Below are 65,203 nucleotides of genomic sequence, written 5' to 3'. Positions count from 1 at the left end.
TATTAATAATTCAGCTAAATCATTTTGAGTGTGTGTAGGTAATTAGATGTTCAACATCTATTTCTATTTACATACAATAGTTATCAAAAACTTGAGATGTAAACTCATCTGCACTATCCAATCGAATAGTTTTAATCGGATAGTCAAGGCATTGTGCTCATAGTCTAATTATTTGGGCAAAAAGTCTAGCAAATGCAACATTTCTAATGAAAAGTAGATAAACATGTGACCATCAACTTAATGTATCAATTAAAACCATAAAGTGTTCACTTGATGTTGAATAGTCCCACATATATCCCCATGAAGCATTTATAAAAATTATGGAAATTTAACAACCTTTGAGAGAAATGGTTTGATAATCAATTTACTTTGAAAATAAGCAGAACACTGATATTCGTTGAGTAAAATAATTTTCTGATTCTTTAAAAGATGTCCATACGAACTATCAATGATTCGTCTCATCATTATTCATTTTGGATGTCTAAAGCAATCATGCCAAGTATAAATACTTTGGGATCTATGCACTTCTGGTGCATCGCTATATATGATTCGATTATTCTCATTTCTGTATAATACAATCCAGAAGAGAGAGTTGATAGTTTTTCTAATACAAGTTTCTAAGTCGAAATCATTTTAGTAATGAGAAGATACTCTTTATTGCCTTCGTTGGTAGTTTCAATATGACAACCATTACGACGTATATCTTTAAAACTCAATAAGTTTTTTCTACATTGTGAATAAAATAGAGCATCATCAATATAAAATTTGGTGTCATTAGGCAACACAATATAAGCTCTTTCAAAACCTTCAATTAGATTCAATGAACCTGATATGGTATGGATGTAGGCTTTAGTCAATGTTAGATTTTGAAAATGTTTCTTATCTTTAAGAATTGTGTGGGTTGTAACACTGTTAGCCATACATACATCTATATTATTCATTTCATAGATAAAATTTCATTAGTAAGACCCATGATTTTACAAAATATATAAAACTTTCATTACTATAAAATATCACAAAATATTATATAGTTTTACTATAAGATAAATAAAATATATCAATGGAAAGGAACACTTCCATCACTAATCAAATAATCAACTCTACCACTAGGATCTTTAAAGAAATCAGAAACATCAATGTGGATAATATCTTTTCCATTTATATAAACTAAAGCATATGATGGTTTAACAAAATTTGTCTCAAACTTTTTTATTTTTCCTTTTATAGAAGTTTGGTATAAATTAACTAAGTGCTTAGCCGTACGATAAGTATAAGCCCAGTGTCCAGTCATAACACATCTAAGACACACATTTTTATATTTCTTTGAAGATTTTTTTCAGAGAGCCTTTATCCTTCTCTAAGTTGAACCACTTTTGGTGAAATGGTGTATTTATATTATTATCCTTTTTAGTGTGGTTGCTTCTGGAACTTCCACTTCTATAGTTTTCCCTACTACATCCACGTCTCCGGCTTCTTTAAAAAGATGCACTATTCGCTTATGAAAATAGTGTAAATTCAATACCATTCACTTTAGGAAATGATACGCAGAACCAGTAGAACGTGACTAATGATTTCTTAATAAAAACTCATTATTTTATTCAGCAACTAGAAGACAAGATATAATTTTAGAATATTTTTTGAACTTTTGCTCTCAATACTACTGCTACAGAAGTACATTCGAGGCATGAAAAATAGTATATATTTTCTCTAACATATCATCATCAGTTACTTTCTTACCGCATAAATTCAATATTGAACTGATTTTAAATAATGCAGAGTTATACTCACTAACGTTTTTGAAATTTTGCAACCACAAGTGTAACCAATCATGATGAGCTTTTGGGAGGTTACAGTTTTTTTATGCTCATATCTCTTCCTTAAATCATTCCACAAAATAAAGGGATCTTTTAACTCAATTTTTGATTCTTCATGAAGATGGTAATAAAAGAAAACCATTACTTTAGCGCGGTCTTGCTGGGACGCTTGATTTCCTTTTTTGATTGTATCTGTGACGCCCCCAAATTCCGTTTGGGATTGGACAGACATTTGAAGCGTCGATACATGCAACACAAGGTTACCTGCCCCCGTTCATGACATATAAGATGCAATATTCCTAACATGCATCTAACAATATATAATATTCGCAGCGGATAAATTTTTTCTTTAGCAATACTATGCACCAAATTGAAAATATCTCAAATGCTTAAAACATACTTCATACATAAAAATCCATTGAACAACTAGGATCACAACACTAGTCCAAAATGGTTATGATCCAAAAAGTACTAGAGATGCAACTCAATCGTACAAGTAGTAATTTACGTTAATTACTATATTAACATTTATGTCGTACCATCGCTTAGTCAACTATGTCTAGTTGATCAGCTCCTGATTCTCCTTCAGGTCCTGTAACAAGATCTACCATTCGAGGGAATGGTAGTTGGGACTACCAAAGTGAGATTTAATTACAAATCTCAGTAAGTTAACAAAAAACTTCCACACAAGCTAATAATACATGGATGACAGTAAAAACATAAATGCATAATCAAATTCATAAGTAATTAAAGCATAACTTGGCGTACAATATAGCATAATTGACATAACTTAAATTGAAACATGAACTGAACTTGACTTGACATGAACTTGATCTGAAACTTGACTTAGCATGAACTTACTTTGAAACTTGAATTAACATGAAAAATACATACTCCACAGTTGTTGTGGCCCCATGTATTCTACGTGTAAATACATACTCCACAGTTGTTGTGGCCCCATGTATTCTACACAAACTTGACTTAACATGAAAAATACATACTCCACAGTTGTTGTGGCCCCATGTATTCTACGTGTAGATACATACTCCACAGTTGTTGTGGCCCCATATATTTTACGGAAACTTATTCTTTAACTGCTTAAATACATACTCCACAGTTGTTGTGGCCTTATGTATTCTACGTATCACAATTGTTGTGTCTCACGTAGTGTATGCGCCACAATTGATGTGATCCCATACATAAGTAATCAAGATGAAACGTGACTGGAATACGAAATGATTGAAGCCCTGACGTAACATAACGTGAATTGAACATAACTTGAAATACATGACCAACTTGAGATAGAAACATTTCGTAACATGACATAACATATAATAGACAACATATTTAACATGACATACTTGCAACAGTGAATATTACATGACTTGACATACATGTAATAGATGGCATACTTAGCATGACATATTTGTAAGGTACAGTAATACATGACAGAATATATTATGTAACAAATAAAAATTGATGACAGAATAAATTCTGTATAATAGACAATTACGTGATAACTTGGCATGGCATGACATATATGATAACACACATACATACACTGTAGTTCCTTTACTTAGCACACATACACAGTAGACTGCTAGTAAGTTAAAAGCTAACTTATCTCGATCTCCACGTTTCTTATAAAACTTCAAGTGTGATCACGAGGAAAAAAACTTCGAGATGAGCGTGCAAAAGAATTCCTAAAAGCTGTCCGAGAGAAAGTATTTGATATTCTTTTAAAGGAACGTGTAAATGAAGATAACTTTGTTAGTGATGGCTGGAGCTACTTATGGATGAGATAAGGAAGATGATAAGGCTGGAGTTGAGAGTTGAGTGTAGTTTTCTCCTACCCAAAATATCTATAAAAGATTATCTCATAATATTCTATCCAATAATATCTACAAAAATCAACTTAAGATATTTTTATCTAATAATATCTATAAAAATCAACTCAAAATATTTTTACCCAATAATATTCACGAAAATTACCTCAAAATATTTCTTTTTATCCAATAATATCTACAGTTTTGAACAGACGTTTTGTCCGAAAATATGAAAAAATGTTATTGCGCCATAAGACTTTAAATAAACCTCTGAGTCTAATGGCACAAACCATAATACATTTTGACACTTCTAACTATCTCCAATAATCAAAAACACACTTCTGATACCATAGTAAATAATAACACTAACTATGTAGTTAGACAAAAACCTATACGATTAATGGATTCGTGAAAACTTATGGGGTTTTTACGAGATTCCTAAAGTTAATAGAAATTTCACAATTGAATTTCTAGCGGGCTGTTACAGTATCTCTCAGGTTCATCGTATCTAAATGGATCTCAATATCAAGAATTCAAGATAAATAATTTTTTTCAGAAATGTCAAGAGCAACAAATTTCAATTTTGTAAGATTTGACATTTTGTACATATATTAATCACATAAATAAGTATGTGTATCTTGTAAATAAGAAATACATTAACAAAATCATGAGAATAAACGTAGAGTTTTATTAAATAATAATAAATAATATAACCTTTCATATTTATTTTGAGAACTGCAAATAATATATTGAAAAACTTATTTGAAGTAGAAGACTATTAACTTCAAAATTAGCAAAACTTCATGTTGATAACGTATTATAAAACTAAAAGTAAAATGATATTATAAGAGAAAATATTTAAAGTGTTGTTATTCAAGCACATAACAACACTCAAAGTTACTTCATAACTAAAACTTAATTTGTACAAATGAATGACCCACATAGATATAGGAGTATATAGGTGGTGATGTTGAGGCGGTCTTTCAAAGTTGGTTTACAATAGGCAGTCATTCAAAGTCGGTTTACAATAGTTAGAATATTATTTTTTAATATTATTATTATTTTGAGATTTGAGAAAGTTGAATTATTTATTATATTTTGTATAAGAATTTGAAAAATTATAATAATTAGATAAAATGATATGAGTTAAGATTAACTCTAAATCCAAATGGGCCTAAGATTGTTTATCTAAATTGTCACAAACGGGCCTTAGACTATTTTACTAATTTGTCACTTGCTTTATCAGTCAATAAGGTTATTATTGGAGGTTGTCGCTGTAGCTAAGTTATGTTCCCTGAGAGTATTTGAATTATGCAAATGCAAATCTAATGAGAAATTTAGCTAATAGAAGTTGAAAATGCTCAACATTGGATTATCTAATTTCAAAATTTTTTATTTTTAGCTACAATAAAGTTAAGATTTGCAACCAAATTTGATTGTTACTATTTCACATCTAAATGAATAAAAAATAATAATGTATTTCCATATAAGCTCTTAATTTAGAAAAAAAATTAATAGAATTTTTTTTAAAAAATATTATTAAATTTATAATATTTTATTATTATTTTAACTAATAAATGGATAATCCAATGTGAAAATAAGTTTTGAGTGGAACAATCAAATATAAAAATCATGTCATATTATGCAAATTTTACATTTGCATTTGAATAATCCAATAAGAATGCTCAGAGATTGGATTAAAATATCATTGACTATTTTAGAAATATAAATTATGTGGTATTTCCATCTTATTCACTATTTATACAAGAATGAATTTTTAATGACATAAAATATTGCAATAAAATTTAAATAGTGCATATTTTTGATATTCTAAGATCCATTGAACGTTTGGTTTTTTTTTTTTAATATATATATATATATTTATATTTATATGTATTTGGCTTTTCTTTACTGTCAGTCGAACATCTTTACCTTTGAAAGATTTTATCATCTCCCACAACATAACGTATCTCTAAAAAACTTCTATTGATAATTTGTTAACAGTTTTCGGAGAAAAAAAACACAAAAATCAAAACCATTTTTCACAAAATCTAAAAGGAGATCTTTCACAAAAAATATTCATTCGAAACCATTTTCAATGGACGTCACTTTCACAAAACTTTTTCACAAGAGAATTGGTAAATTGCTAAAAATTTCACCCACTAACGACGAAAGATCCACAAACATAAGAAACAATCCATTTTTATTATTTTCCAAATATAGTTTCAGTTATTTGAGAGTTTTGAGGGTTGAGGCTTGGTCATTCTGGTCTTAAAAGGAATTAAAATGTTCACATAACTGAAGGCACAGCCAGTGACGACTGAATCGAGAAAGGGTTGAAATGAAAAAGGAAAAAAGAAAAAGAAGTTCAGACCATCATGCATGTGAGAGGCACTGGTACTTCTTTTTAGATAGTGAAAATATTTCATCTCATCTCATCTTATTATTATAATTTTTACAAATTCTTATACAAAATATATCAATCAAAAGACCTGTCACTCTCCATGTTCTCTGGAATCACGAGATGGCCGTCTCCTGCCCTCCTACCGGTGGGGAATCCACTCCCGGGTCATCGCTCTGCTGCATCTGGCCCGTCCTCTAGGCATTAACTTTTTTAAATTTCAAAATAATAATAATATTAAAAAATAATATTCTAACAAAATATAATAAACAATATTCCATCTCATCTTAACTTACTATCAAGATAGCACCTTCAGTTTCAATCTTAAAATTAGACAAAATATGATTATCCATAACATTACAAAGTTAAAAATGAGTAAGGGGAGGAGAATACACAGAAGAAGCCATATTGTCCACAACCCAAATCCCATAAAGAGCAACTCTGCTTAATCACAGTAAATAACCTTTTCCAACACCAAATTTCAACCCCCAATGGATTAGAATGACGAGAGCCATTGATGAAAAATGAGTTTGAATTGTATACAGTAAGTTGGGAACTGGTAACATGTGATCGATGAGATAAGTTGGCGCCTTCTGCTGTTTCCAGGGGTGATAGTTTCTTTTAGGATAATAGAGGGGATGGTTTCTGGACGTTGAAATGTGTGCTGACTCGAAGGTTCGAAGGTCGATAGCTGATTGATGGCATGAGTCTATGGCATCTTCTGGATACTGTGCCTTGGACTTTCAATCACAGGTAGTGACGCAATGATATCAACTCCATGAGATGCATTCCCTCATCTGCCACAGGATCTTCTTCCTTCAATGCCTTGCACGTCATTTTTGGTTTTTTGCGGCCTGCTCCAAAGCTAACGAAGTAAGAAGAAGAAAAATGAAGGATGAAATGGAATGGCGCTTAAAAGACCCAACACTTTTCACAGCATCTTGATTCTTCACAAAACACTGTTAAAATATTAAAGAAATTAAATTATGTGTCCTACCAAATAATATATCCAGATGATTAGCATCAGGTGCCATTATTGGTATAATTATATACAGATCGAGAAAAGCATGTTATGTACATCACAATATCGTGCCAGTAAAGCAAGTATTAGATGAGAGAAGTAGCAAAGAACTTGCATGTTTCGGTAGGTCTTTGCAATTGTTTGCTGCAAACTATAATAGCAAGTTACATATGTCCGATGGTAAGTCAAGTAGAAACATGGCAATGGTCTTCAGCAAAAGAACCTCATTGTAGGAAGAAGAGATGAAACTGGACTACAATACACAGATACAAGTAGATCCAAACAATATTATCTATGCTGAAGTATAAATAAAGAGAAACAAACAAGTTTTGACCTCAATAAAAGAATCTTTTAATCCAAAAATTCAATCTATTCGTAATCTAATAAACAAATTATATTTGAGAAGTCCATCAAGCTAATTATAGATTTCGATGGGGTTTAAAGAAAATATCAAATCGTCAAGGTCGACAACAAAGACCAAACCTTTTGGAGTTTTGTTAAGACAGAATCTTCGAATGCAGTATAACCAGCCCCAACCAGTTTTGTTAGTCTATCAGGTTCTGCAGATCTTGGAGCACTTGGAGCCTCTGCCACCATTGGTGGTTGCAGAGGTAAAATTAGCAATGGATTAGAAAGATGACCACACACACTTCCTGTAGCAGCAACCTAGCATAAAGGAAACCAAACACTGGTACTTACAAAAGAACCAAAAATAGAAGAAGAAGCACTCCAGTTAAAAAGGATAAATATAGTACTATATTAAACTCACCGCCGCATCTTTATTGGCCATCACAACAAGGGCTGATCCTTTTTTCTTGGAACTCTTAATGACAACATCTTCCACCTCACCAAACTTCGAAAACAACTCTTTCAACCCCTCCGCTGTGTAATCTTCACCAATCTTCTCCCATGAAACTTTAAGCATCTTCTCCTTATCCATTTTGGCCCCAGCAGTACCTGTACCGTCCTTCCTCACTCCTGCTGATTCTCTACTTGTAGCCGATGTCATATTTACCCCTTTATTTGCATGCATTGCCCGTATTCTAGCAATCTCTTCCCTCAACTTCTTAGCAATTCTCTCCTCTTCTTCTCGCTCTTTTGCAGAAGGGTCGGGAGCAAAAGCGGCCCGTTCCCTTTCCTCAAGGTCAGAAACCATCTTCTGCCGCTTGGAATCCCGTTTGGAATCCCGCTCCGACTGGCGACGTCGCTGCTCGCGCTTAACCCGTAGAAGATCATCGAACAACTTCCTGGCCTTTTCATCCTTGAGAATCTCATAGGATGACTGGAGCCTTTGAAAATCGTTTAGGGCTTGTTTATCACCGGGCCTCTTATCCGGGTGCAATTCCAAAGCCTTTGATCTGTATCCCCTTTTAATTTCATCCACGCTAAGCTTGGCGCCTTCCTCACCTGAGGGTAGCCCAAGAATACAGTAATGATCTACGTCAACATCCATATTTTTACGACGCAGCAAACTAAGCAGTTCTGCAAGCAAAAAGGATTACAAAGTTTCGTTCAGGACTTTCACCAAACAGTTTTAGGAGGAAACTCAAATCTTTCAAAAATAAACTATAATAGCGATGACCGTGTAGTTTTCAACATGGTATTTATGATTATATGCTCCTATTACCCCCTCATGAACACCAAAATCGCTGTCATGGCCGGTATATATGAAAAAGGAAAAAGCGAAACTTAAGTAGCCAAGCAAATTACCAGAAAATGACGAGCTGAATCGGGCCGCGGGCCGCGCTTGAAATCGGCAAGGAGAAATTCAAGAGACGAGAGGGGGTTTTCTACAAGAATTTTGGTGCGTAGCAAACCCTAAAGGAAGAAGGGGATTCGATTCCTAATTTCATAGTTGTAGAGCGGTAGGAAGCGTTTTACTGAAGCGTTTTACTCCCGCGTGACGCCCAGTGTCATGGAATTGCGGTGACCGTAAGGCTGGCCAACCGGGTACCGGACCGGGTATCCGGGTATACCCGGCCCGGAACCCGGATTCCAAATCCGGGCCGGAGTCCGGCCCGGATATACCCGGGTTACGACCCGGGCTGGATTACAACTCTGAAGCAAAGCGGTTGACTATCTTCATTGGTTTAATATGTGATTGTTTGATGCGTATTAGCACCAATAGATGCTTAATTTAGGCCACCTTTTTTAAAAAGAAATTAGAAGCAATTCTTGTAGGCCACCTTTTTACTTTTGTGAATACAAATACATATAAGATGTAGAACTACAGTCTACAAGTCTAGAACAAATGACTTTAAGCAGAGCAAAAGGAAAACAAAATAAAAGGATTGAGAAACCAACGTGCCAAGATGATCACATGAATGACTGTTTGTTTAAGTATGCGACGTTGTGTTCCTCTTGCATAATTGTAAATCAAATAAACATAACACAATAAATATCAGCACCAAATTGTGGTAGAACCGTCAAAGGATGTTCAAGAAAACATCACAGAGGAAGGAAAACATGTTTGTGAGACGTACCTCTTCCTTCCTATGAAGAGAAGTCAAGTTGTAGGAGATGCTAGCGAGAACCTACACAACATCACCTTCCATTTTCACCAAATTGGAAATAAAGTAGAACTATAGAGGACGAGGCTAAAAATGAACCTTATCAGCACAGATTTAAAAGCCTTTTTACTCAGTATGAGTTCACATCCAAACATAGTTCTACTCTGTCATGTGTTATCTTCAATTGAAATCCTTCTCTACCCTCAGATTTAAAAGTATTACCAAAATACTCAGATGAAAGGGATCATGATCATGTGGAACAAAAGGCTGAAATATATTAGTTTCTAATGGGGTTAGATAATGATTATATTAATGAAGGAGCTAATCGATCCATTATCTAAAGCAAAAGTGTCCATGCCATTGATAATGATGCATTAGCTTTATCATTGGTGCATCCTTTAGGTAGAAGTTGATTAAACTACCATCAGGAAATCAAAGTTTTTCTTAACTTTTATCAACTTTATCAACCTTTAGGATCCTTTATTGCTGACTGCACTTCTATTTTATTAATCTGTGGGACTTTGGTTTATTAACTTTCTTGAATTTTGAAACTTTACAGAATCTTCCCGATAGGAAAGAGGTATATCAGCAAAACTATACAGAATGCAATATCCAATCAAGTAGAAGCAGGACACGGTAAAAAAAATAAAGAAACCGAAATCACACCCAAATTAGAAACCCAAAACAAATCACACCCAAAATCAGAAACCACACCAACCAAATCACACCCACTAAAAAAACCACACCATAAACTAAAGAAACCGAAATGGAAGAAGAGTTTATCAAAAACTAACCTGATTTGTAGTGTTTCTGAGGATGACCAGATGAAACGACGACAAGATGACGGCGACGATGGGATGACGGCGACGACGGGATGACGGCGGCGACGGGATGAGTGGATGACGGCGGCGACGGGATGAGGCTAGGGTTTCGGGAAGATTCTTTGAGAGAGAGAGAGAGAGAGTCAGATTGGGGGGGGGGGAATCGAGCTGCCGAAGGGATATAACCCAGTGTCAAAACGGCGTCGTTTTGTCACTGGGTTAGGGTTTTTAAAAAACCCGGGTACCGGATTTGAAACCCGGGTACCAGGTTTCAAATCCGGTACCCGGCCCGGATTCACCCGGATTATAGAAACCGGGCCGGAAAAAAATCCGGCCCGGTTGCCCAGCCCTAGGTGACCGTCCAATCATACTGGATATGGATGATCGTAACTATGCAATTATTTTAGAGTAATCTTTCATTTTAATTTTTATCATTATTTTATGATATGATATTATTTATAAACCCATTATCTATTATTATATTATAGAATGACGAAAAGATAATGAATATAATTTTCATTATTTTGATATTTTCACACAATATTTCTAAAAAAATATTTTTTTTTAATTTAAATTTATCAAAGTAAAAAAAAACCTAAATAAACTCAAAAAATAAGAAGAAAACCTGTAGATAAAACATTAATTTTGTCTAAATTCAAAATACACCAAAGTTAAAGCAATCTTTCACTTAAAATATATATAAGAGGTTTTGCCAATATTTTCATGTTGTTTTTGTATTAATGTTTTTAAGTTTTGATGAAAGTGCTAGTGACATAGTGTCACTAATAACAGAATTTTTTACAAGGTTATTTTAAATCTTATTATCTTTAATTTGACGGCTCGGGCGATGCATTTTACATAGTTTCATATATAAATTTGTCACATGCATCAATAGATGTGATTAAGAACGATAAAATATAAGATGAAGCACAGTATTATCCTTTCCAAAATGATAAAATCTCAAAAATACATATAATTCATTTTGATATGGCTGTGATTCTTGTTATATTTAACCTTAGGAGTTCATATATATTTGGTTAAATTAGATCAAGTACTTGCATCCTTGATTAAAAATGCATTGAGATTAGGTCCAATTTTCTGTTAGAATTGGACCAATGGAATGTATAACACGTGTCCCACATTCAACGATATTGGAATTAGATCTAGGGGTGTAACTAGTTCGGTTTTAGACAAAATTTAAGACCGAACTGGTATGTACTGATTTTACATTTTTCAAAACCGATTACACACCAGTTATCCTCTTAAATCGGTACTCTAATTTTATTGATTTTCGGTCCGGTTCGGTTGGGTTTTAATATACTATATTATATATATAATATAATATAGTATATTATAGTATAGTGATAATATATTGTTGTATATTATAATATATAATATAATAATATATTATAGTATATTATAATATATAGTGATATAGTATTAGTATAACTATTAATACAATAAACAAAATGATATAAGATTTTAAAATTTAATATTATATTAATTGGTAATTTATTATATAATAAAAAACTATTTTATATATAGTTATATATTATATATAAAAAATTAAAATATATGTAAACCGGTTCGGTTCGGTTTTAGAAAAAGAAAAATTGGAATCGGATCCATTTTGACCGGTTTTACGAAAAATAAAACTGGTACCGGACTGAACCAACCTCGAGACCGGACCGATCCTACCGATTTGGTCCGGTCCGGTCCGGTCCGGTTTACCGGTTTATTGATTTTTTTTTTCACCTCTAATTAGATCTAGGTCCAGTCCAGTGTGCTACCAAAAGCTAACTTCTATTTTTGGGTTAGTTGGGTGGTTTAAGACTTTATCTCTGTGCAAAGACAGGATCACTTCCAAATTACACAATTAGGACTTCATGATATTAGGGGTCGATGGCAGGCAATGGTCCAGATCGTGTTTAATATTCAGGCCTTGATCTCTCACATTGGCAAACTGTTTGCAGGCTCGTAAGCCCTCCAACGTTCCTATTGATACCAAAACTTTTAAAACCAAGAACTGAAAGTAATTGTAAAAGAGAAATATCTTAATTATAAAGAGATTATATAAAAGTAAACCTACAAATGACGTGACTAGATATAATACATTAGATTCTAAAATTAATTTTATTGTAAAGAAAATCTAAATCATGTAAAGTCACATCATTTTTAGAATTTATTTTTATATAATTTATTTATATCTATAGCACTTTTCATTACATAATATCAAGATCTTTAAGACCTTTTTGTGCATACTGTGTAGTCCAAACCTAGGATAGTGAAAAAGAGAGGGGAAAAAGGCATTGCAAACCCTTGGTCCTAGATTATCAAAGAAATGAAGCAAAGCACCAAATGGAAACTTTTTTTTTTTCAAAGAAAAGTAAAATGAGGTGTAAAGTTGAAAAGATGAGGGAATTAACTAGTAGGAGAAGTACTATATAAAAAAATACAAAAAAAAACTACAAAATGGAGATGCGGGGGATCGAACCCCGTGCCTCTCGCATGCAAAGCGAGCGCTCTACCATTTGAGCTACATCCCCTATGGAGAGAATGTTTGCACCAGCCATCTTGAGAATGAAACATTTAAATTAAACAACTAATATTACTACAACCTTTCTTTAAAAATCTCTGATCTCTCTTTCTATTAATGTGTTATTTTCACTTATTTCCTAAATATTATTCGGTATGAAGTAAATGAATATATATTAATAAAGGTGGACATATGGTTAAAAGGTTAATTATGAATATATATCACGTTTGGTTTGGTGATCAGAGAAATTAATTATCACAGCCGGATTTTATTAGATCATCATGTGAATTTGTTATTCTCATATATACGTGTGCGTGGTAACGACGTACATTATAAGGCTGGCCAAAAGATCACTATATACACATGCAAAGGCCGTTTTCCTAAATCTTTTTTACAGCACCTTTGCTATGTACAGTCGCCACACGCAGTCGGCTGTACAAAATGAATAAAAAAAATTATAAATTTTTTTTTTTATATTCAAGGAGACCTACATGAATTATAAAAAGTTATAAAAATAATTTTTTTTTTCATGTAGGTCTTGTATTAATTTTTTTTTTTACAGCCGACTGCACGCCGACTGCATCTCCCGACTGCAAAAAGTATATCTCTTTTTACAGTCTATGGTTGGATAAATAGACAACAAACACACTCAAGCAATGCCGTCTTAATTTGTATATACTATATATATGCAATCTATCTGGAGATCACTACGAAATGATCTCTCTATTATATATATGTGTGTGAGAAATGTTATTTGTAATTATAAAATGCGTAAGCGACTGCAATCCATTTAAAAATTAAGTAAACATAAGATTTATATAAAATAAATTATTTTTTTAATAATAAATTTTAATTTTTTTCAAAACGATTTTGTTGTGTTTGTATACTTTACAACTGAATGTTACGTTACTATATATATATATATAAAATGATGCATGCATGGCTTTTCTTAAACAAGGAAAAAGAATAAGAAGTCCATGGATCTGTACAAATTTAGAGCATATATAAGATCGATCGATCTTCACTCTATCTAGCTAATGTTTTTCTGCTTACAAAGCGTGTTCGATCTTCTGCATGCAGCTAGCCTGGGTACATATTGCAAAGGTGACATATCCAACAGATCAGAGAACCCTCAGGGAATCCAACAGATCAGAGATTATCAAGCAGCTGAACTTACGTACATGGTGGACTCGGAGATCATCGGATGAGAACGTCTACAGACAAGTACTCTAGAAAACCGCTCCCATCTCGAGCAAATATCATTGCATGCATATTAACATTCTGGGTGGTCTTGTAGGCAAAGCTGAGCTTTCTGATCATTACCCATCCAATACTGGCAAAAGTGCTATTTTGCTCGGCGAGCTGCAGCTACTTCAGCATCATTGTATACAAGTTCAGAACTTAAAAGGGGCCAAAGTGCTTGTAAATTTGTAATTATGGGAACAAATTAATTAAAGAACGGGAGACACATACCTTAGCTATTGAGAATACCGATGTCTAAGCTGGAACCCACTCTGCGAGATGAAATCAAATCAATAGTACTTCAGAACATCGCTTTTTCTCAAATTTTCAAAGTTGTGGATCCCAACGCCAGCCTGTACCCAAACGGTCAAAAAAGTGTCTTCAATTATGGAGTGGAGTCCGGAGTGCTGTTTATTGATGAATGTGTCTGACTTTTCTGTAAAACTCTGGACCCAAACACCCATTTTTCCTTCTTTTTCAATGACTTTCTATGACTAGAAAGTTAGAAACCTCCATCTACACTCAAGAGTTAAAGCGTTTTGCTACCTCTTGTTTGAAGTGAAAAAGACTCAAAATAATATGGGAATTAAGTAAAATATAACAGAAAAATGCAGTACTCTACAGCAGCACTACCCACCATTTTCGAGCTCACAATCTTAACAATATTCCTACTGCAAGCCCTTCCTACTCTCACCAGTCTCTCGCTCTGCCGCACCTCCTGCGGTAACATCCCAATAAAATATCCCTTCGGCCTCGACGATGGGTGCGGCGCTCCGCAGTTCAGGCACATGTTCAACTGCACCAACGACTTGTTCTTCTCCACACCTTCCGGCATCTACAAAGTCGAGTCCATTGACTACGACAAGAAGACAATGGTGATCTACGACCCAGCAATGTCTACTTGCTCCATTCTGCAGCCCCACCACGACTTTGTTCTGACGGATATTCAGTCCGTCATAATACCTCCGGCGCAGGACACCGTCTTTGCCCTCCTCAATTGCTCCATCGACTCTCCCGTGCTTAACCATTACAAGAATCTCTGCTTCAACTTCTCCGGCCACTCCTGCGACGAACTCTACGGCGCCTGCAATGCTTTCCGGGTGTTCCATCTGCTAACGAACAGCTCTCCGCCATGTTGTTTTACGGGGTACGATACAGTGAGGTACATGAGCATGAATATATTGGACTGCACACATTATACAACGGTGATCGACACTGATAATTTGAAGGGAATAGGACCTTTGGATTGGGTGTACGGGATCAAGCTTTCCTTCACTGTTGCAGACACTGGATGCGGACGCTGCTCCAAGTCTGGTGGCACTTGTGGTTTTGATACTGAGACTGAGGGTTTGGTCTGCCTTTGCTCCACTTATGGGAATTCTACCAGAGAATGTGGTAAAGCCTCCCTTCAATTTTTTGCATATCCTTGCGCAAATTATTTATTTCTTTTTTCTAGTTTTATACTTCTACAATCTTTATGCAGGTTTTATAGATATCTATCTGCTATAAACCATATACACATTTATGATACTCTTAATCATATTATATTGATGATTGATGTGACATCTTTCATTGACTATTAAATTCAGTTTTTAATTTTAAAATAATATCTTAAATAAAATTATTACGTGCATTTATTTTTGTGTACTTTTTTATATATTCTATTAATATAATTAATTGTATATTAAAAAAATTGATACAGCCAATAACATCAATGAAATATGTAGAAAATATATAAAAGTGACTGTATATAACATTACTTTTTTTGCAACTCAAACAAGGTGGCTCAATGTTTTGTAGCCTAAATACATGAACTTTTAATGTAAAAATAATAATATTGAAATTTAAAATAAAGAGAATTTTTTAGATGCAAAACAACTATATATTTTTGTTTTGCTTAATAATATCTATAAGAAATATAACAATTTGGAAAAGGATCTAATTTTTCTGTAAATGGAGTATCATCCCTTATCCATAATACTTCTTTTAATGCAAAATACACATCATATTTTAGAAAATATTCAAGAGTAATATATCATTATTTTGCCAATTCTATTCCAATTTCACCCTTGTTTAAAAATTTTGTACATTTTGGGTAAGATAATTTTTAGTAAAAATTTTATATTTACTGGGTTTTTATTTATTTATTTATTTTTAACCAAAATTTACCATTTAAGTTTTATTTTATAATTTGTAGGCAAAACTTTTAAATCTAATTTTTTTTTTTTTTATAATTTCTTTTTTGAGGTCATAATATATTTTCTTTTTCTTTTTATTGTGGGCCGGGCCTCAAGGTTAGGGGGCTCCTTGATGTGATGAGCTAATCTCTGCCCCGTTATTAATGTTTGTGTCACAGCTGGAGGCAGTATCACAGCTGAAGGACAGAGCCATGCTCCGAGGATTCTATTCCAAGCACTTGTGCTGCTTCTGGGCATGACATTTCTTTGCATGAGTTTATGATAATCTTGTCTTGCTCATGATAATGTGTTATTTCTTTTAATCTTTTTTGTTGGGAGCAAAAGATATGTGAAATCTTTTTCTTTTTCTTTTGTTCTTTTCTAAGCTTAATCTGTAGATGATCACTTTTAACTATTGAGACTCTACAACTTTGCTTGGGTTTTGCATTCTTTCCAGTAGCAAAGATGGAACTTTGTCATGTGCTCGATCACTGTGAGTACTACTTCTGCCTAGCCTACAATTCCTTCTTAATTTATTAGAATGATCTAGGGGAACCTAAATTGGATGCATGTCCAACTGGATAGCATAAAATTAGCTAGGGATTCACGAAAGCATTGATCTGTACTACTATCAAAAATGAAAGAAAAGTTGTTCATCTTTATTATGATCTCTCTCTTCTAAATGGATCATCAGAATTTCTGATTCTTTTATTTCTACCTGTAATTGTAAAAGGTCACCTGAAGAGAATACATATATATGCTTAATTAAAACTCCTAGGGGTTGGCTCAAGTGGTAAAGTTATTGGGCTGCTCAAGTCTAATGTTTAAATCCCTTTTGGTTGCAAATAATTTTTAAGGGTTATCAAACTGAGAGATTTTCTCTTTAAATTATCTGAAGTGCATTTACAGGAAACTCCTTGCCAAGAGCCTGTGTACTCCAGGATTAGTCCGGATGTTGTTCCTGAACATCTGATGCTAATAATAATAATAATAATAATAAAAGCTAAAATTTGATAGTTACGCCAAGACTTCTCAGGTTAATTTGTGATTTGGATTCAGAGATGAGATGAGATGATTTTAGATAAAATATGAAAGTTGAATAAAATATTGTTAGAATATTATTTTTTAATATTATTATTGTTTTGAGATTTGAAAAAGTTAAATTGTTTATTATATTTTGTGTGGAAATTTAAAAAAATTATAATGATAAAATAAAATGAGATAAAATGCTTTCCGAATCCAAACGAGACCTTAATCAACTTCTTGCATGCATGGTGTGTATGATCCACGTGGACAGAGCATGCCAAATTGGTTGAAAAATATATGGTGCTAATTTGCTTTTGTCTTTCATAGTTTTGGTGGCCATTGGACCCATTACCAATCGTTTAAATTTGAATCCCCATTCTTTACTCCTTTAGCAAACTATTTTTCAAAAGATATGCATGCAAATCATTTCCCGTTCTTCAAATATGCATGCAAATTTGAATCCCCATTCTTTAAATTTGATTTCCCGACTGCACAAATCATTTCTGTTTTCGGGCTTTGCTACACGCAGTCGGAAAATGCAGTCGGCGTGCAGTCGGCTGTACGGAATGAATAAAAAAAAATTATAAAAAAATTATTTTATATTCAGGGGGACCTACATGAATTATAAAAAGTTATAAAAATAATTTTTTTTTCATGTAAGTCCCGTATTAATTTTTTTTTTTACAACTGACTGCACGCCGACTGCATTTCCCGACTGCACAAATCATTTCTGTTTTCAAAAAAGTTTATGACATTAGTAGGTCCCATTTTGTAAACACCAATACTACCACTGCAACAACCTATTCTATTCTTGGTGCATGATTTTATTATTTTTAATAAAAGAAATGTTGCTCTTCACCTGGATTTTGTTATTTTGCATCCCCCAATCACACTAATTTGATATATCAATACTTTAAGTGACTTTTCATTTAAATAGTCTCCCCATCTTTCGTTTCATTAGCCATCTTATTATTATTATTATTTATTTTTAAACAAGGTCTTATTATTAATAACCCTCACTGAGGTGAAGGAAAACCATGCTTACAATATTTCTGCACAATAAAATAAATCCCCTTTGAAAATGCACTAGTAGTAACTTATTTAAACATTAAAAACAAATAAAATACACTAACAGTAACTTTGAGTGGTAGACATTTTAATTGGCATCGTATGTTTATCACTTAAATATACAACCACTTAAAAATGAGAATTGCTACATACACAAAGAGATTATACAAAGTAAACTTATAAATTAATGTGATTTCATAAAATCCGTTAGATTTATTTTATAATAAAAGTAATTTTACAATCTCACGTACCACATCAAGCTGCATCAGTTTAAATATTTACTTTTATATAATTCCTTTATGGCTAGAATATTTTCCCTTAAAAATATCACGTCAATAAGTATGAATACAGTAAAATCTAAAGATGAAGAACATTGATGATATGAAGGCATATGCAAGAATGCCAAAGCAAAGATGGCAGCATCTAAGAATTGATGTCGGAAAGAATTTGGTGCAGTTTGGACAGTGAGTTGAGATGATATGTATTAAGATGAAAGTTGAATAGAATATTGTTGAAATATTATTTTTTAATAATATTATTATTTTAAAATTTGAAAAAGTTGAATTGTTTACTATATATTTTGTGTGGGAATTTATGAAAATTGTAATGATGAGATGAGATAGCTAAAAAAACTTAAGCTAATATTCATCACAAAGCAAAGATGGCACCATCAAAGAATTAAATCAAATTTGATCTCATAATGATAGTTCAACTACATATATACCGGCCGAAGTACGAGTATAAATCAGCAACAATACCATTTTCGACCTTGCATAACATGTACGGAAATGAACACTAACCACTAGTTGTCACTGCATCAATTTCAACTATTCCCATGTTCCCATTAAGAGTCGTCCGCTTCCTAAACCCTGGTAAAATCTTACCGCCAGTTGCAAGGGAGAGAAAAAAGGAAAAGGAGATAGAGGGGAAAAAGATATTTACAACCTTCCACCATGCACCCCTCTTTCTCCACCAGAGTACGAGTAAAATATGTTAAGACACTACTTACAGGTAAAAAATAGTATGACCAGTACCTGCTCAGACAGTTTAATTCTACTCGCTATTTGGCACAGAGAAGTAGATCACTGATCCGATGTACGTGCAGGCAAATCTTCCTCTGTTCTGCTCTTTTGTGAAGTTTCAGCTTGAAGCATCACACTGCTCCCTTCATCGCCCATCTGTTGAGTTACAAGGACGTTGAATTCAACACCCATAATAAATTTATAAAATGATCAATCATGTTAAAAACAGATCAATTAATTAAGAAACTAACTTAAGAAATATGTCATAGATGCGAGAATATATCCAAGAACCTTCCTGTGAAAAGAAAAACATGTCACACCTAGTAGTTGTTGCTGCAACTATCATAACCTTTTCTTTTTCCTTTTTAAGAAATTGAATCTGAATCTGGTTGCAACAACCAGAACCTTAAGAGATTGACGATAACTGCAAGCAGACAGTTTATGACAGCTAATATTGAAGAAGCAATTAAGAGAATGCAAAAATACCTTTAGATTACCAAACTTGGTAACTAGCCTCATATACTGATCACGTGCTTCTGGATAACGAACCATGGACCTGACTCTTGCTAGAGCCTTTTCAACTCCAGCAAATTTTTGTTTCCGGCCAATTCGCAAGAATTCATACTCATCAGTTTTCTCAGTTTCTGATGCCACATCTCCCATCACTTTATCCACTCGAAATCCACGCAAACCAGATCCTTTCCGCCTCCAACGCAGTATTGCCTTTTCGACGATACTAACAGACCAAACAACCTTTTTATACTGCTTTCGAACCTGATGTCCCCTCACATGAGCCTGAGAGCATTAAGCAGAATAAATGAAATTTTTTTTGGGGGGGGTGGGGGTGGTGTTGTGAAAATTTATAGAAAGCACATATTGCAACCAATGAACACTCTTTCTTTTATGAAAAGGAATTACAGAGATGGTGCAAATGCAACATGTCTTTTACCTGAATGTGTAATGAGCCCAAATCACATGGATCAGGCAAAAACATTCTAACCAGTGAACACAAATAGGAATGAAACAGGATATGTGACAAAACCCTAACATTTGGCAAGCTCTCTCTCTCTCTTTTTTTTTATAAGTAAAATAATTTTATTCAATCTCAAGTAGACAGGGAGTATAAAATAGACACACCTAAATAAATTAAAAAAACAAATCTCCTTCAAGGACTCTGGTTAGAAAACAAGATAATTTGATGCAAAAAACATAAGAAAACTACATATATACAGGAGTACCTGAATTTTCACAATGCGGGTGCGTATCTTCAAGAACTCTTTTCTTCCCTTCCAACCACGGTATCTTTGTTGGATCTTGACAGCTGCAGAATGCAAATATTCCTCAAAGCGGCCCACTTTCCGGACCTTGTTCAAAGAGCCAAGTGCAACTAGGTCAAGTTTGGCTTCAGAAATATCATTGAAGTTCTTAGATGATTGTCTATGATTGAAAGAATGAGCACGGAATGCAGCTTGTATTAGAGCGGCTGCATGAGCTGACTTCCTAACAGCAGCAAGAGATTCTCTCAGAGAGTGGTTCTCCTTTACTGCCACATCCAATGGGACAACTTGTGCGGCATTTTCAATAGCCTTTTCAGCTGCAATACTTGCAGCAACAGTGTCCATTACATTTTCGTTGACAGTCAGTGAAGAAAGGTGACTGGTTAGATCTGCTTCTGCCAGGTATCCAGCAATCCCTTTATGTCCTCTGCTAGATGCCAGATCAGCAGCTGTTTTACCTCCAGGAGATTCTGGTGTTGGGTCCTCAACAGCGCCTGGTGCAGCACCCAATCTATGAAGTGCAATGACTGCGTCCTCTCTAAAGAAAGGAGAAAAAGAATAGTAACTTAATCACTACAAATAAATTGACAAGTTTTAAATAAAAGATTCAACTTAAACATAAACAATCCTAGATTCATGCTAAAAAACCTCAAAACCAAGCTTTATATATTGGAAGGGTAAAAATATAAGGGAGTTTCCCTCGCTTACATACATTTTATTCACAATTTTCTCGATTCAATTCAGTTTTGAAAACAAAATCCTTTTCGAGATTTTTTTTTATTTTTTTAAATGGACCCACTTTCAGAACTGATTTTCAAAGGCTTTAAAAACATCAAATTCGATATTGATAAATTTCAACTTTAAATTTGATATTATTAATTAGATCAATTATTCATTTGATATGATAGACAGTTGGATTTTTTTTCCCTGAATATAATAGACAGCTGGATGAAGAAAGGAAATAAACCATATGCAGCATTTGACGATCCACTTTAAGTACTGATTTTTGAAGGCTTTAAAAACAAAATCTAAGGCATTAGACAACAATGGATGACTTTATTGATAAATTTAAACATCAAATCCGATATTGATAATTAGATCGATTATTCATTTGATATAATAGATAGCTGGATGAAGAATGGAAATGAATCATATGCCAGCATTTGAAATCAAAACTCTATTCATCAGGAGTTGACAATATATTAAATTCTAATAAGAGGATCTAAAAAAGCAATCTGACCTCCCAAAATATGAGGCCCAGTGAAGCCCAGTTCTTCCATGCGCATCTCTGAAATTGGGACTGACACCAACAGAAACTATGGGCCCCATGGCCCATTCATAACCAAGAGCAGCTGCCAAATGTATAACTCCTTGGCCTTCATCGTCCAAGACATGTGGTCCTTTACCTCCTTCATGTACTTTCCAAATTAGCCACTCACAAAGACTATCCTTCAACAGATATTGTATCAATCCATCTCTAGGGATCATGTAATTGCTATTGAAGTTCGTAGAAGTCTCTTCAACCCTTCCCAAATCATTTCCACTTTCACTTTTCATCGAATATATTGTACTCTTAAGCTTACATTTATCACAATCCTGATTTGAGCAATCAAATCTATTCCTCACCCTGCCTAGATTTAAAAGTTTCACCAGGCGCATCTGAAAACGTACTTCATCTTCTGAAGCACTTTTCACTGCCTTATGAAAGCCAATTCCTGATGGCTTTTCACGATACTCAAACTCCCTCACCTCACTGCAGGCTAACCTATCACTACGGGTGATATAGAATGGAACACGGCCAGGAGCATGTTGAGGTGTATGACATCTGATGACAGTATCAGTCAGAACTTCAGCAGAAACCTCAATCTCACCAAACATACATCCCCACTTAATCTTGCTAGATATCTCCTTGCTTACCAAAAATGTACCAACAATTAAAACCTGAACAAAAGAAGAGCAAAAAAGCATGATTTTATATTTCCGGTTCTCTAGCATTGACTAAAGGCAGCAAGCATACCTAAGTGACTTTTAGAATATGCAGGAATAATAACATCCCAAACCAAAGTATGCGCACCTTTGATGAATCCTTCATAGTATCCTCTGTTGTATCCCCAGAAAAAGTCCAATCTGGTGAAAAATCATGGATAGTAAATAGCTGTTCTTGGGAAAGGGAAGGGCCCAGCATATCAGTATCTAAATGCATATGATGTGATAAGCTGGATACTTCCTTATCATCATTATCAGCATCAAGTGTATTCCAGTAGTTCCCAGAGTCCGAAGCCATCAAGGAATCGTCACAATCTCCACCAATTTCTTTATCCATCCATCTCCCAAAGCTGTCAAGTTTCTTCAGCTCACCAGCTTCATTGTTATTTACACCATCTTTGGGTTTCTTTTCAGCATGAAAGGTAGACTTGACTTCTATATGTGGATCTGAACGACTTTGAAACTGAGGATGATCTGAAATGAAACCAGGCTCACGTCGCACCTGCAACAAGGTGTAAATCTCACTTGGGGAACTATAATGGTAAACATCCATCTAAAGTCAATAAAACAAGATCCAACACAGACAACTAACTGACACAATATTAGGTTTGAATTGAGACACTAGAAAGACAGCACAATAGTAAAAATAAACTCCATAACATAAAACAACAAATGCTTATGCATCAATTCAATGCATAGAAACACAGAACTTTGCAACAAACATGTTTGTCTTTAAGCCTCAACATTGCCATGGTGATTCTCTCTGTCTCTCCTTTTCTTTTGGGAAAAATAAAAATAGCCCCAGTTTTGGTCTTCTTAGAGTCCCATTCGGGTCTGCATATCTCCTTTATCCCTATAATTTAGGGAAAATTATAGGGTTTTGAACAAAAACCCCTCCCCATCCCAATCCCCATTTTACGGTTAGTGTCTACGGTCTGTACAGGAAATCCCCATATTTGGGGAACGACTGTACATCCCCATCGTTCCCAAACCCCATTCGGTTTCCCCTTCGTCCCGCGTCTTCTTCTCTCTCGCTAGGGGGTGTACACTCAACGGTTGGCCCCTCCCTCGCAATGCAGCACCAATGATTGCAGCCTCTCCAACGGCAGTTTTTGTAAGTGAAATTTGGTTTCTTTTCCATCGTATGTTTCTCTCTTCCCTCATTTTCTTCTATTTTTCTTTTCCTAAATCTCTCCTTCTCTATTTCTCTCTTCCCCCTTTTCTTCCTCCCAACGCCATGATCAAGTTTGTGAGAGATCTTTACCTACAACTCTCTCTTTGCGTCAGCGATCTCTACGGATTAGGATTTCTTCCACTAATCTATACTTTCACTTTCTTTGACTCTTTCATCCTCGCTAAGACCGTTTAGCTACCGAGAAAGTTGAGATTCTTTCACACGGATTTTTTTTTTTAATTTGTCTCTCTCATGTTTTACCCTTTTTCTTGATCGATCCATTCATTGAGTGAGAAGAGAAAAGAGAGGCTTGAGATTGTGGATTTTTGAGGATTTGGTGCGTTGGGTATTTGGTTTTGAGGAGAATTTGATGGAGTTTGTGGTTACAGAATGGATTTTGAGTACTTTTACAATATTTTAAACTAGAAAAGACCTGAAAGAAAAAGACCAAAATTTGAGATGAAAATTACTGGATTTTGAGAAATTGGCAAATCATTGTTTGGTAGAGAGATTGAAAGTGTTGTGCTGGTGGAATTCGGATATTTCTCTCGCTTACGTTGAAAATTTTGGGGCTTTGTTTGAGGAATTGGCAAATCATTTTTTTTGCGTTTGGGTTTTGTCTCTATGTTTTTGGTTGTGTTGGGTGAATTTATTGCATATCCAAATTTTGACCCCTCCAGATTCCAATTTTCTTTGGTAGCAAGTTTTAGCATTAATGTGGTTCTTGGCTGTATATAATTGAATTTCTTTACAATTACTTTCTAGAGCTTTTAATTCTTTTTTTTTTTTTTTGAATGGGTTAATTCTTGATTAACTTTCCATTTTCAACGTCAGGGAGAACCTTATTTAGGGACCCCCTCTCAATGAAATGGAACCATGGTCTTCACTAGTAAGCTCTGTAAGCAAGTGGAGTTTCTCTGCACACAATTCTATATTATAGTTGGTATAGCCTTTTTGCAAATATAAATTTATCTCTCACATAGCCTTTTTACTATTTATATTCGGGTTAGGACATGCTTGATCCAAGAGAAAGGATTAGTTTCATTAGTGTAGGTAAATTACAATGTCTCCCAATAAACTACCATTCCTGTCTCACTTATACATATGAACTTCTACTCAGTGTATCTTGGACCCTAATTTGAAGTTTAATGTTTGATACTATTCTCTATGAAAAATCGGTGTTTATATATATGGGAATGTATATAAAAAAATAAAACTCCATTAATTCTTAATTGCATTTGTTTTAGATGTTGAGGTTATCCATGCCTTTTTATTTATTATTCTGTCCAAATTTATACCAGTTTCTCTAGTGGTGTAACTAACCTAAGAGACTTTAAGTTGGGATCCGAGTTGCATTGAGTCAAAGTTTATGAGTGAAACTGAAAATTGAATGGTGGTCTGCGCAGGATTGGGGGAGGGGTGCCTTTCCCATTGTCGTCTTCTTTTCTTTTTGGTTTCTTGCTACTTCATCATCTTTTGAGCCCATAACCACTGTGCCGATCTTTTTCACATCACCATTCACACAGATAAGAACAACCTTAGTTTCTTCTCTGTTTTTTCCCTTCCTTTTCCACTTCAAATCATATCCTCTTTTTGACTACCTTTGAAATCTTATTCCCTAGATTTCACTAAAACCTTAATTTGTAGCTGGTATAAGCTGTATACTGAAAATCTCTGACAGGAATGTGCATAGCTCTCGCAATGATGATTCACAAATTGAAACAATAAAGAAAACGAAAAAAAGGAATTGTCGCTTATATTACTAAGACTCTCTTACAGCATCTTTACAGCCGCATTTTTATTTTATTTTATTTTTGGCTGCCCTTGGAAAGTATATAGCTTTCTAAATGATGATTCACAAATTGAAACAACAAAGAAAATGAACAACAATGAACTGTAAGGTCATGTGAGAGATATATTTACACGCGGATATATAGTTGGTCTTATGTGTACCCTATCATGCGGATATATGCAAACAAGGCAACTTGAATATAATCCTAGAAACTTGAATATAATCCTGCACATAAGGGGGAATGAGATAATTCAGAACAAATGGTTTACATAGTTGCATTCGTTTTTTCCCCAAATTAATTTCTTAGCTATGTGCACTTTCATTGCTCTTTCCATGCGTAATTTGTTCTGTGTTGTTGGGTCATTTGCAATGTTTCGCATCTCTCGGGAGAAGGGGGCTGTTATTAGACTGTGATGATGGTGTTATAGCGCAGGTTAATTTATAAGCGTTAATGGGGCCCCATCGATATGGATGGGTAATCCTCACCCGGATTGCCATATTGCAGTTTGTGGTACTTTCCACAAAAGGCAATCGTGATTTGGGCAGGGTTTTGCAGCCATTCATGTTGGGCTCCTTGCTTACGCATGCTGTCAGTATTTCCACCATTCTGAGCCCTATTTATTTATACATTCGATATATATGCATTAGATGGGAATGCTCTTATTTAAGCATTATTGTGATTTGCATACTATTTGGTTGTTGTTTTGTGTGAATATATTAATTGGCCAGTTTTGTTACATTGCTTTGTGATGTGTCATTGCTTTGCATTATGCTGTGATAGAGAAGTAATGTGTAAATTAAAACCCCTCGGCTATGATGATGACAAAACCTGGTGGGGATACAAGAAATTTATGGTCATTTCTTCAATGGCTAGGTAACCTGGATGGCCAAGTAGCGACAACCGGTTGTTGCAGCCATGAGAGGGTGGCCAAATTTCGTGGATGTCACCATTCGGTTCTTGAGTTGGCGATGGAAAAACCCCAAATTCATAATTACGTGTCTAACATTTCAATACCTTTTTAGAGATGGATTCACAAGACCCTGGACATATGTACTTTACCAACCTCCTAAGTTAAGATCTTCAATTAAACGCCACTTACAGTGGGCAAAGTGAAAACTCTCCTATGACTGTTGATGACTCTCCACCCCTACCCCATAATGATCCTATTGGCATTAGGAAATCAGTCAGAGGTGCAAACTTCACCCCGAAGAAGATAAGTTACTTGTCTCTGCATAGCTTAATTGTAGCCTTCGTGCCGTCCAGGAAACAGATTAAAAATACTCTTTAACTTTGAAATTTTTTTTTTGAATACTTCCAACAATTTAAAGAAACCAGAAATGACTAGACCATAAAATCTTTAATACATCGTTGGTTGGTTATTCAAAATGCGACAAACAAATTTTGTGTGAAACTAGCTCAGGTTGAATGGTTGAATCAAAGTATCATGACCGAACAAGACAAGGTAGAATATCAATACTCTTACTTGTTTTATGAATAATTAATCTTTTTGTACATTGATTTAATATAAAGTTTTTTGTTTACATGCAAGTTTGACAAGGCTCAGGTTATGTACCAATCGCTAAAAAAATGCTATTTCTAGTTCAAACATTGTTGGCACCTGTTGTAGAACCAACCTAAATGGATTTAGCGTTCCACAAAGGAGGATCCAAAGCGAACGAAGATGATGTCCCCGTCTCCGAGCCCGACTCGATGTTCGGGTGCTACGGTATATTCAGTTTTTGATCTTAAGAAGAATAATGTGATGGATAATGATGTGATTAAATTGGACTGACCAATGGAAAGGAAAGCTGAGAAAGGAAAATGAAAGACTCAAAATAGGCCAACAGAGAAGATTGTTGTGCTCAGCAAGCTGAAATATACGCTTTTGGAGGAGTCACATGCTCAGGAGAGTTTTTTTTGCCTCAAGGCTAATAAGATGAAGTATGACAAGGAAAAAGAGGTTAATAAAATCCGTCTCAAGGATGAAAGAATGAGGTTGGAGGCTGAGAAGATGGAAAATGACAAGGAAAAAGAGCTAAATAAAATCTAACAATAGGATGAAAGACTAAGGTTGGAGGTGGAGAAACTAGAGCTTGCCAAGAAGGAAGCGGATCAGTGCATTATTATGATGGACGTGAGTGCCCTGCTAGGACTATAGCAGTTATATTTCCATGAACCGCAGAGGGAAATCATGACGAGACACAATGCTGCAGCACGGATTGATTAAATTTTTCTGTAAAAAGTTTATTTCTATTTTTTGTTTCAAACAATGATGGATGACAATATTATTGATACCAAGTCAGTTTAATTTTTTTTTGAATTGTGTAAATTGATATTTTGAAACAAGGAAATTAGTCATTACAATTTCAGAAACTATTACAGATTATCTCAAATATAGTCAGTACTAACATGAAGGAAATACCAATCAATTATGCGACATGTCTACTATTGAAAATATAATAACCATTGATGTTCAATTAGATCTGCTTGGAGCTAATGATGTGTCGAGCTATATCTAATATGATGACGACGCCGGATGAAGTCCGTAAGCTCAGTTGTATGATTGCGCGACAATTCCGAGACTTCATATCAAGTTGATCATACTCAATGTTCGGACCCTCACTATCATCATGCTAGTCTTCAATGATCATGTTATGTAAAATAACACATGTTTTCGTTATATTTGTTAGTTCCTTGACTTTAAACATTCGGGAAGGTCCACGAATGATTGCAAATCGTTGTTGAAGTACTCCAAATTCATGCTCGACATCTTTTCTTGTGAATTCTTGTACTTTTATAAAATTTTTCTTCTTATTCCCTTGTGGTGATGGAATCGTCTTCACATAAATTTGCCACTTGGGATAAATATCACCCGCAAGGTAATACCCCCTAGTGTAATCGTTGTCATTAATTGTGTAATTGATTAGAGGAGCACACCCTTAGGCAATTTCCATGAAAATGGAAAATCTTTTTGGTACATTAATATCGTTATGTGAACTGGGCATACCAAAAAATGCATGCCATATCCAGAGAAGCAACTGATTCTAAAATAATGGTTCACGAATGGGGCCGGAGTACATACCTTTCCAGGTTGCGGGACAATTTTTTCACTTCCAATGCATGCAATCAATGCTTCCCATCATTCCTGGGAATTTCCGTTGTTCACCAACCGAAAGCAATCGAGCAATATCATTGGCATTTGGAGAATGCAAATATTCATCTAAAAAAACACTTACTATTGTCTCAGAGAATTTTTTTAAGCTCTCCATTGCGGTACTTTCACCAATACGTATGTATTCATCTATAAAATCTCCAGTAACCCCATACGCTAGCATTCTAAGTGTTGCGGTTATCTTTTGCATAAAAGATAAACCGAGTCTTCCAGCATTATCTATTCTTTGGACGAAGTACGGCTCGTAAGACTCTACTCCATTTAAAATATGGAGAAATAGGAGACGTCTCATCCAAAATCTCATTCGAAATAGATTCGAGAGATATACTGGATTTTCTGTAAAATAATCGCGAAATAAGCGCTCGTGCCTTTGAATATGACTACACCGAATAAACTTACGGCATTGGAGATTGCCACGATACCTCGATTACTGTCCATCAGCCTCGTCATTAAGAACAACATCCAACTCATCTTCAGAGGATAAGTATGTGAGTAATTTGCGAAAGAAAGTACGCGTCATTTGATGAAGGGAGTGGGAGATCAGGGGAGATTGTTGAATTTCGGTTATTTAGATCAAATGATACTTGAGTTTGTGAGAATGTGAATGCAAGCAAAATGCGTATTATAGAGGAAAAAGTTACCGTTACACATAGAACAAAAAACGTTACCGTTTGAGAGAAGACAAAAAAAAGTTATCATTGGAGAAAAGACAGAGAATGTTACCGTTGAAGGTAGGAGTTCAAAATGTTACCGTTAGAGAGAGTCTTCAAAATCTTACCGTTAGAGAAAGGAAAAAAAATGTTACCGTTAGAGAAATGACAAAAATTTTTATCATTAATACGTGGATAGGTATTACCATTAGAGAAATTGATAAAAATTAGATATTAAAAAATACCATCACGTTAGAAAATGCACATATTAAAAAAGATTACTATTTTTATAATACGGATTTTGGTTTGAAAAATAATACTGTATCCAGTAGTCAAAATCGTATAAGTATATAGTAAAATGTAATATTTGAAAAGAAGATAATAAGACAGAGCAATGCTACATACAGTTCTCAAATGGGGACTGCAATGCAGGCCTAAACAATTTTATCTTTAAAATTTTTTAAAATTATAAAATATCCCTCATAAAATTATGTTTGTTCTCATTTAATAAATGGTCTGCACATGCAGTCCCCAAGTGGGGATTGCAAATAGAATTTCTCTAAGACAAAAGAGTTAGAAGTTAAGATTGTATATGAAAGTGAGAAAAAAGTAATAAAGAAATAATAGAGAAATATTATTTAATAAAATAGAGATAGAGATGGAGAATGGGATGCACGAGGTTTTTAAAAGATGAATAAAATTTAGGAAAAAATCTTAGAGAATGATTCTTAGTTAAATTATAGGGAATTTTATGGGGAATGCTCTTAAAAGCGGTCAATGTGTTTAAAAGGACGAAAAAACTAATTGATTCCTATGTTTTGACTCATCAGGTTTTTGTTCTTGGTTAAACCAAGAAGTTGTCAGCATCACGCTTGGCATGCCACGTACAAAACTACTAGAGGTGAAAAATAACATAAAAGCCTAAAAATGAAAAAGAAACAATCAAAAGTTAAGAGTCCAAACATATACAAAAATGCAAAATATAAATGTAAAACATAAAACTAAAAATAAAACTTCAGATACAAGAAAAAAAAAACATTAAAAAATCAATAAAAGATAAATTATATATAAAGAACATAAAAATTATATATAAATAACGTAAAGCATAAATAAAAGATGAAGTGGGTGAGGATCAACCACCGGGAGGCTTACACTCGACATTGTGCCTTCCCTTGTTCAAATCAATTTTATCAAAATTAGGAAAACAACGACAAGAGTCAGTCCAAGTTAGGAGTGTTTCAAACTCAAAGAAACAAATAATCTTTGTTGGGTTTAGGGAGAGCAGAACTCACAGTGGGTATGGATGAGAGAGAAAGAGAAAGCAGATTTGCGTTTGAATCAATGAACCGGATCTTCGGCTCTGGTTAGGCTTGAGTAGAAAAAAAGAGGTTGTGGCTAGGGCCGCTCTTTATAATGTTCCAATGAGACTTCAATTGTATCGACTAGTCCAGACCATATAGTTTGAGCCTTCTATTGGGGCATTACAAATGGTATTAGAGTCTATCCCAACTAGAAATGTGGGACTTGAGCCGTGCCACCTACAATGGACTAACCCAACGAGGACATTCAGAATTTAACGGGGGTAGATTGTGATACCTCATATGATAAAGATAAGGGTATGTGATACATGAAATCCTGCATTGCTTGGGAATGAGAACTTTTTGCCATTTATAAGGTTCAAATAGGATTCCAATTGCATTATTAACTAGTCCTTTTGAAGTATAGACCATGTGGTTTTGGCTTTCTATTGGGGCGTTACAGGAGGAGGTGATCCCTACCACTTCACTTGCTCAATGAGGTTGGAGAGGGCAATGGGATGGGAAGGGGGGGAGGGGGGGCAACACCTTCATTTTTTATTTTTATGTTTTATTTTGGTTTTATTAATTTTTAAGTTTTTGCCCCTTTTTTGCTTATCATTTTTTTTTTGAAGTAATAAAACTTCATTAAAAAATGCAAAAGGCACAACCTAAGTACACATAATGTATATAGGAGACATCCTAAAGTCTATAGAAGCAATCCAACGGGAGCTTTGAAAAAGAAGATTTTGAGCTCCACCAGCATCAATTCACAATCCTCAATTTTATGATAATTCCTTTTCTTCCAATACACCTTGAGTTTTTATATTTTTAATTTTTTTATTCTATATATGTTTGTATGACTTTCTTTTTTAATTTTTTTTCATTAATATGCACATCAATTTCTGAAATTTTCCTTTCTTTTTCAATAGATAAATGCAACTCATTCACCCTAGCAGGATTATTCAACCTGACTCCACCCCACTATGTCTAATTATTAAAATAATAAGGTCCATCAATAAGTCACAAAACGTTGTTTTTATTAGCACTAGGTGTCTGAGAACAAAGTCTCAACTAATCCCAGAAGTGCACAGCCTCACAGCAAGCAATTTCCCGCAAGTGCTCTTGAGTAATTCGAGAGACCCCAGCCCATGGCCTCTAAAAATTGTTTGTACCCAAGGGTTGGAACTTAAGACCTAGAGGGAGCATAAAACCAAGACCAAGGCCCTAACCATTTGAGCCAACCCCTAGGGGTTAATGAAATCCCACATAATTCTAGTGCTGCAAATCAATATCAAGAAAATTATATGCACATAGTTTTTGACCTCTTATTTAATATATTTGGTATCAGAATGAAGTCAATCAAAAGCAAATGGTAAAGACCACAAACCCAAACTCGGATTTCCTGCGCACAAAACAAACCTGAACTATCTCCGAAGAAGCTCCCATATATGTCTGGTTGCCTTCAGCGATCAATCTATCTCCCTTAGGCTTAGTCACATCCTGGACAGAGCTATTAGTATCCAATCTAGCATCTGTTAACTTATGTGTTAGAAAGTCAGCTCCCCTAGGATGTTCAGTGAAAAGCTTCTGGTCATGCACACCATTCGAGTTGCTCGAGCTGTTGGTTTCAGCCCAGTTAGATAATCCAGAACCTTGATGATATTTAGTTCCAGCCACCCATAGAGCAGGGGGATTCCTCGACAATTCCGGAAATCCTGAAAACAGCATAGCCACCTGGTCACATCTTGAGAACTACCAAAACATATTAACCAAAAGAGTAAATCAATTATTAAAATGAATGTGCAGTCAAAGATACAGACACCCTAAAAAATATCTAGAGGGCCAAAGAGAAACATTCAAAAGGCAGAAACTCCTGTTCAATGACTATAAACAGCAGAATAGGTGGGCCCATGATTAATACAAAAAATAAATTGATAATTCAAAGCGCCAGATAACAGAGCACAATAACATAATCTTATAATTGAGATCTCCAATTAAAAGATTCTCCTACTAAGTTCAAAAGTCCATACAGAAGAAAACTTCAAAAAAATAAATCTTTGCATTACGTTGTAATAACAATCCAGCCACATTTTTTATAAGAAACTTCAACCACATTAATCTAAATTAAGCATGTATTAATTGCAATAATTTTACCTGCAACTTTATGTTCAAGCAAAGAGGTGTTATCCAAGAAAGAACCAAAAAGAGGTTGAGTGAGAGAAGATGCTTTTGGATCACTCCCAGAATCCACATCCTCAAATTCTGATGACAACGATAGTCCATTTCTATCGACTCTGTTTGCACTTGATGCATAGGACGTCTGAACTGTAGGAGCAGGTGAATTTGCCTGTGCAGACCATGGTACAGGACTACTTTGAGGACTTCCAGCTTGTGATCCTGGATCTGCTACTAAGCGAGAGATGCCTGACTTGTACCCCTACATAACATTACAGGGCATAACACAATACCTAAGCCACATAAAGGAGTAAAATAAAATACCTCAAATAAAGTCAATTAATGTACATTCAATTTAGATCATGGATAGGATCGTAGATAGCTACAACTTTTGACATGACCAATATTCATTTAACCCAAAAAGCCACTTGGCTCTAACTTAAATACCACCTCCTTTCCATAGGGAAGGGGGTGAAGAGTGATCTTGTCAATTTTAAAGCCCATTGGGTGTGAGCCAATTTCCAATAAGGAAAACAAACTCATTTACACAAGCATTTAAGATACACAGCTGGTGTTCAACAATTTAAATCATACTCTGTTCAGAATACTCTAGAGAATTAAAAAATTGACGGCCATAGATGAGCACAAAAGATTACCTCTTTCACTTCTCTGTAATGTACAAGAACAATGTGCTCTAACTGCCTGAAGAGAAGGGAAATACACATCAAGATTGATGCCAGAAGGCAACAAATTATAGACTCGTCTTTACCAACAAAAACTCAACTTTGTCATTACAATTCTTTTTATATTAAACTTTTACAACAGGAAAAAAAAGTTCATTATTCGCTGTGCTGGGATGCAAAGAGCTCAATGAATCGTACACTGCTAGAGCCAAACACATCATCCTATGCAATATTGCAATATTCAGAAAAGAAGTAATCTCATACCATGCTACCAAAAACAAAATTTGAAACTCTTCAGGTGTTAAAATTTTAACTTTAAGCATCACTTACACATCAAGCATCCAGTAACTACGTCGCTGAAAGCTCTCATTATCCTCTCCATGCGCATAGTAACAATGGAGAACGTCCACACTGTTAGCCTGCAGATGAACCAGTGAACAAATAATTAATTCAGCAGTCCAAAGCTAATTAATATACCAGTTCAATCAACTATAATCGACAGTAAAGAGATAAATGTTAAAATTAACAAACATCATATAGATTAACAGCACCTTACAAATATTAGACTTCAGATACCAGAAATATAGAAACCACATTTATTTGACATCTCAGAAATGACTAAAACAGCAGTATCCACGAGGTCTCCCTAGAGAAAGCTCCACCTATTAACAAAGCATGATTTCAAGCAAAAATCATACATCCAATCATCAAGCTTTTATGCATTCATGGGTTTATTAAAAAACAAACTAGTATAAAGTACTAATGTGATATTAACTTATCCTGGCTTGTTCAAATCGCTAGTAATACTTACTAAAGGAACAATGTCAAGGGATACACATCTCAAATGCCCATAATCTGTTGATGTGGATACCTCAAAGCCACCTTAAGAGGTACCTTGCATCTCCAAATATTTTTCCAAGGAAAAAAAATCATTGGAAGAATGTGACGCCAAAATCTTGTAGAAAGATCTAACCGAGAATTTCTTGATACCATTCTGCTTCCAAAGCAATCTATCCTCCCCTCCAGAATTAATATTAAAAGCGTAAAGCACGCTGTAAAAATCAGTAATGTCCCCCACTTCCCAATCTTGTACATCGCTAATAAAGCTAGCTGACCACTAAGTAGAACCAGTGGAATTATCCATGTAATCTGCCACGGAAGCATCCTTATTCAAAGCAATTCTGAAAAGGGAGGGGAAAGCATTTTTCAGGATCTCATCCCCACACTACAAGTCATGCCAAAAACTAATCTGGTTTTCTCTACTCACCTCAAATCTGAAATTACTATGAAACTCCTCCCAACCATTTCGAATGAATTTCCACACTCCCACACCATATGCCCCTCTTATTTCATTGGAGCACCAACCACCCCCAAGAACTACCATATTCGGCATCGATAACAGCCCTCCAAAGAGCATCCCCTTCTTGATGATACCTCCACAGCCATTTCCCTAAAAGTGCCTTATTGAAAATTGTCAACTTTTTAAAACCCAAACCACCCAAAGAAAGAGGGGTGCAAATCTTATCCCACTTAAGCAAGTGGAATTTCTTCTCATTCTCCATACCACCCCACAAAAAATCCTTTCCATTTTATTGGCACCCATACGCAAGGGAAAAAGACATAAAAAAATAATTTGGGAGATTAGATAAAGTGCTCTTGATTAAAGTAACTCTATCGCCTTTAAACAAATAAATCATTTTCCAACCAGCCAAACGACATTGAATCTTCTCTAAAATCCCATCCCAAATAGCCTTGGATTTGTGAGGTGCCGCCAAAGGGAGGCCAAGATACTTCAAAGGCAAGCTGGAAACTTTACAACCCAAGATATTAGCCAATTCCTCTAGATTATTAACCAAACCAACACGAATCAATTCAGACTTTGACAAGTTCACCTTTAAACCGGATACAGCTTCAAAACATAGCAGGAGGGCCTGTAAAGAACGGATCTGGTCAGAATTTGGCTCACAAAGAATCAAAGTATCGTCCACAAAGAGTAGGTGAGAGACGTTAACACAGCCATATGAAGCGCTGCCCACTGAGAAGCCCGAGATGAATTCCCTATCCACCACTGCCTTCAACATTCTACTCAACACATCCATGACTAAAACAAAAAGGAAAGGGGACAGCGGATCCCCTTGTCTCAATCCCCGGGAGCTGTTAAAAAAACCAGCTGGTGTACCATTGATCAAAACTGAAAATCTAACTGTAGATATGCTTCATCCAATTACACCACCTTTCCCCAAAACCATACCCACCAAGAGTATAAACCAAACAGTCCCAATTGACATGATCAAAAGACTTCTCCATATCCAATTTACAAAGGATGCAGGGAATACCACTTCTTATTCTACTCTCCAAGCAGTCATTAGCAATAAGAATGGAGTCAAGAATTTGCCTTCCCTTAACAAAAGCATTTTGAAATTTAGCGACGATCTTAACCACTCAAACGAATTTAGTAAGTGCCTTTGAAATGATTTTATAAACACTACTAAGAAGGCTAATGGGACGAAAATCCTTTACCTCCACGGACACAACTTTTTTAGGAATAAGAGCAATGAACGTAGCATTAAGGCTTTTCTCAAATTTCATGAAAGAGTGAAATTCAAGTAAAACGTTCTTGATGTCATCATTAACAATGTCCCGACAAACCTGAAAAAAAGCTATGGAGAAACCATCAGGTCCCGGGGCTTTATCTTTGTCCATTCCTCTTATCACATTGTGCACCTCCTCCCCTTCAAACATACTCTCCAACCAAAGAGCACTCTGCTGGTCGATCGAATCAAACTCCAATCCATAACTTTAGGATGCCATGAATAAGGCTCCGATAAGAGCTTTTTATAAAAATTATCAATGTGATCCTTAATTTAAGATTTCCTTTGGGTTTCTTTAACTAGCCCATTACATTGGACAATTATATTCAGCTGGGTTGAACTAATTGATTTTAGTCAATAAAGAGAAATGTAATAGAAAGGGAGTTAGCTTCTTGTATTGTCATTCGGAAAATAAAAACAATTCTTCATCTTGGGAGGTTGGTTTCCTCAAACAAACCAGTAAGTGTGTGTGGGTTATTTTCATTCTCGAGTTGCAGATATCATAGGAAGTTAGTTTCGTAGAAGGGAGGTTTGGACAATTGATATCAAACCAAGGATCACGCCATGAGTTCAAGACATGAAGGGGGCGACCTATAGGCTGGATTAAAATGACTTGGTACAATGTATGGGCATAATGTTCAGTCATTGAATATTGATAGATGAGTGAAGCTACCAAAAGGGAAAAGACTACCACTAGATCAATGTCGATAGAGTGGGTCGCAGTGAAGATCGAATTTGAAAGTGTGGTGGAATGCTATGATCCTGAGGGTTAAAGGTTTAACCAAATTAGTATCCAACAGTCATAGGGCTTTTGGATCAATGTTGGGTCTTCAACAGATACAAGTTGTGTCTAATACCAGAGGCATAAAAGAAGCATTTTCTATGGGATACCGAAAACACCAGCCACCCTTTAGGTTGTTTAAGTAGGTTTGGGCTAGGTCGTTGCGCTCCTGCCACCTCTTGGCAAAATAAGCCAATGGGTAAACCCCCTCCTGCCGCAATGGTGTGAGGCGTCACAGGCTGTTGCCCTGTGGCCAACTCAAAGGGGCTAAAGTTCGACACAAAGCTTTTTAGGTAAGAAATATCTCGAATGTTTCAATAGTGTGCTTAATCAAAAGATAAGAACAAGATTTTTCAAAAATAAAATCGAGTTTGAGCTCGTACTACTTGAGCTCAACTCATTCATTTATTTTTAGTTGAGCCTGTATCGAGTTCGAACAACATTAATAATTAGCCAGCCGTTGAACAAGGATATTTGAGTTTGAGCCTAGTTCGAACAAGTACATATGCTTGGGAGTGTATAGGAAATCGCCGGACCGACCTCTACCGACTGCCGGATTCAGGAATCAGTCGAAACTGGTGGAGAACCGGTTAGCCAGCAGTAGGAAATATGCAAAACCAAGTGTCGATCTGTTTGGTCCCAGTTTAGATTGTGCGAAAACCGCTAAACTGGCCGATACCCTGTATTGTATATATATATTTTTATATTTCTTATACAAAACGACGTCGTTTCATAGCGTCATTTCTTGGTTAGGGTTAAGTATTGCGTTTGGTTCCCCCCCTCCCTTTTCTTCTTCTCCACCAAACTCCTTTTGTCCTTCCAGTTCCGACTTCTCCCTCTTCTCGTTTCTCGAATCTCTTTCCTTAACCTCCTGATGAACACCCACGGCTTTCACTTTCAGGGAAAACTCTCTCAGCCTCCAGCGGTAGCGAATCCATTGTTGTGAATACCGTACCGTACCGGTTGGTACGGCCAGTATATACCGTACCGGCCACTGGTCCGGTACAGGTATTTTACTTGTTTCGTACCGGTCCAAATACCGATCAGTACTGGCCGGCATTTCGGCCTTTACTTTTTTTTTTTCTTTTTTTTTTTTTCATTTCTTCAAACTATAAGCTCATTTTTTACCCCTAATTCAAACCAGACTATTTATAATTTATATATATATGTATTTATGTATAATTTATTCATATATAGACTATTATTTTGGAATATAATTTATATATATAACTTATTCATATATCGACTATCCCGAAACGGTATATGAAACGGTAACGGTACAGAAATATTTCGTTCTAGTGCCTTGACCGGTACAGCATCCGGTACGGTATTCAAAACATTGAGTGAATCTCCTTCCATTTCTTGATCTCTCTTCCCCTCATTCTCAGCGCTCTTCTCTCCCCCCCTCTCTCTCTCTCTTTCTCTCTCACATTGTGATATTTTGTGAAATGTGATATTATGATATTTGTTGATATTGTGATATTTTGTTGATTTTGTTGTGAATCAATCGAGTGAATTTGTGATATGTTGAATCTGTAATAATCGGCTATAGAGAAGAGTTGAAGGTTGAAGACGAAGGAGAAGCTCAAGAAGAATACGCAGAATGGGAAAGTGAAGTCTTCTCTGAATCTCTAAAGCCGATTGTTATAGAATCTCTATGTTTTCTCATTCCTCTCTCTCTCTCTCCCATTGTGCCACCGATGACACCGGTGAATTAATTAGAAGAAAACCGAGACCAACGTCGACGGTTTTCTTCCCCTTCACCAGCCGGTTTCGGTCGAGATAAATATATTTTCAGCATATCAGTGCGGTTTCGATTTTGGACCAAAACCGCACTGAGTCCTTCGGTTTTCACCCCTACACTCAAGCTTGAGCACCCTTGTTCAAATTTGGCTTGACTCGATTCGTTTGCATCCCTTAATAAAACTTTAAGAAAATATTTAAAATAAGTGCTATATTTTTCAATTTAAAGTTTAGTTTCTAGCTAAAATTTATGGTGGGTCAATCGGGTTATGGGTTGACTAGACTGACCCATGACCTAAACAACCCAAAAATTGACCATAATATCAATTTTTTTCCTTTTGGATACTTGGGTCATCATGTGAACCCGTATGTTGACCTGACACAGCCCGATTATTAACCGGGTCAAATTCGAGTCAAGCCGAACTGACCCAAACCCAATTATGCCCAACCCTAACCCTATTATTACGTGTCAAGCCACGGGTTGTATAAAATTGTTAGCCCAACATTGTCTATTACTAGGGTACTACCCTCTTTTAACTACTAAAAAATTATCATTACCTATTAGAAAATAAACTAGAGACAGAAGGTCCACTTATAGGAGGGTGTTACCCAGGCAACAATTTTGACTAGATTGATTAGAACCAACCATAAACCCATCCCACCCCCTCCCCCCAGCGCCACGCGAGGGGTGGGAATAAAAGAAAACAAAAATAAGTGAACTTACAAAGAATAAATTGAACAGCACACCTTCAACTTTTCATGAGCTTCTTTGACAGTTTTTCCATCTTTCTTCTTCCTCCACCTATAACCATCTTTACGAAAATACCGGATAACTTTTCGATCAAAGAGGAACAAAGAACCCGCTGCAAAATGAAAAACCTTCAGTTACTATTTAAAAACCCGGGGAATGTCAATTCCCAAGCTCTAAACAAAGAGAAGTGGCAAGTAATATTTGATTAGAAAAATATATACACACATACATAAATACATATCAGTATTTGTTAGTAGTAATATCTTCCACATAAGCATGATAAGGAAGTTATGTTTTTTTTTTTTTTTTTTTAATGAGTAAGAGGTAAATTTTATTGAAATGAATTAAAAAAGCATAGCCTATGTACATAGGAGGTATATAGAAGAACAGCTAAATACATTCTAGAAGAGTTAAATTAAAGATAAGAAGTCATGAACATTGTTTCTATTAAGCACAATGGCTGAAAACCAGAGCAATAATGTGTGTACAAAAAAATTTTGAAGCTCCATCATTGTGCACTCCCTATCTTCAAAGCACCATGCATTCCTTTCCCACCAAGTACACCACATAATGCACAGCGGAATCATTTTCCATACTATCGTGCCACCTGAGGACAGCCTTGAATTTCCTTCCAACAAGCAAGTAAATCAACCACTCTCAATGGTATTATCCAAGCGACATCAACTCTTCTAAAGATCTCATTCCACAACACTCTTGTCACCTCACAATGCAATAATAAGTGATCCATTGATTCTCCATGTTTTTTGCACAAATAGCACCAATCCATCACAATGAGTCCCCTCCTCCTTCAGTTGTCCGTGGTCAAGATGTTCCTAAGAGCAGTGGTCCATACAAAAAAAGCTACTTTGGAAGGCACGCGAGACCTCCAAATACTTTTCCACGGGAAAGGTACATTACCTTGTGATGCCAATATTTTGTAACATGCCTTGATTATAAACTTCTTGCTGCCAATGGACCTCCACTGTATCCTATCTCCCTGTGCCGTTATACTTCCTGTGGAGTATATCAATCTGGAAAATTCTGAAACGGTATGCAATTCCCAATCATGATTATCCCTATTAAATAGGACAATCCACTGGTGAGAACCATGAGAAAAAGCAAGTACATTCGCCACAAAAGCATCCTTTTTTTTTTTTTGATCGGTAAGCATAAGCATCGTCGTTAGCTGCAATAATGTAGAGGGTTGGGAAGGCCCTTTCAAGAGCACACTGTCCATACCAAACATCATGCCAAAACCTAATTCCGGTGCCCTCTCCAACTACAAAACGGATATGGTTTTTGAAACATTGCCAACCTCCCCTAATAAATTTCCACTACAAAACGGATATGGTTTTTGAAACATTGCCAACCTCCCCTAATAAATTTCCATAAGCCCACACCATACCCACCTCACTACATTGGAGCACCAACCCCTCCCAAGTACTTTCATGTTTAAAGTCAATAACTTCCTTCCACAACAAGTGCCCCTCCAAGTAGTACCTCCATAACCATTTCCCCAATAAAACTTTATTGAAGGTCCTCAAGTTGCGCACTCCCAATCCTCACATTGAGATTGGGGGGCAAACTTTATTCCAATTAACAAGATGGAATTTTGTTTCCTCCCCCACACCACCCCACAAGAAAGCCCGAAATAACTTATTGATCCTAGTCGCCACCCCTGTAGGCAACGGAAATAGAGATAAAAAAATAGGTCGAAAGGTAAGATAAAATGCTGTTAATTAGTGTGAGTCAACCCCCTTTCGATAAATACAACTGTTTCGAACCAGCCAACCTTTTCTCTACTTTCTCAATAACCCCATCCTAAATAGCTCTAGCTTTAAAAGTTGTCCCCAACAGAAGAGCCAAATATTTCATAGGCAGAGAAGACACTTTACAACCCAAGGGACTTGCCAGACTTTTGATTCTAGGCACCTAGCCCACTGCCACCATCTCAGACTTACCAAGGTTCACCTTAAGCAACACAGCTTCAAAGCATAACAAGAGTGCTCATAAAGCTTGAATTTGGCCAAGATCCACTTCACAAAAGAAGAGTGTCATCTGCAAATAAAAGATGTGAGATTATGATAGAGTCAGTAGTACCATTACCCACCGAAAAACCAGCTACAAAACCTCCTTCGACAGCAACCTTCACCATCCGACCAAGTGCCTCCATAACAATAACGAAGAGAAAGGGAGACAACAGATCCCCTTGCCACAATCCACTGGAACTGTTACAAAAACCAGCAGGGGTGCCATTAACTGGCACTGAGAAGCAAACGGTAGTAATACAATGTTGAATCCATGAAATCCACCTATCAGCAAAGCCACACCTCCCAACCAAATAAAAGAGAAATTCCCAATTCACATGGTCATATGCTTTTTCCATGTCAAGTTTGCATAGAATGCCTGGTACTCCCTTCTTCAACCTATGATCCAAGCACTCATTGGCAATGAGAACTGAATCAAGTATTTGTCTCCCCTGAACAAAAGCATTTTGAGGCTTAGAAATAATTTGCTCCATTACAAAGCTTAACCGATTAGCAAGAACCTTCAAAATAATCTTGTATACCCCACTCGTTAGGGTTATAGGGTGGAAGTCCTGAACTTCCACAGCCCCATGTTTCTACGGTATGTGAGCAATGAATGTTGCATTGAGGCAGTTCTCAAACTTTTTGAAGGAGTGGAATACAAGGAAAACTTGCATAACATCACATTTCACAATCTCCTAACAAGCTTGAAAGAATCCCAGCGAAAAACCAACCGGAACCAGCACTTTGTCTTTAGCCATACCACTAATGTGATGACCCGCTTTTACGTGTATTTTCACTAAAGGGTTTTTTTTAATTTAATTAATATATTAGTTTATTTATTTTAAATTAATGTGTTTTAATTGGTTTTTAATTTATTTGAGGTGATGTTTAATTTATTTTAGTCGTTTTACGGTTTTTAATATCATTTTCGGCAGATCTGTTTTTGGTTTCCGGAGTGAGGATTGGACCTCATTTCTTTTATTTTCTCTTTTTCTTTTCCCTTTTCTTTTCTTTCTTTTTCTTTTTTCTTTTTCTTTCTTTTTCCTTCTTTTTCTTCCTTTTCTTTTTCTTTCTTCTTCCTCCTCTCCCGCGTACGCAGCAGCCCCTTTTTCTCCTTCCGTCGCCGCCTGTTTGTCAGCCCAGTTCTCTGCCGTCCGGCCACCGTTTAGTGCACCGTCACCACCATTCTCTTCCCCTTCCACCAGAGATCATCCCCACCAATTTTCAGAGCCATCGGATCAGCCGTTAGCCTTTGAGAGCCGCCGGAAGTCGCTGCACCTGCTCTGTTTTTGCCAGTCGCCGGTTGCTTTCGCAGCCCAGAACCGCCGCTCGCCGGCAGCGTGGCCTACACCACCCACCCAGTTTTCTTTCCCTCTCACCGGTGAACATCCCCACCAAGTTTCACCTCCATCCGAGCCACCGTTAGCCGCCACGAGCTCCTCCAAGTCATACGGTTTTTCACCGTTTCCGGCGCCGTCGCACCACCTCCGGCCACCATCTTTTCACAGCTTCTTCCCCTACCTCTTGCCGACCTAAGCCACCCATTTCCGGCCTCGATCCGTTGCCGGAGCAGCTCCCACGAGCTCAACTCCGTTCAGCCCCTTTTTGGCCTTCGACCGCCATTTCCACCACCACCCACGGCCAAAACTCATTTCCCTTAGCTTCATAAATATCTCAAGGCCATTCCCTATCAATCCCTAGCCTTGGTTTGTCCCCGTTCAAAAGTGGGTATTTTACAACCCACGGCCACAGTGAATTTTCACTGTTACGTTGCTTTCCTTCCGCCGTTTGCAACGCTGCAAGCTTTCTAAAAATACCGTATAGCGCTATAAGTATTTTCCAAACCCTACTTTTAGATTTAAATATATTTTACTCTTACAATAAATTATTGCTGCTGGTTGGTTGATTCCGGACTAAGTCCGAGGAGTTTGGGGATTGGATAGATGGAGGACGGAGGACGGAATTGCTTGATTTATTGATTTATGGTTGGTTGATTGTTTTGTGCATTGAAATTGCATTTACATGGTGCATGCACGTGCATTTTATTTTATTTGAGACATCATGTTTTGTTGGCGTGAATGGATTTTCGGGTGCGTGTGTCTCACGACCCCAAGCCGGGATGGGTTATTATCTCGGTGGAGCTCCTCTGGTCACTCGGGAGTGGATAATACTGAGTGGCGTCCCCTGAGTTGTCGCTGGGCGACGACGGGAGCGGGGCTAGAGGATGGCCTGGCCAGGTACGCGCTGGGCGTGAGTCTGGGCATCGCTCTACTCACCGACTCCGTGGTCCTTCGCTGGCGAGGGCTAGAGGATGGCCTGGCTAGGTACGCGCTGGGCGCGAGTCTGGGCATCGCTCGTTTAGGTGTCACATGCGTAGTCGTTACCTGCGGTGTGGCACAGAGCCAGGGTGTGCGGATGATCCCTAGGGGAGATCATGGTGCATGCATAATTTATGGTTTTCGGATGCGGGCCATTTTCTGGGAAAATGGCGAGATTTGGTTTTGAGGTTTTTGATCCATTTTCTGGGAAAATGGTGGTTTGGGCCATTATCTGGGATAATGGCGAGACTTGGTTTTAAGGATATGTTTTTGGGCCAAATGGGTTTTTGGTGTGCGTGGTAAAAATGTGGTTTTGTGGGACATGTGCATTGGCTTTTCTTGCATCCATGTTGTTTGAGTTTTATATGTTTTTATCTAGTGGTGTTTGGAGTTTACTTACCTGCGGCACCATTTTTGGTACCATAGATTTTGGTGCAGAGATCGAGGATGAGGAGGAGGAGGCTGAGCCCGAGGATGCGGCTCCGCCGGGGTGCTGATGTCATGTTTTGTATTTAGTTTAAAATTATATTTGTATATTGTAATATTTATTTATGTATGTTTTGAATAGCTTTGTATTAAACAAGAAAAATTCTGGTACTTAGTTATTGACTTGCTTTTCGCTGCGTATTTCTCGTGCACATTCGTCGCTTTTCCACACACTTGCCACACGTCGATAGGATGATGACCCGTGATGTCATCATCCAGACGTCTCGATTTTCCCGTGTTCGTGCGTGGGGATTTGGGGGCGTCACAACTAATGACCTTATAAATCTCATCTTCTTCAAAAGGTCTTTCCAACCAGCTCACACATTGCGAATCAATGGACTCAAAAAGCAAATTATCGAGCTTCGGCCTCCAACAAGTTAGCTCTGTGAGAAGGTTCTCATAATAGTGCACAATATGGTTCTCTAATTCGGAGGGGGAAGAGCGCACTTGAATACCTGAATGGAGTGTCTCAATAGCATTCTTGCGCCTATGTGAATTAGCCACTTTATGGAAAAACTTCGTGCATTTATCACCTTCTTTTAACCAAAGGGTCCTAGATTTTTGTCACCACGAGGTCTCCTCCATCAACAATACCCTCTCCAATTCAGTCACAACCAAACTCTTCCTCAACAATACCTCCTTCGAGGTGTCTCTTGTCAATTCCCGCCCTCTAACCACTGTAGCTCCTCTATTAAGGTAATCTTCTGGTTGTTAACGCTGCCAAAAACTTCCAAGTTCCACTTCTTTAAATCTTGCTTCAGAGCCTTAAGCTTACCTACAAGAATGAAACTGGGAGTACCCGTGAACTGATAAGAAGACTACCAAGAACGAACATTCTCAACAAAACCATCAGCTACTAACCACATATTTTCAAATTTGAAATACTGGTATCCCCCATGAATACCTCCACAATCTAATAAAATAGGAAAATGATCCGAGCAAACACAGGGCAACCGCTTCTGACACAGCTCCAAAAAGTGGGCCTCCCACGAAGGAGAGACAAGACACCAATCCAGTCTCGACCAACCCCGACTATTGGACCATGTGAACTCACCCCCAATAAGGAGGAGATCCATGAGATCCAAATCAAAAATAAACTCAGGGAACTCCTCCATGGCCAAGGAATTGCAATGATTCCCTGATCGCTCGCTAGGAAAGCGAGTACTATTGAAGTCCCCACCCAAACACCATGACACATGCTATAAATAATATAAACCCACCAATTCCTCCCATAGCCTTCTCCTATCTCTATCCATTTTAGGCCCATAGATGCCTACATCGCTCCCAACCATCTACCACATTTTTAAATAAACTAGCAACCAAGAAAGTCCCACACACTCCCTACCGCCTCTACCACTCTTTTATCCCACATTAAAAGAACGCCACCTATGGAACCCAACGAATGTAAATAGGACCAACCCACATACGAACACCCCCACAAACTACGAATGATTCTTCTATCAATGACCCGCAATTTTGTTTCTTGAAAACAAACCACATCAACCTTCCATGTTTGCAATAAGGATTTTATACGAAGGCGCTTATTGCGATCATTAAGCCCCCACACATTCCAAGAGAGGATCTTAGGTTTCATGAGCAATCGTGACCCCCCTCCCCTTCAATCTATCCCTTCCGCTACTCCCCTCCTTCACTTCGTAATTAATAGAACATTTGAGCCTTCTAAGTTCCCAGTCTCTCTTTGTGGCAGACTTCGATCGACTATCTTCAAAGGCAACAAGAAGGGCCCTGAACTGCTCTTCAAAACCTATACAGGAAACCCCAAAGCAAGCTTGTATCTCCTTAACCTTCTTGAACACCCACTCCGATATGAATCTCCCTACATTGGGACTAGGAGGGAGCCTGCATATTGGTTCAGCATCCCCCCCAATCGAAGCATTCCCTTTCACAGATAACCAACTGCAGATCCAATCCATCTGGCAACCCCACAGAGAGCACCTCTTTCCTCAGGTCGTTGCCCAACTCCAAGTGACTACCTTGAGGGCCCACTCCTCCAGTTTCTGGTGAGATTTCCAGTGCTAGGACACCATAGGTAGGGGCAGTGGCCTCTGCACAACACCCTATGGCTACCCAATCGAGAAAATGGGATAGCCTAGTAGTCTCGTAGCCCCTTCTTCAAAAACTTCAATCCCCAACAGTCTAGTCAATTGGGTTGTCGTCGTAGATTCATTGGCAACCACCGCTAGGCTAGTCTGTGCAGGTTCTGACACGTCGGGGGCTAGGGGGACATCAATGCTCTGTGATCTCTCATCTCCGTGCACTGTGAATACTACCACCGGTAGCATTCGTCAGTGGTTCTACAACCTTCAGCAAGGTCACCTAAGTCTTCGCCGGCGCCGGTGGCTCGAACCCACTCACTGATGGGCCAACTTCAACCTACGTGAGTCTCCTCTAGACCGGGCCTATCTGTTGTTTGGAAGAAGGCTTCCCCATGGGCTGAAGCCCAACACCAAGGCCTAGCATCTTTTCCTTCCCTTTAGGCTGACCCAAATCCTTCTCCTTCCCTTTGGGCTTGCTAAGCTAACCCTAACCCATTTGATCAAAAAAGCTCGAGCCCAAGCCCACCTCATCTTTCTCCTTAACGCACCGTATTAGCCAATTGACTTTATCAATCAATTCACCAAGCTAGCTCTTCATATCAGACAACACTTGAAGCTATGTTTCCTTTTTAAGATCGACAACACCCCTGCCACCCCCCTCACGTCTCTGAGCAGCCGCCGAAAAGGTGGCGCTACCTGACCTTTTAGACCTACCGCTCTTAGTCTAAGATGTTCTTGAGGTAGCTCCAAAACCCACAATTGTTGGAGTACCTCCCTGTATGACCGAGTGGCAGAAGTGGCTACTATCGTCGCTAGTGGTAACAAACGGGCAAGACCACCTTCTCTTCTAGCTTCCTTCAATGCCTCCACTAGCTTCCTCCAGCCCATTCCATCCCTATCCCCTGGTATGAAGATGAAACTCCGGTGACCTCCCCTACCAAAATCCACCATAGCCATGTTAAAATCTCGAGAGTTAGAGAAGCGTTGTGCAATGAAGCCCCTGTCCCCTTCCCGATGAGCAGTATAAAACTTCTTACCCCCAGCCTTCAGAAACTCCTCCAAAGCTTTAGAAAACTATCGATCTGTAGCTAGCCCCAAGCTCATATCTTTGACAACTTTCCAACCTTTCTTAGTTAATAGCACATAGCGTCCATCCCTTAACACCTCAAACACCTTGAACTCGATTGCAACGCATTTTGTAGAAGGCATTTTCCTTTTGATACAGCCAGAAACGCCGTCAAACGCCCACAACCACCATCGGACATGGAAAGATTACGTACGAAGTGTACGAAGAGAAAACTTAAGTTGACAATATACTAATAAGTGTAGCATCTGCCCAACTAAATTTCTCTATGGTTATGTTTTTTAATGTATTAATGTCTATGATCTCTTATTACTTGATGCTATGGATTGTTAAAATGTAGCATTCCTAACCAATGGGTAGGGGATTGTTGAAATGTATGATGTCTTAATTTATTGGGTATTCACCGCATTTTGTTTTTGTGTTAAAATGTCCCAAAGTGATGATGATGCTAATGAGTCTGCAAGCCAAAACCAGTCATGTTGAAATAAGTATTTAGACTGGATTCTTGTTTTCTTGGCTACATTGAGGCTTTTTGAGATAGTTTTTAGCTACAGTTTGAGGTAATAAAGCTTATGGAATTTCTTAACACCTAGTCGTATGTAATGTTATGATGTGGCATCCCTAGCCCTATGGGAAGGGAGCTTGGCAGCCATAATTGAGTAAAGAAACTTGTTTATCCATTCATACATGGCCAATGAAATTTTTCTACCCTCATACAAAGCCATATAATCTCAGTTGAAATTGCAATATCTCCTCATGCCCTAAATTCTAATACTAGGATTAACGTTCGACACAACTGGCACAAAGTAGCTGGTTCTCAAGCAGTAATAAAATTAATTTAATATAAAAATTTACAGACTAAGTTAGACAATTCTGATAAGTAATTAAATCAAAATAAATCGGTAATTTTCTTAGTGTGGTGTATTTGGAGGGAAAAGTATGATGCAAATTTTGAGGATAGCGAGCAATTGTTTTTTTATGAGTAGAAGGGTGAATGTTGGAGGAGCTTAAAACTTTCTTTTTTAATGCTCTCTTTCTTCAACAGCTTCTATAGATTTTAATGGACTGAGTTTTCATGATTTTCTTGTCTGTTTCTCTATTTCTAGTCAAGTGCTCCTCTTCTATACTTCATGTGTACTTGGACCATACTTTTTATATTTTTTTAATAAAACATATTTGATTACTTATATAAAAGAAGAAACATCCTCGCACAAACTTAAGATGTATTGCAGTAATTTTATACACCTATATACAAGATTGAAATAAGACACAAAGAAGCATGCAAGTGACAACCTGGAGGCTGGACAGGTGGATCCGGCTTTAATTGAAACCTGTGATGATTGCGAAGTATTTCACAAATTTCACTTGGCCGAAGCCAACGGTATTGCGCTTCTATCAGTATCCTGTCAAGGTCTGCAAGAATTCAAGAATTTCAAGCTTAAGATTCAACAATAGGAACAAAATCCATACTACTTATATAGTAAATATTTACCGATACAAAAAACTTCTATAGTAAATATGCAGTATCTCCATGAATGTTGAAATCAGAACCCCTAGGGGTTGGCTTATGTGGTAAGGGCTTTGGTCTTGAGGTGTGCTCCTTTCGTGTCAAAGGTACAAACCCTTGGGTGCAAACAATTTCTATCACCACACCCCATTGATGAAAAGTATATGACTTTATCTAATCTGTGTGATGGGACAGCTTACATGGATCTATTAATTGAGTAAAGACATGTTGTGTTAACATGGTCTCTGGGATGCCTCATAAAAAAAATTGTTGAATCACAAAAACCTTCATTAACAATAACACTCGATGCACCCTAATACCTAACACGCTGAATTATACTTTTTTTATGAGTAAAAATTTATAAACATCAATAGGTGTAACCAAGGACACTGCATGTATACAAGAGAAAACACCTAGCTAGGAAGCAGAACTAGATAAAAGGAAATCATGTACATTAAGCCCATGATAGGAAAATGATCCAAACAATGCCCAAGAGGGAGAAATTAAAAAACTACCCAATCTAGACCAAGCCCAATTGGGACAAAGACGCACCTCCCCCAATCTCTCACTTAAATACCCCAACATACTCAAACTCTCTCCACCATCATTGTTTCCACATAACTAATACTCCACCCGAAGCTCCCTTAGAAGCTAAATAGGACCATTCTACGTATTGGTAACTCCACAAATTCAGAATGATCATACGAGAACGAAGGAAGCCATCATAATACAACTGGTTCTACCCTCCCTCTAGTCCTCCCTCGACTTGGACTACCTCCCTTAGTGCGGTAGTTGATTGCCCAAGTAAGATGCCTTAACTCCCTACCCTTCTTAGATCTTGATTTTGTTCCAACTAAGTGACCTACCTCAATTGCAGTGAGTAGTACTATGAGTTGGTCATCAAATCCTCCACATGTAATCCCCACCCCCCACACACACATACCGCTGTATCTCATTAACTTTTTCCAAAACCTAATCTAATGATGAACCAGCTATATTGTTGATCAATAGAAGAGATATCAGGGGTACAACATCTTTCAAAAAGTCAGCCCCCAACTGTACACCAGGCCCTAAATATTTCTCCTCACAAGGCACCAATGACAATCCCATCATTTCCTCCACACCATCTCCTGCATACAAATCCTGAACCTCCTCAACAGCTCCATCGTTGTTGTCAATACGTTGTCCAAAGCTTTGTGTTGACCCACAAGGTGCCTAACGAGATACCAACAAATTGGTTCTCTCTGTCATGGATTGTGGAGCCATGGTCACCATTGGAAATTCTGGGTAGGCGACAAACTTGGAAACCTGCCCAAGTCTCGAAAATACATCAAGTTCCTCCACCTCCAAAGTGGGTGCCATCATTTCGTCAAAGAGAACATTGACCGAGGATGCGTCACTCACCAGCGATCCTTTTTGTGCCACTCCAACAGACCCTACACCGCCCTCAGGCCTCAACGTTACACCATTTTCCTTCAACTACATAATGGGTGCCATTGTGTCGGGGAGACCACTGACTAGGGGTGTAGCACTCATTGGAAAAATTTTGTGTCACCCTTCGTGGAGGGCAGTCTGTTTTGGCCGTCTCTACGCTGATGCCCAATGTAGAATCCAATTCAAATGTAGATGACCCAATTTTCCTTTTGACCCAACACACTCTCCTAGATCTAGTTATAGAAACTGGGCCAAACCCAACTTTCTTTTTACATTTGTTTGGTTTTATAGAATTAGGCCCCTATCTAATTGCACCCAGCCCACCTTTTTTTGTAAATGACATATGATTCGGACCTATCTTGCGCTCCCTCTTATTGAGCCTTGCAACCCCGTTACCACCACCTGAAAGCAAGTTGATTTTCATAGATAACAAGACAATTGTTACCTTCAACTCAACAAGCTGGTTTTGCATCTCTTTTAATGAAATGTGCATCTCTCTTTCACCCATTCTACCATTGGGGAACTCCAAAACCATCCCTTGTTACATAAGAATCGGTTCTTGTGCTTTCAGAGGAGTCAGACCCCTCCTGCTTTGGGTTTTGTCCATACATGATCTGTAGAGGCTTCAGACCACTTTCACAGTTCCCCTTCTTGCCCCTAGTATCAAACTGAGTCACCGGAGCATGACCCATATTCAGAGCTGCAACATATGATCACCTTGCCACCATGGTTGCACTTAAGTCTTTTCGTTTCAATTCTATATTGTTGTTCTTATGATCGGATATGTTCATCTGGCTTTCCCCCCACGACCCATCACCATGAATGGAGAAAAACAAAGCAGTGGTTTTGCGTAACTCGACATCAAATTTCTCCCATCCCAGACTTTCATACCTTTTCAGAATGACTAGAACACCCCGCCAACCTCCTCCACCATATTCGATAAGAGTTAAATATCTACCATGTACGTTGGAGTATCGTTGAGCCACGAAGGCTCTCTTTCCTTCACGCATGTGTTTTATGAATTCCGGTTCTCCGCCTGGAACACTACTTCCACCATAGCCACCAGCCACGCTATAACACTACAACTCATAACTACAGACCTCCAAACCCTTATGCCCTTCTCCAAAATTTTATTGAGGACCTCCATGTTTCTGGTAAAAACTCAAAAGCCTTCAGCTCCACCCAAAAGTGCACAAACTAACCTATAATAATCTGTGATCTACTAAAGTAAGAAAAAAAGGGAATGAAACAGAGAAGTATTGCCGGTAATCATCGCCAGAAATAGCCATCAATGCACTCATTCCATACAAGAGAGAGCTGCTGCATTATACAAATCTGGTGAAGCTAGAACTTCAGAACTAATACTTATTAAAATAAAAAAAAATCAGAGCTCAAAATAGACCTCTGAGACCCAAGCCTAATAAAAACAACATTGCTCAACGCACTCATCTCACAGAATGCAATGAAGCACTTCATTCGTAACTTCAACATGCCCAATAAGGTACTTCAGGATCGTGGTCCTCATGCAAAGCACTCAACATTGCAAAAAGTGTGCATGAGAAATATGAGGGAGCTCTAGCATATGGCTTTGACACACACTACCAAATTTGCATAACATTCACAAGAATTCGAAAATGCAAAGAAAATAAGTACCCTCAAACTTGCTAAGCACCTTAGTTTGTTATCTCAAAGCATTGCTTTGAACATTTTCAACAAAACCCCTTAAAGAAAACAATTGAGTCCTTTGTACATATATACTAACCAAGTTCTAATCTAATAAACCTGAGGAAACATTGAAGCATGGGGAGAGCGAGCGACGGAGCGAGAGAGAGAGAGAGTTTACGAGGAAAAGAAACCAGACCTAATGTTTGATTAACGTATAGTCTACTCTCAGCCATAAACCCTAGATTTCATCAGCAATAGCTCCAATTACGAATTCACAAAAAAGCCAATACGGAAACCTGCGAACAAAAAAAAAAAGAATTTCTGAGAACGCCAATCGAGAACCAGAGCTCAATGAACGAAAAATAAAACCGAATCACCGAGAAAATTGCCGGCAAAAAATGGAAACCCTAGCAGCAATGGAAGATAATGGAGGTTTGGGGTAAAGAAGGGGACGTACTTTAGGGGAGAGAGAGAGAGAAGAAGAAGAAGAAGCAGCGCGTGAAAACCACTGAACAACTGAAAAGGCCTAAAAGAAGAGCGAGAGGGATTGGAAGCCTGTGTTCACATTAGCAAAAGGATAAGACAGGTCGGATAAAATCTGATGTGGTACGGGTCGCTTTTATTCGCCCGTGGCCCACTGTATTTAGATTTTAGTAGTTATTATTGACATCTCATTTAATAACTTTACTTGTTATTTTCATATATTATATCTATTTTTATTTTTTTTATTTTTTATAATAAATATATGATATATAAATAATAAATAGAATAATTTAATTAATTTAATAAAAATAAAATAAAATAAAAAATAATCTCAAAATATATAAAATATATAGTGTAGAATAATGAGTTACATCCCTCGTCTCAAAATAAGATCTTTTATATATTTACGATCAAATTTTGGTTAATTATCCCGTTGAGATTTTTTTTTTTTGTATTTTTTTAGTAATGTCATATATAGTTATAAGTTATTCAATCGTCATATACTACTTTCGAAAAAGGAAAAAAGAAATTTATTATTAAAAAATTAATTTTTTCATATTAATTTAATATTTACTCACTTTTTTAAAAATATTTAAAAAAAAATACACGACGCTTATACACTTTATAACTGATGTTGATGATAGATTTTACCACCAACTGATCTTGATCAAAGACCTACAAGAAGAAAGAAAAATGGTCCCAATGTGCCTAATGCACTTCCGATGCCTAAGTTAGAAATATGAATGTATTACTTAGTAAAAAAATAAAAAAAAGGAATTTGAAAATCGTATCTAGATTTATTGTTGTTGGTCCCTTTTCTAGGTGAATTGTCATTTATAAGGATATCATATTTTTCCTCAAATCTCGAGGCTTTGATCACCATATTCTTGGGATATAATCCCAAAAAAGAACGGTTTGACATCCTAGGGAATGATATTTTGAGTATCTCGACATTCCCACAATGATATATATTTGCTATTAAGGTTGGTTACCATAATAATCTTATCGGAGGTGATATGACCCTATGAACCAAAACCTATAGTGTTGGAAACAAGTCCTGTTGGACCCATTATGTGGGCCTTTTACTTTGTATCTTTGGGCTTGTCTATCAGGGATTTAAATGACTCTCCAGTTACCCTCAAATTCCTATCACATTGGCATGGTGAGAATTTAAAGATTATGAAATGTTTGTGTCTGTCACATCATTTTCTAAGATTGGCTATTTGAATTTGTTCAAGCGCACGATTTCCTTTCGCGCCAAGAAGGTGAAGATACGCTTGGACCGTACTTCATCTTCGAGGTCAAACCATTCATTGACGATGCAGGCCGATAGCTAGTCTACGCCCTACCAAAACCATATATATATATATATATATATATAAAAGGATCCAAGCCTAAAAGGAGAAACAAAAACTCAATTTGACAAATTACTTATCGAGAAAAACAAATTCCTCAATCAGGATGTCATGGCACGAATAGAATCGTCTCTCTCCAAGGACCCCAAGCGTGTAGAACCCGAGACAAACTAGGGCCCCCATCGCCTTAGGGAAGGGGCCCTGAGCCATGGAAAGACCTTAGAAGGTAAGGGTTGGGATTGACCTCAAGGGCCTCAGCCTCGACAGTAGGTGGCGAGTGCACCACGTCTATACCTGTTGTGTCACCATCCATCCGAATGGGAAATGAAGAAGCCCTATAGCAATGGGAGGTGAAGAAACCCCATAGCAATGGGAGGTGAAGAAACCCCCTCCTTGCCCCTCAAAGAGGCGCTGAAATGAGAGGAGGGAATTGAAACCCGGTCCCCGCTCAGCTCTGGGTTGAGGGGAAGTATTAGAGTTCGCCTCCATTTTTAGTAGAGGAATGGAGCTCGGCTCCCCTTCCCAGACCTCCAGTCATTCCACAATAGCATCGTCTGCAGGATCCTGGTACAAATTTCTTGAACACCTATTAATGAGATTTCCACATGCCTACTATGACATGCTCCCAAACAACCTTTGACCAGGATACCGCCTCCGCAAACATGGAGGCACGACTTATAGAGATGGAAGAATAATATTAAAGAAAATGAATGTAACGATGGAGACCCTCCAACAAGAGAAAGAAAGCCTGAAATGGAAAAATCCTGCCTACAGTGAGGGAGCCGCCTCAGACCACAGTGATCGACTGGAAGTAGAAGCGCACAGTGCAGGCTAAACGAACACCAAGAAAACAAAGAAAAAGAAGCTGCATGATGAATTGTGCAACCTCATTGACAAATATGAAGAGATGGCTAGAAGGATGGGAGGATTATTTTCAGTCGATCAGCTGTTTAACTGTACAAACTTACCTTATATTTTGGAAGTAATGGTCGTCCCACTCCCACCAAAGTTCAAAATTCCACAAATAGAAATGCATGATGGATCATGAGACCTGGTTGACCACCTGAAAAATTTTAAAGTACACATGACCCTCCACGAGTTCCCCAAAGAGGTAGCATGTAGGGCTTTCTTATTGACATTAAAGGGCATGGCATGAGGCTAGGATGGGGTGCTATGACAAGGATCAATTGACAACTTCAAGGAATTAGCCAAGCAATTCCTAACACAATTCATGGCCAGCAGGAGGCAAAGACAACCCGCTGCGTACCTCTTAACCATCAAACAGAACAAGGGAGAAAGCCTAAAGACATACCTCACTCGGTTCAATAAAGACCGACTAACTACCGACGACCAAAATGAGAAGATTACGCTAGCAGCCCTTCTAGGTGGGGTGTGGGCCCAAAGTTCATTTATGGCAGAACTTACACGATGAACTCCGTCAAGGTTAAGAGAATTTATGGATAAGGCCAATGACTTCGTCAACACTGAAAATACACTTTCATGTCTTAATAGTGCCATGGAAAGCGGGGAAAAGGAAAAAGAAGAAGAAGAAGAAGAAAAGGACCTTTAGAGGTCCAATAGGTGAAAAGAGTATTGGAGAAGACTAGCCGAAGCTATAGTGACAAAAGATGGGAAAAGCAAGCATCCCTAAGGGGACGCGACTTGAGGCCCGGTCACAACAACCTGAATGTGCTGTCAACTGACTGGTTGACAGATTGAACAGAAGGCAGTAGAGCAAAAAAAGAGCGACATTTTTACGCTTATCACCAAAATGATACCCACTGGAGGGAGGACTACTTCACACTAAAGAGGCAAGTCGAGGAGCTAAGAGGAAGCGGTAAATTGAAACGTCTAATTGCGGAACACCTGAAGCTAGAAGAACAAGTGCCAAGGTGAGGAACAAAGTGAGATCCAAATAATAGGTGAAGTAGAAGTCCAAGAGGGCAATGATTGTCAAGGGGGGAAGGCCGTGATGCCCCTTGCCAGGATTTGGACTGCAACAATGCACTACTGGGCGAGATACGTACTATAGCATGAGGGTTTGCCGAGGGAGGAATTTCTGAGTTCGATAGAAAAGCACACACCTACAAAGCAAGATACGAGGAAGTATATGCAACTGACAGACCACACAAGCAACTAAGGCAGGGGAGAACGGATAATATTTTTTTTTTGGGAAGAAAATTGTGAAGGAGTCTTGTACTCACACGATGATGCATTGGTGGCAAGACTGTTGGTTGCTAACTACACCACTCAGTGAATTTTGATCAATAACAGAAACTAAACCGATATCCTCTTTTGGGACGCCTTCACCAAAATGGGCATATACCCTAGACCGTCACCCATACCATTGAAGAAATTCTCTAGAGATGTAGTACAATCTTTGGGAATGATAACTATACCTATTACAGCCGGGAGGAGCAGACGTCCTTATTACAAATAGCGAGGGTTGAGACGAAGTTCCACCCCCACCCCCCGTATTTCTTGACCAAGGCATAGAGACACGAGATGAAGACCATTAGAACTAATAACCCTTCACCTAGAGCTGCCAGAAACCACGTCATGGGTTAAGACCAGACTCCAGCCCGAGGTCCAAGAAGCCTTAAAACACAATTAGAAATTGTTTCATGGCAATCATGGAGATGAGGCCATAAGTACATGCCGGGAATAAACAATGAAGTCATCGAGCACCATCTTTCTGTCGACCCTACCATCAAGAAAGTCTGCCAGAAAAAGATGCATTCAACATGGAGAAATACGCGACCATAGTTGAAGAAATTTACCAATTGCTTGCTGCAGGGTTCATTAGGGAAGCCCACTATCCTAAGTGGTTATACAATGTCAAACTAGTAAAAAAGTCCAATGAAAAATGTATGCGAATTTCGCTGATCTCAACAAAACATGCCTAAAGGACAGTGTCCCATTGCCATGGATTGTCGTGATCATCGACTCCATAACAGGACACCAAATATTGGGTTTCATGGGCGTCTACTCAAGTTACAACCAAATTCGAATGAACCAAGAGGACTAGGAGAAAACCTCATTTGTGACAGACCGAGGGCTAAACTGCTATTAGGTCATGCTCTTCGGCTTGAAAAGCATGGGGCGACATACTAGAGGCTTGTGAATCGAATGTTCAAGAACTTACTGGTCAAAAATAAAGAATCGGCCCAACACTTGGAAGATTTTATGAAAGCCTTCACCGTGTTAAGTTAGTATAAAATGATGTTGAACCTGGCAAAGTGCGCTTTCAATGTCGACTCAAGAAAATTTATGGGCTTCATAGTGTTTGAAAGGGGTATAGAGGCTAACATAGAGAAGATTAGGGCAAGCATGGAGATGAGGCCCCCTTAGAATATTAGCGAAACCTAGAGATCGACCTGCAAAGTGGCAGCATTAAATAGATTCGTGTCCAGATCTATTGGAAAATGCCTATCCTTTTTTAGGGTTTTGCGCAAAGTACACCCTTGGAACGACAATTGTGACAAGGCATTCCAAGCGTTGAAGTAGTATCTATCCAACCCGTCGTTGCTAAGCCTGCCTAAACAAGGAGACACGCTCTATGTATATTTGGTGGTTTCTCCCTATGCCATGTTGACGACACTCATTAAAAAGGAAGGACAGCTTCAGAAATCGGTGTGCTAAACAAGTCGTGCCCTAAAGGGGGCAAAGTCGAGATACCTACGAATGGAGATGCTAGCCTTCAAGTTGTTGACGACAACGAGTTAGTTGTGACCTTGTTTCTAAGCTCACCGCATTAAGGTCTTAATGAAAGCTCCCCTCAAGAAGATACTTCAGAAACCAGAAGCCTCTGGATGCCTAGTGAGCTAGTTGATTGAATTGAGTGAATTTAACATCAATTACCTCATAAGACGAGCAACAAAGAGACAAGTCATGGTAGACTTTATTGGTTTACAAACTTTCCCAAAGACATAACTACTATTCCAATCGAAAAACCTTGGTGGGTCTTCGTCAATGGCTCATCATGCCGTGCTAGTGGGGGAGTAGGGATATACATATTAAGTGACTCTGGACATGAACACCACTACATGGCAAAACTCGCTTTCAAAACCACCAATAATGAAGCTGAATATGAAGCATTGGTGGCAGGACTTTCGATAGCAAAGGCACTAGGGGCCACAGAGGTTGAGGTAAACACAGACTCCCAAGTGGTTGTTAATCAGGTGTTGGGGGTGTACGTAGCAAAGGACAAAAAATTGAAGAAGTACTTATAGTTGACATGGGAGAAGCGAGATGGGTTTTGCCATTTCAACATTGAGCAAATACCAAGGGAGAGTAACAGCATAACAGACAAACTGGTATGAACCGTCTTGGGAATGGAAGACTTTGCCTTGCCATGTGAGGTTGAAAGCAGGGTGATAAAAGTCCTGCTGTTGGGACTGAAGTCGTAGAGATAGGACTCGGAGAGCCAAAGTGGGCTCGAGAAATGGCGAGGTACCTAAATATGGGAGAATTCCCAGTCAAAAAATGAGGCTTCTCAACCCCCTTACTAAACTGTATCTGCCCATAAGAGGTACAATATGTCCTAACAGAGGTGCATGAAGGAGTGTGCTGGAACCACTCTAGGGGAAGAGCTCTGGCGAGAAAGGTTATAAGGGTAGACTACTATTTTCCCCATGCCCTCAAGGATGTGAAAGAGTTCGTTAAAGATGCATGAAGTGCCAGATGTTTGCCCCTATATCACACTACCCACCAGTGAAGCTGACCTCCATAATGTCGCCATGACCATTCGTATAGTTTGGCACCCCCCCGGGGGGGGGGGGTTGGACCTAGTAGAAGCCCTCCCTCCATGGAAAGGAGGAGTAAGATTTGTGGTTGCCGCTATAGACTACTTCACCAAATGGGTGGAGGCAGAGCCCTTGGCAACAATCACGATAAGAAATGTCACAAAGTTCTTGTGAAAAGCTATCATATGTAGATTTAGGATCCCATAGACGGCACCAATGCTGATGACATTTCTCACCGTCAATTGATCTCGATCAAGGACCTGCAAGAAGGAAGAAAAAGGGCCCCAGTGTGTCTGATACACTTCCGATGCCTAAGTTAGAAATATGGATGTATTACTTGCTTAAAAAAGAAAAAAGGAATCTGAAAATCGTACATGGGTTTGTTGGTATTGGTTCCTTATATAAGGGTGAATTGTCGTTGATAAGGATAGTATATATTTCCTTAGATCTCAGGGCTCTGATCACCATATGCTCGGGATATGATCTCAGAAAGAACGGTTTGACATTCTAGAGAATAATACCCCAAGTATGTCGCCATACCCTCAGCAGTATATATTTGCTAGTAAGGTTGGTTACTATAATAATCTTATTGGAGGTGATATGACCGTGTGAACTCAAACTTACAGCGTTCATGTATGTTTCATGTCTCATTGGGCCCATTATGTGGGCCTTTCATTTTGTATCCTTGGGCCTTCTATTAGATATTTAAATAACTCTCCAACTAAAAATATCATTTCTCATTTTTTTTTTAGTAATAAACATGCGCTATAATAAATTAAAAGTTTTTAGTAATAAACATGTGCTATAATAAATTAAAAGTTTCATCCTTCCTTGCTAATAAAGAGCAGCATGCATAGAAATTCTCTTTTCTAGGAATGTAATCAAATCCAGTCGATATTTTAGATTATCGAGTCGAGCAAAATTCAAATAACTCAAATTTGAGTTCAAGCTCAAGTTGACAGCTCGCCAAGTCGAGTTGAGTTTGAGCTAATCAAACATGAGCTCGAGTCTAATCAAATTATTTATTGATCTTTACCTTTGCTCTTTAACAAGCCCGAGTTGAGTTGAGTTATTACTCGAGTTTTAATTATACTATTTTGATTTTTTATTTATTTTTGAACAAATTGAATCATTAAGAATACTAAATTTAAAAAAAAAAAACTAAAATTAATAAAAATTTTACAATTAATATATAAATCTTATATTGAATTATAAGATGTAATAACATTTTAATGAATATATTTCCTATATTGTAGTATGTGAAATTTAATTAATTAGATAAAAACTTCAAATAATACGTAAAAAAAAAGCAGATTTACACCCTTCAATAAAATTGAGACACATGTGCTTCCTAAGAATTAAGAATACAACTGCCTAAGGGACTTTGCACATCCCCATCCCCTCATCGCCCTCTCTCTTTCTCCCCAATCTCTCTGTCTCTCTCTCAAGTCGAATGTCTACTTGGTGGTGATGAATTTACATATATAAGCACAAATGGAGGAATAAATCCAACAAAATTTACAGCTAAGATATTTCTATTTACAAATACTTTTGAGCAGTGAGCATAGGCACGGATTTTTTTTGTTCAAGAAAAGCTTGTTGGAAGAACATTTCTTCCCATTAATCAGTGCCAAAGAAGAGCACTGTAATAAAGAGAGCATCGAATAAAAATAAAATAAAATCTTCCACGTAGTTTAGAAAGTATCAAATTCATTTCCTTGCATTTAGACTCTAAACACAAAATAGAGTGCGATGGCTTGAGTGGAGAGAGTGAGAGCGAGTGAGGGGTGAGAGAAAGTGCTTCGACCTGAGAGAGAGAGAGAGAGAGAGAGAGAGAGAGAGAGAGAGAGAGAGAGAGAGAGAGATGAAATATACAAGGTTTGGAGTTTTGGTTACCTACAATCACTTCTATTTTTCATTTGTTAGAAATCATACATGTCACAAGTTTATTTGAGGGTGTAAATCCCACCTTAGCACTACGTTCGCCCCTAAGCTCTCCCAAATAATTAACGTATAATTATGAACTATATTTAGTGCATATTTGAGATTGCGGTGGGAAATATAACTTATAGTTTTAGGACTTATAACTCATAGTTTAAGTAATAAGTTCTACTATTTAAAAGTTCTTTTATATTTGGTAATCATATATTTAAAACACTTTCAAACATGTTACATTTGTTTGGAAATACATTAAAAAAGTACTTTATGAGGTAAAAATGACGATCATTTATTTTTAAAAAAATTATGACCATATCTTTAAAAGTTTGAAAATTATATGGATATTTTTCCCAATTAACAGTTTTTTTATTTATTTTTAAATTTGAACTATATTCCGGATTATTTGGAAAAGGACGTTTAAGGAAAAACATCAAAATGATTATTTTTTTCAAACATACTTTTTAGCTTATTTGAGATTAAAAAGTACTTTAATATGTATGACTCAAACAACTTAATTTTTCTGTTAAAAAGCTTTTAAGGAAGCACTTTTTAAAACTTCTAATGCAACCTCGACCAGACCCTTAATATATAGGCATAAGTAATTGAGTTACATACTACTATTTCATTATAAAGGATGTTATACTTATATTATTAAATTTAAAGCATGTATATATATATTCAATGATTTATAGAAGAGCTTTAATCGTGTTGAGCTAACAAGTCGAGTCAAACATAAATGAATGAGGCCTTAATGAGCCTTAAACAAGTTGATACGAGTTTAATAGAATATTTGTCATTTACTAATCAAGCGGATTTATACTTTCATGACCAAGCTTTTTCTTTTACGAATTAATCTCGATTCAAGTATAGTCAAATAAGTATCGGGCGAACAATCATACTGATTGATTGATTTACAAACCTACTTCCTCCCCCCAACCTAGCTATCGTGGGAAAAGGTTTAATCCAACTATCCCGTGGTTGCCCATTCTACAATGTCACAATATGACCAAATCACATGGGTTCAACCACTATGGGTTGGTTTGTAGGCCATATTCACCTCCGCCCCAATGGCCTAGCAGGTAAGATTTCTTTACCTAATTCTCTTTTAGGGATTGTTTGGGAATAACTTTAATTTCATCTCATCTCATATCCTTCTTAAACATTACTTAAATGTAAACACTTTTAAATTTTAAATTTTTAACTTTTACATTTAATAATTACCTAATTATTGCAACTTTTTTAAACTTCTAAATAAAATATAAAAATTAATTCAACTTTTTTCAAATCTCAAATAAAAAATAAAATTTAAAAATTATATTCTAACAATATTTTAATTTTATAATATTTTAATTTTACATTTTCTCTCTCATTTCTCAAAATCTAATAAAATATTATAACTTAAACCATTTCACTGTTATTTACAAATAATTTCACTACTACTTGCAGATTTTTCATTTCATCACATTAGCTAAGCATCCCCTTAGAGTTTGATAACTCCATTATTAACAAAGACTATAAAGGAAAAACTTCACCATGGGAAAGGGTAAAATCCAGCCACCGCATGGCCGAACTGCACAAATTCGACCATCATGGGATAGCCAGTGACTAAAAAATGCTTATGTAATTAAATTTAATGATATGGTAATTTGTGATTGGATGTAAATAACATTCCATATTTTGAGATTATTTAATAATTTTTAATCTCTCATGGGTTAGTATTGATCCTCAACATAGCTCACATGGAAATTAAAATCTTAAGTAGAGATGTTATTTATCTACCTCGTGATAGTATAAATTTGAAGGGAAATAAACACATCATGTGAATTGAAAGGGGCTTAATACCTCTCCAATGCTTATTGGGCTGCCTTGCGGGCCTAGTGTATGACTTGGGCATAATAACCCTAGATTGACCCTACTAGCTTGGGGTATGACTTGGGCCAATAGTTTAAGATTAACCTTGAGGGCCTATTTCATCCTGACCATTGAGAGAACAATTGTTTAAGAGTCCTCCTGGCAATGAGATATCCGATTGGTTTTATTCGTGTGTAGATAAGCTCCCTATCTCGAGACTTGAATTTTGAATAGTAGATAAATCCACTATCGTATGGTAACAGAAATCTCATGGATTCTATATGTACATATCACTCAGGAACATGAAGATCATCTGATTCATTGGTAGAAAAAATAGAATTTTTCATTGTGATTATTGACTTAGACATCAAAGACGTTCCTCGGAATCTTCAAGTTACTCAATTCTTTAATTGCAATTGATCATTTGTGACTAGCGATGAAACCCATCCACACCATGAATCTTATACTATAATATATATTTTCAATTTTTAGATAAAACAAACGTCACATAGTTATTTAATGTTGTATTTATCTTTACATTAAATTATGCAATTTGATTAAGAATTTAGAGAGCTTTCAATCTGGAGAAAAGTATTTTAGAGTTTTGAAAAAATAAAAATAAAAAGAGACGATCTATAGGTTGATGGCGGAGGTAGGACCAAATCTTTTTTCTTTTTTTCTTTTTTCTTTTTCTAGAAGTAAGGACCAAAATATTTAAAGTTTGGCAGAAAAGCTATAAAAGAAATTTAAGGGGAAAGGCACGAACCAACCGTACTATTTAATTTTCAACCACTTTTATTTTTTATTTTTTATTTTCTTTATTTGAATTAAATGATCATTTTATACATGTGTTGGGTCTTCACTCAGCATACGTGTCAAATGTGTTTGGAGCCTCGAAGTTTTGAATGACTCATGACATGCATGTGAATCGGTACTTCGCTAACAATAATACTGAAATTGCAATTAGTTTATTTAAATGTTGAGTTAAAATAAATTGAGTTAACGTGAAAGTTGAATAAAATATTTTTAGAATATTATTTTTTAATATCATTATTATTTTGAAATTTAAAAAAATTAAATTATTTATTATATTCTATGTTAAAATTTAAAAAAATTATAATGATTAGATGAAATCAATTGAGATGAGTTAAATTGGATTGAGGATCCAAGCTGACCTAGTTTTGAGTTTTTGTAGGATAAAGTGAGAGATAGTAAAATAATTTTATAATTTAATATATTATATCATATCATATTTTTATAAGATTTTATTATAAATAAAATATTTCTTTGAGTAAAAATGAATAAATAATTCCTATAGCAACAAAGTTGAATATATAATTTGAACAATGTTAGATAGTGGTGTACAAGTCCTTCACATTTTCTTTTAAAAAGAGTATGATCTATTATTAAAAAATTAATTTTTTCATATAGATCACATATTTAATCATTTTTTTTTAAATGAGTACATATGCCATACTTTAGGATTGTAAATATTATTTCTTATATAATTTAGGTTGAGTCGTATTCATATTGTTTGTATGCCAATAAGGCCACGTTTGGTTTAACAAAGTTCTAAAATTATTTTTCAAATTGAACAAAAATCAAACTAGCATCTTTAAATCGAAGTTTCTATTTCTACTTTTCATCTAATTATTACCCAAATACAAAAATCAATATAACTTTTATAAATTTTAAAATAAAAAAGAGAATTGTTACAACCACAAAAAAATTTCACAAAAATAAATCCACAAAATAACGTGATTTTATGTGATATATAAAATCTACTTTAAAATAAAAGTAACTTTATAATCTGACGTATCTCACGCCAATAAGTTTTTTAGTTTATTTTTGTAAAATCATCCCTTTATGACTAAAGCATTTTCCAAACAAAATTACTTTTAAAAAATTATATTAATTTCTTTTTTCAATTCTACTTATCCACTCTCACAAACTCTAATACAACACTTATTCAAAAAATATTCAAAACTCCATCTCTAGTTTCTCAAAACTCAATCTCAAAAAGAATTTTCAAAATTCTCAAATATTTTGAGCTTTGGGATACAATAATAATAACAAAAGAAATAAAGAAAAATTAGGAACCTATGCTTGCTTGAGAGGAAGATTGTTGTTAGCAATCACAGTATTAGATATATTTATCTATTCTTTTTTCCACCCTTCCTGGATTTGGAAGGTCCAACATATAAGATGGATGCTAGCTCCTACTCAAACTGTGTTTGGGATTCACTATTATTTACTATTATTCAATATTTTATCATTATTTTTTAATACTTTTCACTATTATTTAATATTTTAGCATTACTTTTTCTCTACTATTCACTGATCATCTGAGATTATCTTCGTACCCAAATGTACTCGCCCTCCTAGGATATCGAGTTACCAACTCAGCCACAAGGAGCATCAACTATTTTCCTCTTGATATAGGGCATGTTTAGGGTTACGTTAAAAGGGTTAAATAATGCTTAAATAGTTTTAAAAACACTTTAATAATAAAATTAGGTTAATTAATTGACACATATTAATATATATTTTAATATAAAAAGCTAAAAGCTACGTTTCAGAAAAAATATCAATTTTCCTGAAACACACTTTTTTGAATATTGGGGAACGTAGTTGCACTTTTAAAAAAATTGTCAATGAGCGAAAAACTCATATAACTTTTACATAATTACAACTTTGCTCTTTTCTTATACA

The 65,203-nt window shown here is 36.7% G+C and overlaps 3 protein-coding genes and 1 non-coding gene across 11 annotated transcripts; 1 reads left to right on the top strand and 3 right to left on the bottom strand.

Moving 5' to 3' along the window:
* Positions 1 to 6,352: 6,352 nt before the first annotated feature.
* Positions 6,353 to 10,530, bottom strand: LOC122300327 (dnaJ homolog subfamily C member 17). 3 transcript variants are annotated; one of them, XM_043110890.1, is made up of 5 exons: positions 10,367 to 10,530; positions 9,546 to 9,596; positions 7,832 to 8,544; positions 7,546 to 7,728; positions 6,353 to 6,895 (listed from the first exon to the last, which is right to left on the bottom strand). In XM_043110890.1, the coding sequence occupies exons 3-5, from the start codon at positions 8,513 to 8,515 to the stop codon at positions 6,875 to 6,877; spliced, it is 888 nt and encodes a 295-aa protein (XP_042966824.1). In that variant the 5' UTR covers positions 8,516 to 8,544; positions 9,546 to 9,596; positions 10,367 to 10,530; the 3' UTR covers positions 6,353 to 6,874. The 3 variants fall into 3 exon arrangements, with proteins under 3 accessions (XP_042966824.1, XP_042966826.1, XP_042966825.1); XM_043110892.1 differs by lacking the exon at positions 9,546 to 9,596; XM_043110891.1 differs by lacking the exons at positions 9,546 to 9,596; positions 10,367 to 10,530 and adding an exon at positions 8,773 to 9,422.
* A 2,336-nt stretch (positions 10,531 to 12,866) lies between these two features.
* Positions 12,867 to 12,939, bottom strand: TRNAA-UGC. The gene has a single exon. It is a non-coding gene; the product is annotated as a tRNA-Ala (tRNA).
* A 1,683-nt stretch (positions 12,940 to 14,622) lies between these two features.
* Positions 14,623 to 16,798, top strand: LOC122300326. The gene is made up of 2 exons (XM_043110889.1): positions 14,623 to 15,566; positions 16,528 to 16,798. Exons 1-2 carry the CDS (start codon positions 14,780 to 14,782, stop codon positions 16,629 to 16,631), a joined length of 891 nt encoding a protein of 296 aa, XP_042966823.1. The 5' UTR covers positions 14,623 to 14,779; the 3' UTR covers positions 16,632 to 16,798.
* Positions 16,799 to 19,104: 2,306 nt separating this feature from the next.
* On the bottom strand, positions 19,105 to 52,711 carry LOC122300325 (calmodulin-binding transcription activator 3-like). 6 transcript variants are annotated; one of them, XM_043110885.1, is made up of 13 exons: positions 52,577 to 52,711; positions 52,316 to 52,415; positions 48,807 to 48,926; positions 39,535 to 39,650; positions 34,003 to 34,091; positions 33,646 to 33,691; positions 32,969 to 33,251; positions 32,234 to 32,529; positions 22,816 to 23,229; positions 21,982 to 22,682; positions 20,703 to 21,279; positions 19,951 to 20,259; positions 19,105 to 19,620 (listed from the first exon to the last, which is right to left on the bottom strand). In XM_043110885.1, the coding sequence occupies exons 2-13, from the start codon at positions 52,350 to 52,352 to the stop codon at positions 19,525 to 19,527; spliced, it is 3,084 nt and encodes a 1,027-aa protein (XP_042966819.1). In that variant the 5' UTR covers positions 52,353 to 52,415; positions 52,577 to 52,711; the 3' UTR covers positions 19,105 to 19,524. The 6 variants fall into 6 exon arrangements, with proteins under 6 accessions (XP_042966819.1, XP_042966817.1, XP_042966818.1 ...); XM_043110883.1 differs by lacking the exon at positions 19,105 to 19,620 and adding an exon at positions 19,688 to 19,849; XM_043110884.1 differs by lacking the exons at positions 19,105 to 19,620; positions 52,577 to 52,711 and adding an exon at positions 19,688 to 19,849 and having other exon boundaries at positions 52,316 to 52,559.
* Between the last annotated feature and the right edge of the window lie 12,492 nt (positions 52,712 to 65,203).

The sequence above is a fragment of the Carya illinoinensis genome, chromosome 2 (assembly GCF_018687715.1).
Source record: "Carya illinoinensis cultivar Pawnee chromosome 2, C.illinoinensisPawnee_v1, whole genome shotgun sequence".
In the NCBI taxonomy this organism is placed as follows: Eukaryota; Viridiplantae; Streptophyta; class Magnoliopsida; order Fagales; family Juglandaceae; genus Carya; species Carya illinoinensis.
The sequence above is the reverse complement of the archived record's forward strand: the minus strand, read 5'-3'. Positions and strand labels throughout refer to the sequence as shown.

Excerpts from the sequence above, each read along its gene's own strand:
- LOC122300327 (XM_043110890.1), bottom strand. The coding sequence starts at position 8,515 with ATGGATGTTGACGTAGATCATTACTGTATTCTTGGGCTACCCTCAGGT. Across the intron at positions 7,729-7,831 it reads TGGCCAATAAAGATGCGGCG|GTTGCTGCTACAGGAAGTGT; the intron begins GTGAGTTTAATA and ends CCTTTATGCTAG. Across the intron at positions 6,896-7,545 it reads TCTTAACAAAACTCCAAAAG|GCCGCAAAAAACCAAAAATG; the intron begins GTTTGGTCTTTG and ends GCTTTGGAGCAG.
- LOC122300326 (XM_043110889.1), top strand. The coding sequence starts at position 14,780 with ATGCAGTACTCTACAGCAGCACTACCCACCATTTTCGAGCTCACAATC. Across the intron at positions 15,567-16,527 it reads GAATTCTACCAGAGAATGTG|CTGGAGGCAGTATCACAGCT; the intron begins GTAAAGCCTCCC and ends TTTGTGTCACAG.
- LOC122300325 (XM_043110883.1), bottom strand. The coding sequence starts at position 52,352 with ATGGCTGAGAGTAGACTATACGTTAATCAAACATTAG. Across the intron at positions 33,252-33,645 it reads ATTACAGAGAAGTGAAAGAG|GGGTACAAGTCAGGCATCTC; the intron begins GTAATCTTTTGT and ends AATGTTATGTAG. Across the intron at positions 21,280-21,981 it reads TGGGCCTCATATTTTGGGAG|AGAGGACGCAGTCATTGCAC; the intron begins GTCAGATTGCTT and ends TCCTTTCTTTAG.